The sequence below is a fragment of the Strix aluco genome, chromosome 1 (assembly GCF_031877795.1).
Source record: "Strix aluco isolate bStrAlu1 chromosome 1, bStrAlu1.hap1, whole genome shotgun sequence".
NCBI classification, from domain to species: Eukaryota; Metazoa; Chordata; class Aves; order Strigiformes; family Strigidae; genus Strix; species Strix aluco.
In genome coordinates this window covers 51,901,533-51,973,621 of record NC_133931.1, presented here as the reverse complement: position 1 = coordinate 51,973,621, position 72,089 = coordinate 51,901,533, and the positions used below count along the sequence as shown (strand labels likewise).

At 43.7% G+C, this 72,089-nt stretch overlaps 1 long non-coding RNA gene across 3 annotated transcripts; it reads left to right on the top strand.

The window, feature by feature from the left end:
• Window positions 1-15,240: 15,240 nt before the first annotated feature.
• On the top strand, window positions 15,241-66,655 carry LOC141933220 (uncharacterized). Of its 3 annotated transcripts, none has more exons than XR_012626037.1 (3): window positions 15,241-16,842; window positions 16,968-17,046; window positions 65,793-66,655. It is a non-coding gene; the product is annotated as an uncharacterized LOC141933220 (long non-coding RNA). The 3 variants fall into 3 exon arrangements; XR_012626039.1 differs by lacking the exon at window positions 65,793-66,655 and adding an exon at window positions 34,001-36,356; XR_012626038.1 differs by lacking the exon at window positions 65,793-66,655 and adding an exon at window positions 17,980-18,147.
• The last annotated feature ends 5,434 nt before the right edge of the window (window positions 66,656-72,089 follow it).

The following is a 72,089-nucleotide window of genomic DNA, read 5'->3' as shown; positions in this document are numbered from 1 at the left end:
GGAGCTTTTCAATCCACATAGACAAAAAAGATGGGAAAAAAATCACCAATTAGGCAGAAAAAACAAAGTCATGAATCCAAAGGTCTTTGTTGAATTTTATCCAAATAAGTAAAAATGGAGATGTCAAAATGTAGTTCTCTGACTGCAGAGGAGGAAATGCCCATTTCCAAGTTTGGAGGACCTGTCCTCATGTGGCCAAACTTGTGATTCCTTTGGTGTAAGATTTTCCTAAAGGATAAATGTAGTAATTCCAGCACCTCTAAAACATTAATTATGTAGATAATGCTGAAATTGCTAGATTGTGTGATTTTAAAACACCAGGTTGATAAGACCAGATGGTTTCCTTCCCTGCTAGGGCATGCAGAGTGACTTCACTAACCTGGCTATTGCACATCCCACTGTTGGTGTCAGATCGTTCAGCCCACTGAGTGATCCCACAGGCTGAACCGCTCTTGCAGCAACGATGTCAGTTTTTCAGTGCCAGGCATCCATGAATGACATCGTACAGAAACAATGTGCCCTCATTTTTATCATCGGAGCTGCCTGAGTACCTAAAAATTATCTTGAGTAAATAAAAAGAGGGGTTACCCGTGTTCACCTTTTTTTGTGGCTTCTGCATTTATTCAATGTTAATAGCTTAACAAATAGTGAATTAGTAGAAGTCTATACTGAAACAGTAAATTTTTTAAGATAGTTTTGGTGGAGAGACAATTTTTAATTCATGTATGCTGACAATCACATAAAAATAAGGCAATAATATTTAGTTTTTCCTAACCTGGGCTCAGTGAAATGAGCTGTACATCTCTAGCCAGAACTAATGAGATCTAATATCACCTCTGCAGTAGAATCACATATAAGCAACCATTTGTTAACATTTGTACAGATCAAAGTTTCTTAAAATCATACAGAAAATAATTTTGAATAAAGGCTTCTTAAAAATCTCGTAACTTGTTTGCTGACAGCTCACAAACAGAGTAAGTGAGGCCCTCTAGATAAATTATTTGCAATGAATTCTTTGCTTGGATATAGTTCTCCTCCTCCTCAAGCAGCATTTTTAAAGTGAACAGTCACGGATTACTTGAATTTTCAGCTCCAGAGATTTGGAAGAAAAAGAGTTCACAAAAATGACTTTTTTACCTCCTTCATTTTGTACATTAATGTGAATTCCAATATAGCATGAACACGGCTGCTCTAAATTGTGATTGAACAGGGATCATGAGGCAGAGCATCTATCGCTTCTGTCCCTAAATTAGGAGCTGCTGGCTGTTTCTTCTGAGAGGGTCACCAGTGTGAACTCTTCAGGCAGTGGGAAGTCTTGTGGGCAGACTTATTGTGCTGGCCACAAAACAAATTGTAAAGAACTAAGAAGGCTTTTCCCAAGGCTAACTGCCAGCACATAGCATAACGAAACACAAAAATTATGGAACATTCAAATCCAAAATGGATCATTTAAAAAGAGATTTTATTTTTTAATTATATGTATATATGTAAAATATGAACTATGATAAATTTTTCTATGGATATATGAAAAACTACAAAAACATTTAGAGAGTTACCTTCCAGTGACACATTCCTTCACACCAATGTCAACTACAGAGGGGCCATTTTCTTGTATTCTCGTATTTTTTGTACCATTTTTCTTTGTACCATTTTCTTGTATTCTCGTATTTTTTGTACCATTTTTCTTTGTACCATCTTCTTGTATTCTTGTATTTTTTGTATTCGTTGAAAACCTTCGGTAATTGCAAAATCACCAGCTATCTTGAGATTTGCTGCATGTACATTTTATTTTAACATTTCCTGATGATTACAACTATATAAACTGTTTAGTTTCTGGATGTTTCTTCCTGGCAATAAGTTATTCAATACAACTACTGGTTTTGAACTGCTCTTCACATTGTTGTGAGTGTTTTGTAGTGACCCAACAAAAAGCCCAATTTTACCTATGTAAACAGTCCAATGGCTTCACTAAGCTTTGGTAAGATGAACTGCTGAGCATCCCCACCATTGCCAGCCACGCCTACACTGTGATCCCACCTCCTTCTTCTTCCTTTTGTGTTGCTTCAAGTGGGGGCTTGTCCATATGCAGCCCCAGTCCTACAAGCATGCGTGCTGTAGCCCGGAAAGCCAAATCATACGCTGTTAATAGCTTGCTTGGCATGGCCAGATCAGCGAGAGTGTTCATTTATGGACAGAAAACCTCTGCCTTTCCTGTGGCCCTGGATGCTCTAACATCATGCTGCCTGAGGATGCCCAAGCCTCTGTGTTGCACCACCTGGCACCCAGATGTGGGGTGTCTCCTGGCTGGGGTCCCCAGTGCTGTGCATCCTGTGGCTGCAGAGCTGGCAGAGGGAGCCCAGGGCAGCACTAAGCTCTCTTTGCATGGCAACACCACAGACCTATAGGTGCCATGTGGGGTACAGATGCCACTAAGAACAAAAGGACTGAAGGCCTGACTCAGCAGCTGCTGAGGTGCAGTCGTACGTGGTTAAGAAATGTGTGCTTTGAAGACTCCAAGATGCAGTTCCTTCCTAACAGGGAACGGAATAAAACAATTCAAACTATGTATAAAATTTAAACCCAGAAGAAACCATGTAGCAAGGCATTGCTAGGCTATATTATATATAACACCACCAGCTGCAATCAGCACCTGTGACAATGGCCTTTTATATTGCTAAAATAGCATCATTGCATTGTGTTTACTCAGCAGGTATCAAATGTAAACCTTAGGAATATGGTGCGGCACATCTCATCTGTAAGTTAAAAAAAATGCAAATAATAGGGAGAGAAAAATTGCACTTTTCCATATCTGCCTATCAACATCTCAGAGCAGCTTCCGAGATCAAGTATGTTCTGCTTTAAGCAGGAGGAAATAGTGCAGCATCCATAATACCGGTGTGTGCTTTGCAGATCCAGATGAGACTTTCTTCATGTTTGCCTGCAGATGCACAGCCAGTCTGAGTGCTCGGCTGTAAGCAGAAAAGCTCTCTGTTGCAAGCAGATCCCTTGAAATGACAGCCACGTATTCCATTTGCAGGAGCTCTCTGCAGACAGCATATCCTACTAATGGGTTTTTTCCTCAAAGAAACCTTCTTACTTGCTCCTACCTTCAAAAGATGCCAAGAAGCATGCTCAAGCATTAATTTAATTTTGACTTTTCAGTGAATTGCTGAATTCACCACTTTGGCGCATTTGTTAAATACAGTTTTCTTCCTATCATGTATGCTTCATCTTGCCCCTAACTGACCCTCCGCTCTGGTGCCAGATTCATCAGGCTCAGAATGGAAATATAAGGTGGTGGTGTCATTGTGGGTGCTGGCAAAACTTCTGTGCACTTTGGAGGTGGTGAATGGGTTACTTTTATTTTCATTAGCATCAGCTGGCAGGGCAATCGTTATTTGACGTCTGATGGAAGCGAGGCACACTGCTGCTTCCCTGTGTGATATCCCAGAACTGACAGGTGGGAATTTAGACTTAGACTCAGTTTTCACTCATTTTCAGTGACTTCTAGTGCTTTTAATGACTGTTTGTTTGATTCGAACTCATCGTTCCCTGGGTTTTCCTTTACAAAAACACAAGAATTACTCTGTCAGGGGGAGAGGATAGGTGTTACAAACTGCACTAGAGGATGGAGCATCACAGCCACTTTTTCTCCCTCCTGCATCAACTTCTCTCTGTGCTCTCAAAGATGGCAACTTAATGCTTGTTAAAATATTATTTCCTGGATGGTTCCAAATGTTGCTTGCCGGGGGAAGAAATACTAAAATAAATGGAAAATGCTTCTTTAAAAAATCAAACAACACTTTCAGGCAAACAAACACTAAAATCTGCCACATTCAGTTACATGGACAATGGATGAAACAAAAGCGTATGCTTAATTTTAAGCAAAAAAGTAGCCCTCTAGAAGGGCTGTAAGCTATAAAACAACAGGGTATCTTACACTGTAGTAGCAAAGCCCAAGACTAAGTGGATTCTTCGCAAGGGGTATGAAATGCCTCTGCAGTTAGGATTTTTTTCTGTTCACAACAGAGACCAGGCAATAGTCCTCCATCATGAAGTTTTCTAAATTCTCCCAAACAATTTTATTGCAAGTACAATACAACCTTGAGAGCAGTCCTGGAAGATATCCGAATGTCCAGTTCTCAAAACAAGATTTCAACATGCGTCACGTCCCTCCTTGGATTATTTTGGCCAAGGGTGACAGGATCACCCAGAATTCCAGGTTACAGTTCATTAGTCCATGACAGCTAGATTATCTCTGTCTGCAAGTGGGGCAGTTCTGACCATAGCCATTAGGATCATTTAACATTTCCTAGGGTACTTATTGTGATGCAATTTTTTGTGCCTCTGAGCAAGAATAGAAACAATCAGACCTGAGCTGTAGGTGAAATCAGCTAGCTAAGCAGCTGACAATTTATAAATGAGAAATTCTGTCTCAAATGCAAAATTTCAGATGCGCAAGAGAAGTCAGGATTCAGATGTTTCAAGTCACGATCCTCAGAAATGCACCTTCAGATAGAGCTGGGCTATTTCATATGATTTGGCTTGGTTTCGTGCTCGGCTGGGGAATCAGCAAAAAATGTACTTTAAAATCATCCTGAGTTAGTGAAACAAATTATCAAGAGCATGGGTGATTAGTCACTGGAACACTTTACTCTGGGAAATGGCGAATGCTCCAAAACTTGATGGCATCAGATCAAGGCTGGACATCTTTCAGGAAGGTTGTGTGTCAGACAAGAGAAATTATTGAGCTCAGTTTGTGATTATTTGTACATCCGAAGTGGGAATGGCTGACAAGGAACCTGAAAACGTGATGAAAATCTGTGAAAGCAGGTTAGTGAGGTTCCTTATTTCATCTCTCAATGTAATAGTCAGAATGATTCTGGGCTGAGAAATGAATTGAGTGTTGCCTGAAGAGTGGCTGAGTCAGTACTGCTATCAACTCCCTCTCTCAGCGCTGCATCGGCTCCTTAGTGCTGACAGCAGTAAAAAACTTGTTTATTGATTGTCAATGAAGTATGACTTGAATATGCAGTCTTCAAACAGTTAGAAGAGGAAAAAGATGGTTTTACATCATCATCAGTCTGGCTATTACTGTGTGTAGCTGCACTGAGCTGATCCAATTGTCTCTTCTGTTGTTGCCATAAAGATATTTTTTTTAATTTATAAGAATTAAACATGATCCTAGAAAAGAAAATTTTGGCTCAGATAAGGAAAAGGACTGCTGGAAACATCACAGAAAGTAAATTCTACCTTTTATTTAACTCTTTCCTCCACATTCCCATGGGAAATATGCAAACGATGAGAAGCAAAAATGTGCACAAAATACAGAACTGAAAAAACTGAAAAAACAGAAGTGATGTGTGTCATTGAAAAATACCCTGAAATGTTGGAAGAAACAAATATTTAACTTCTCATTCTCCCCAGGCACTGTTCTAGCAATGACTTTGTAGGATTGACCCCCATGCAGAAAGCCAAAGCAACGTCTGTGGCTCAGATAAGACACAACAAGTCCTATTTTGAAGGCAGCCTTTTGCAAAGGATGAATTCCACCGTTTAAATAGATGCAGACAGCCCTATCTAAGATGAGACAGACATTATAGTGCCGTCTTAGCAGCGATGCTACAGCTGAAGATGCTCTTTCCTATTTTTGGGTGCTTATCGCGGGTTTGATTTGGGGCTCATTGTGCTAGGTATAGTGCAGAGCATACCAACTAAGCAGAGCTTTGCTTGCAGGTTTTTAATGGCCCTTATGTTTATAAAGGAGGAAAGATTTAAATATGGGGACAGCATGGAAGAATGACATTTGTCTTTTGTGTCCTTTTCTGTAACAGCAGGGCAGTGAGTATTCAACGACAGAATAAAAAGCTGCAGATTTAGACAACAGGTGAAACATGGATTTTGTTTTAGCTACTGTAACTCCAAAACTGTATTTCAGAAGTTTCTGAATTCTCCCAGACTTAGTGGTTCATGATGACAAATGTGCTTGGCACACGGTAAGTGATGTGATTTAGAGTCACACCTCCGTTACGAGGTCTCCAAGCACATCAACTATCAAAGGTGGACTCATTTCTTCATTTCCCATGTGCAGCCAGGTTACAGGAGCAAGACAGAACCCAGAGCTCTGCCCCACTGGAAGAAGTGGCCCAGGCTTTTGCGGCCAAAAGCACCAGAGTTTCATGGGCTGTCTGACTTCAGGCAGAGGAACTCGTTATACGCACCAGAAGCATTCAGAGCAATACACAGCTGTCACAGCAGGCCAAATTTCCTGGGGGATCTGGCATGTATGTCTGCTCCAGTGAAGATTTAATGTGTCTGTTGATTCTTAGAAGGTCTCAGTCTAGTCCTTTTTCACTGCTTTGTAGCACATTGTGAAGGCCCATAGGACTGCCTCATGCTTCTCAAATTGTGTGTTTTCTCCATGATCTCTGAAAATTCTGACATCACCTCTTCCCAGAAGAGGATTACCAGTTAGGTGGGTGTCTGAAAACAGGAGCAGGGTTTGTTTCGTCTTCCATTTATTGCCTCAGGTGGTTCTACATGCTCAAAGGGTCATTTGTGGATGAACTGGACTTGCACAGACCGTGTTCATTCATGGGGTTTTTGAGACTTTGTATGTCTGAATGGAGTCACAAAACTGAAAATCTGGGGTCCAATCATCATTCCATGGATTGAAAATGTATTTTAGATCTCAAGTGGAAGCTCTCAGAACCAAGCTAACATAAAGCCAATGTGTATATACTGCTATGGCAGTGTTCTTTACACAGCATTCATGACGGCAACTATATTTTAAAGCAAGATGGGAAATGATTAACTACCTCAGGTTCTCATCCTCATCCTTGGAAATGTGTGTCCAGATCCCAACACACTCAATGGATGTTGCATGAGAGCTACACAACCGAGCCACTTTTCAGAGGGTTGTACAGAGCAAGGCCAGGGTGCTGCTTGCTGCTAGCACTCTCTTAAATTAATTTTTCTCTTTTTATTTTTTTTAGTATTTCTCCTCCCACACCTTTGCCCTCTTTGCTTTCTGAACTCTCACAGATATTTAAACATTGGCTTTGGTACTGAAACTGGGCCCTGATCTTATGTGAAAAACAAGGGAAATCTTCTGAAGGAATAACCTAAGTGTAACACCAGATAAATTAAAAGTGCTCTCTGCTGTCATTCAGCAAAGCCATGTGCAGACAGAGAACTTTCACAGCTATTAAAAAAAATGTGCTATTCAGTGCAAACTTGCCATCTGGCTCCTAGTGCTGGATTCCACTACAGTGTGCTTCTTGAGATTACACTCATCTGCCAGCCTCCCCCTCGCCTCCCAAGGCACTTAGGAAGACTCTTCTGGGAATAGAAAGTGAATTATTTTATCCCAATCACCATGCAGCTAACTATACATGGTAATTAAACAAAGAGACATTCTCTTTCTGCCATTGGAGGCAAAGGTTTTCTTGCTAGTCATAAATAATGAGTGCTCTTCGGGAAGATGAAAAGATATTTACTGAATAAACTGGTATACTGTTATCATGCTGATGGCCAGGCAAAGATAATCAAGTATTAAAATAGAAAACAAGGGGAAAATATTCAAAGCTGAGGCTTCCTATGCCATCTTTAATGCATGCAGTTGTTCTGGATGATCACAGCATCTTTGAGCACAGAAGAGAGGAGGAACGTTTATCTCTGATTTAAACAGCCATGAAGCCAGTGGATTCCACCAGGAATGAATGTGGTTAGCTGGGAGACCTCACCTCCTATGGACAAGGGAGTAGCTTTATTAATCCCAGTGGCCTCAGTAAATAGTGTCTTCCATATAAATGTTTCCAGGGTAAGGCCCTAATAGCTGGCAAGGTGGGGAGATTTTCTGTTGCAGTTCCTATTGTGTGTCTGGGAAATATTAACATTCAGGCACAAGAAAGTGCTCTTGCTTGTACCAAGCACCGCTGACTTCAGCTGTGGGAGACCTGCAAAATGCAAACCTCCCCAAGGGCACCCACTCACTTGGCAGCTGCCCTCTCCTGTCTGCAGTCCCAGATGACTCACGCTCTCCTCACGCCCTCTCTGCTGCTGGCCCCAATACTCCCTCCAGGCTCCAGCCAGTTTGCTGAGCTAGAAATTCCCAACAGCACACCATGGTTCATGTAGCTTTGACCCCAAATCTGAAATTCCCAGATGGCTCAACCTCTTCTTTTTTTCTGACCTAAAAGTTTAGCTCCCTGATGACTCAAATGCACCCAGTCTTTTTTTAGCATGCATTTGAAAAGCTTTCATAATTTTCGTTCACCTGCGACTCCTGTCTCAATGTCAGGACTGCCAGCTATAAATGACAAAAAACCTCTTGAGGCATATGCTCCTGGCTCTGTCCCACTCTGTAGTTGTGATGCTTACTTGAAGAATATAATGAGCTTTTCATTTAGTCTTTTGGTTTTGGAGCCTTAGAATGAACTGAAACTATGCTTCCAGGACCTTAAAAAAACAAACAAACCCCAAACCAAAGAAATCAGAGATTCTGAAAAATTCTCAGGACTCCTGGAGCTTAGCATTTGGTTAACCATTCGGTTAACAGGAAATTTGAAATTCCTCCTTGGTTCAGCTGCTTCCCCTTCAAGTTTAAAACTACACCATGATTCAGGCTCCCATCTAGAATCTGAAATGTGATGACTCCCCCTTGTTTGCTGGGGCCTTCCAAAGTTTTCTGTGTCTAAAATTTCTTATGCATAGCTCCTAATGCAGTTCATAGAATCACAGAATGGTTTGGGTTGGAAGGGACCTTAAAGATCATCTAGTTCCAACCCCCTGCCATGGGCAGGGACACCTTCCACGAGACCAGGTTGCTCAAAGCCCCGTCCAGCCTGGCCTTGAACACTGCCAGGGAGGGGGCATCCACAGCTTCTCTGGGCAACCTGTGTCTCACCACCCTCACAGTAAAAAATTTCTTCCTTATACCTAATCTAAATCTACCCTCTTTCAGTTTAAAACCATTACCCCTCTCCTATTCCTACACTCCCTGATAAAGAGTCCCTCCCCATCTTTCCTGTAGGCCCCCTTTAAGTACTGGAAGGCTGCTATAAGGTATCCCCAGAGCCTTTTCTTCTCTAGGCTGAAAAACTCCAACTCTCTCAGCCCGTCCTCACAGGGGAGGTGCTCCAGACCCCTGGTCATCTTTGTGGCCTTCCTCTGGACCTGCTCAAGCAGGTCCATGTCTTTCTTATGCTGGGGGCCCAAAAGCTGGACGCAGTACTCCAGGTGGGGTCTCACAAGAGCAGAGTAGAGGGGGAGAATCCCCTCCCTCAACCTGCTGACCACACTTCCCTTGATGCAGCCCAGAATATGGTTGGCTTTCTGGGTTGTGAGCACACACTGCTGGCTCATAGTCAGTTTTCCATACACTCATACCCCCAAGTCCTTCTCTGCAGAGCTGCTCTCAAGCCACTCATCGCCCAGCCTGTATTTGTGCTTGGGATTGCCTCGACCCATGTGCAGGACCTTGCACTTGGCCTTGTTGAACTTCATGAGGTTTGCATGGCCCCACCTCTCAAGCCTGTCGGGGTCCCTCTGGATGGCATCCCTTCCCTCCAGTGTGTCAACTGCACCACACAACTTGATGAGGGTGAACTCAAACCCACTGTCCATGTCACAAACAAAGATGTTAAACAGTGCCGGTGCCAATACTGACCCTGAGGAATGCCACTTGTCACTGGTCTCCACTTGGATGTTGAGCCATTGACTGCAACTTTTTGAGTGTGACCATCCAGCCAATTCCTTCTCCAGTGGGTGGCCCATCTGTCAAATCCACATCTCTCCAATTTAGAGACAAGGATGTCATGCAGGACAGTGACAAATGCTTTGCACAGGTCCAGGTAGATGATGTCAGTTACTCTTCCCTTATCCACCAGCACTGTAACCCCATCAGAGAAGGCCACCAAATTTGTCAGTCACGATTTACCCTTAATGAAGCCATGTTGGCTGTCACCAATCACTTCCTTATTTTCCATGTGCCCTGTCATAGTTTCCAGAAGGATGCCACTCCATGATTTTGCTGGGCACAGAGGTGAGACTGACTGTCTTATAGTTCCTCAGGTCTTCCTTTCTTCCCTTTTTAAAAATGGAGGTTATTCCCCACTGAGTCTTAAACTCCTACTTGGGTTCCAAATTGTCTCCACTTCTTGCTTGCAAGACTGAATTTATCTTATCTCATATATGGAGGGCTCTACTGGCTCCTGCTCATTGGTTTCTTTTCCTCAAGAGCTGACACTCACCCATGGTTTTTTACTCTGCTTCTCAGACACTCAAGTAATATATAGCATGTTATTCATAACTCCATAAATGTGTTTTGCTAGACCAGTTCATTCAATATCTTTGGTCCTGATGATGTCACAGACCTGGTAGTTTGTCAGGCAAATAGTCTTCCATTAGCCAAGAAATTAATGTCTGATGATTAAAAACGCATTAGGAGAACTAAATATCCTCATATCATTTTGAAACTCCTCCCTACCTGGAGGATACAGAGTTTTATGGATTCACACCAGCTGTAATTTTGGTCCCTGACAAAATAAACTGCCAGAACATGTCCATCGTGTTAGCTTGGTGTATTTCTAAGCTCATTCACAGCATCAGATTCAACCACCCTTAGCATTCTGAGTCTTCAAGATTATGCTAAGAAACCACCAACTTCCAAAGTCCGCAAAAGAGAGAGCCCAAGTCTGCTTGATGTATTAGGTGTGGACCTACCCCTTTCTCAAACAGCCTGGCTCTATCAGGCTTTACAGCCTAGTCTTCCAGCCCATGGCCTGACCTCAACTGCTGCTAAGCCCAGCAAAATGCAGTGACATGGAGTGGACTCAGGCTACAGACAGCAACAAGACTGAAAAGCCAGTGGGTATCACAGGCTCTGGCTCCTGCTGAAGTCTACCCTCACCACTCTACAGCTGACACCTTTCAGTGTCCCTTAGCTAGCTGTCAGCATCGCTCTTCCAGTGATAGCCCTGCCTACATGACTATGTTGGTGTAGAGCCGAAACTAAGAGCAGAAACTAGACTGCTGATAGACCAAACTTGGCTCTAGTCTGGTGCCCTATGATTCACTCCCACACTATTGTTGCCTATTAATAATATGCTTTTTCCAAGACACAGAAATTGAATTACTCATAGATAAGACACTGAAAATAAAATCTTGTCAACACTGTATATTTAGAAAGTGACTGTGGGACAAATACAGGTCAGTCCTCCATTCAGTATAGAGTTAACACCTGAAAGGATTTGCTTGTTGTGGGGGACAGTACCCAGAAGTACTCACCACCTTTTCCTCTTAGCATACACTGGCTATGGGGACCCATGGCTGCAACTTCGTATGTACTTCCACAGTGTGGAGAACAAAGCAGACAGGTGAGATACCAACGTTTTTGATGTTTTCATTGTGCCCATGAACAGTGAGTTTCCTGCAGTAAGATGGGAGTTTTCTGAAGCTTCCCTGGTCTTCTGCTCTTCCTTCCTCCGGTGCTCTCAGGCTCCTCCTCTCCTCCTCAGTGAGGACAGAAAGGGAAGCAGAACTTCAGGATCTTCAATGTTCACTGAACTGATGATTTTCCCCAAAGTGCGTATAAGGGCTGCCTTTCAAATGCAGCGTCTAAGAGACTGTTTTAGTGATGTCTCATGAGGCAATTTTACTTCAGAGTTTTTGAGACTGAAAATGATGGGTTAAAAATGAATGGATGTGAGAAAACAAAGTATGCATATGCCCCAGAAATTAGCTCCTGGGACCTACTCTTGCAAAGATCAGAAATGACCAGTTTCTATCTTCCACCAGTCTCACTGAATCATCTCTCATTCTCCAATCTATTCAAAAGTTCAGTAGCATGATGCTTCTAGTCCCACAGAGTCTTTTGGACATCAGATTATGGACCCTTGGTGTGCTTTCAGCTGCTAACAACTTGCATAAGCAATTTTCCACTAGGTAGTCAACACTTCCAAACAGGCTTTGCTTAACAGACCTAAATCAGTTTAAGATGCTCTTTCACATCTTTCCTCACCTTTCAGTACTGGTGGGCACTGAAGCCTTAAGTAATTTTCAGTCAGTCTGTACGTGGCATCTCCACCATTTGCTCCTAAAGATCCCACAGTGAATGGGTACGTCCTGACATGGAATTCACCTCATCAGCTTTTCCAGGGTGATGCACCAATGCATTTATCCTGGATGTTAAAATCTGCTTTTTGAAGGATCTGATGGCCTGGCCAGATACTTCTGTGAGGAGAAGAAATGTTACCCACAGAGTTATTGACAAAGATGGCTTTTCAGAGGACTCTAGAATTTGTATCAGAATCTTGCCAGGCATCGTGACTCTATTTATTTTCATTTCAAGGTGGAAAATGATCCAAATTCACCTATCCTCTACTAACTTTTGAATCATGCCAAGCTGCATCCAGGATTAAACTGAATTTCTGAAAAGTCTCATATCTGCATAAAGTCTGTGCATCAAGACAAAGGGTATGTGAGCACCCGTAGTGCTCATACTGGTAGATTTTCTGGGCTGACTGTGCACTGAGATTGTGGTGGAGATGTGAAAATATCAACTGTCCCTCTAGATTGCAGCAGGGGACATATTTCAAGTCAAGATAGTAAAGTATTAATGCTATTGAACAATGCATTTGTAGGTCTTAAACGAAAAATCCTTTCTAGATGTTTTGCCTCTCCTGGGGCCAGAAAGATGGACTCAAAATAAGGAAGGCAAAGGCAAGGAGGGAAATCTGGGAATAGAGAACACTTCTTCTGAGGGAAGACTTGAAGAGCTTACTTAGCCCAACAGGAGAAAGTCTGAGAGCGGAGACATTTAACTATAAATTAATGAGATAAGCAACATGAAAGGAGAAAATCTCTTTAGAATAAAGGGTAATGCCACTACTGATGTCATTCCCTGCAGTAGGAACAGATCTTGAGTACCACAGACTAGGCGAACATGATAGGGTCAACTTCAGAGTTGTTGTTAAGCCCAGATGTGCTGACTGCTCAAGTCTCAGCTGAACCTCCAGGTATGAAGTGAGTCCTGCTTCTCACTTCCCAGTCTGCCCATGCCTCCCGGCATCTGGTAGACTTTGCACGCAGAAAGCCTATCAGCAGCAACCAACAGCTCTCTGTTCCTGACTTCTGGGCCTTCAGCATCCCATTTCTTCCCTTCAACATGAGTGATGGTGACTGATCATGACCTCACTAAACCTTAATATCAAATATACAGCTTCCAGATTAACCAATACAGCCTGCTGTCTTATTCTAGATATGGCACCTGCCAGCATATCCGTCCAGCAGAAAAAGGTATGAATTTTTATTCTTAGTAGCAACTTTCATACTAAAATCACAGCAAGGCACAGTTGATCACTCTGTTCGTTCAGCCCCAGGTATAAATCCTCATGGAATATGCCACATCATTAAAAACCAATGTTAAAAAGCATTTTTCAAGCATCCCTTCAGGAGCTATCAAGGTAGGTGTTGGTCTAGACAGCAAACAGAGTTAAATCAATACCATTGTACAGTTTCCTTTTGTACATGATGAGAAATTGATGGTGTTTTGACATTATGGATTGTTATTGTGACAGCACCTAAAAATGACAGCTTGGTTCATCTCCCAGACAATTTACAAACATTAATTTCAGGATCATACAAGAATGATGTGCTGTGTTTTCCAGAAAATGTGAAGAATCCTTCTACAATCAACATGCTGATTTCTTGGGAAACAACCACAGAGTGTAATAGGAGTGTTTCTGACAGAAATGCAACCCCTGGCAGTTGTGTCCATAGAAAGCAATGGAGCAAGGCTGGGAATGTGTTTATTTACAAGTGTCTTTCCAGTAACAGTGGGAACACTGCAACTTAAAAATAAAAAATACACAGAGAGACACCTTACTGGAATGTATTTTAATTTAACTTGAACTAGACTGGGAATTCATTCCCACTGCCTCTTTCATGTGGCAGTAGGCAAGTGAAAGAATGTTCACAGTTTATGCATTCATCTCTGGGAGAGGCAACCCTAAATTCCTTGTGAAAAAAGTCTATTTTTGCAGTGGGAAATCCTTTTTCTCCAAACTACTATTAAACTTTCTTTGCCTGGATTTTCTGCCCATCTTATGCACCCAAAGGTATAACATACACAGAAAATAGAGGGACCTACCCATGGCCAGTTATAGGCACATGCAATATCAGCTCCAGACACCAAGCCTGGGTGCTCTGGAAGGAAAGGAGATGCAAACCTAGTGCTTGTGAACTGACAGGGAATGGACAGCCAGGACAGTCACAAAAAGCAAGTCATACAAGGCACACAAACTCGTCATAAGTGGATATGAGCTGCTTTTGTGACAGAATTATTATTGGAGTCCTTACTTGGGAAGTTAAGGCATAGAACTGCAAAGGTATTGTGACACCTACCTGCCTCTTCAGTACCTATGGGCAATACCCTAGTTCCTCGACAGACTCTGTTGCATCCCAGCTGCTGCCAAACCCTGCAGATGTCCGCATCCCTTAGATGCCTTTATGTCCCTTATGTACCTTGTCTTGCTCCATTTTAGGTGACACAAAGGCACCTGCATGCAAAAACCACCCTACAAAAAACTATCCTACAAAAACGTCTAGGAAGTTGCTGGTGCTTTCTGTATTCTCAGTCTGTGCATCCATTCACACTAGCCATCCTCCCCACTCCAGTTCTGGTTCACAGGGTGGAAAACACCCTGCACAGGGATGTCCTATGCAAGCAGCTGACCAGGATTAGTCTGCAGGTGGACTTCTGCCTTGGGAATTCAAGATGAGGGAGGTGGACATCTCTTGACCAAGTAAACCACATCACACACTCAGGTCCTGCTTCCTGTTTCATTTCACTCTTTGTTTAGGTCCACACTCAGGTCTATTCTGAAAACTTATTGCGTGCGTGTGCGCCCCCTTTTATTACACAAGGACACTGAACACCGATTCATGACTCAAGGGTAAACAGGACACCCTGTAGTGCCCACGAACCTGCTCCAATTCCATTTGTTTTCATGTTATCCAATGCACACACCTTACTTTTCACACCTGATGTGACACTTTAAGTCTGTGGCGATCAACTTTTCCATATCCAGTGGCAGGGGAGGGCTGAGATCCTCCATCGTTACCTGACCAGACCTCCATCCCATGAACAGTACAATAGCCTGCCCATGTGCTGTAGACCCAACATATTGTGGAAGCATTGACCTTACCCTGTGCACATGGTAAGGCACAGGCATCTCCTACTCACCTGCAGCCTAAGTTGCTGCATGGATCCAAGGAAAGAAAGGTGGCAGGAACAAGCTGCTCCTGTCTTTCCCAAAATCTCCTGGGGGCTGAGCAAGGAGCAAGTGTGTGCAAACAGTCCACATTCACATAGGAAGCCTTTATTACCATGACTGATACTCACCTGGAGGGATGTCTGATGATGTGGTCCCTCCACAGCAATGACCCAAATACCCTGCTGTACAGTAGCCCACCTGAACACCTCCCACAGCATGCACAAAAACCATCTTTAATGCCACCTTTGCCCTCAGCTGTCAGTGCTACTTTAGATTACCTAGAGAGCCTAACTTAGGCAGACCTGGGGCTTCTGTACAAGAGACAGAAAATAGGGTAATTTCAAATCTTGCAGCACAGAGCCAATTTTAACCTAACTGCTTCTTCTGGTAGAGGCAGGGAGACACTTTATTCAACGTCTTACTTTTCCATGCAACCCCCTCCCTCCATCCCAGGCTGCTCTGTTACTTTCTTTGTCTAAAAAAGCTCATACAGAGTGAGCAGATTTCAGGTTTCTGCTCATGGACGCTCCGTGACCTCCAACCGCTCTCTGGTGTTTTGGCGAGAGGTCGGTGGTTACAGGGTACTTACTAATCGCTCCTTCTGAACCAGAGCCCATCGCCGTACTTCCCCAGGGGAGCACTCCAGCTGTGACACTGCCCAGGGAAGAGAGCGACAGGGGAGGGCTATTACCAACCTGCAGTTTCATCAATGGTAGAACAGAAGAAAAAAAAAAAAAAAAATAGAAAACTCTCGTGTTGCCTCTTCAAGTTCTCGCTGCTGCCAAGAAATTATTAACCTCGATAATCAAATTGATATTAAAAGAGTGCACTAAAGCAGGGCTAGCTGTCGATCCTCATGGCACATCGCCTCTTTCCCCGCCGGGCGCCCAGCCCCCGGGGGAGCCCTTCGGTGCGCACCGCAGGAGGGGAGGTCAGGCTTGTTTTGGCAGTTTCCGCTGCATTTATCCCCGATAGCAGCTGAATTTTATCAGTTGGTTTAGCCTTTGGTCTGCAAGAGACAAACTATTATTTCACTCCTCTTTGAAAATCATACTCAAGTCGTCGTTAGGGAAAAAAAAAAAAAAAAAAAAAAAAAAAAAAAAAAAACAACACGCGGCGGGTCCGGAGACGAAGCGCGGGCAGCAGTGGTGCGGGGCGATGGCGATCGCCGCAGCGAGGGCTGAGCCCTGCGGCGAGCGCCCTCGTGTGCCGGTCGCCCCCGCCGCACCTCGCCCCGCCGGCCCCACGCCACGCGTGGGCGCCCCGCCGCGCCCCCAGCGCCTCCGAGACTCGGCAGTTTTGGGTGCCCCACCACCACCACCCGAGGCGAGGCAAAGGTTGGCAGCAAAGCCCTCTTCCCTGTGAGGGGGGCAGCAGCAGCTCGCCCGCCGCTGTCTCCACTTATTTGTCTGGGCGAAGAAAATAAAATGAAGTAATGGATAAAGGCAAAATGAAGCAGTAATAAAGCCAGACCTCTCTTCAGGGCTACGGAATAAACCAAAGAGTATCTCGCTCTGCTCATGAACTCCTCTCCTGGTGCTGCGAAGGGTATCTACATGGTAAAGTGAGTTTAAGAGACTAATTTAGTTACGAGTAAAATTCAGTTTCATTCACGCCTCAGCCCCAGTCTTCTCAGTGCCAGTGGCTTTGTTTGCAGAACAAGATTACATGTCGTGATTATTTTCCTAGGTTAGTTTGAATTTCTTCACCTTGAAGGTTTCTTCCATCTGAGCATAGACCTGCCAGCATATCCATCCAGCAGAAAAAGGTATGAATTTTTATTCTTATTAGCAACTTTCATATGAAAATCACAGCAAGGCAAACACAAACCCCAGATATGAAATATAAATAACAAACAATGCCCAGATTGGAAACTTTCTAGAGATTACATTAGACCCTGGAACAGGGCCCCTGACTCTGTCAAAGAAGTGTTATCTTGAGATTGTCAATGCATGCTTCAGGGTAAGAGTGACTTTGTCCCCAGAGACCCAAGGGAACATAACAAGTGACATCAGTCATATTTTGGAGACTGCAGAGCCTAGTGTCACTAAATGTCAACTAAATCTCTGTACATGGCTCTCTTCAAAGAGTCATTCCTGAAGTGCTGAAAGGTGAGAGGGGCTAACTAAGCCAATTAAAGAAACATTTACTAAGTAGGGGAAGGACACGATGATCTACAGACCAGGTATATACCAATCTATTTTGTTTTCCTTTAGTTTCCATCAAGGCCAAAGTGGGTGGGAAAAAATGCCTCTCTGCCAGAGGTAGGACATTAGCTGACAAAAGGCAGGAGGCTTACGCCAAAGCAATGGCCGTTTCTTTTTCCCCCAGAGCTGGTGTTCTGTCTGTTCCACCTCGGCATTCCTCGTGAAGCCAGAGACAACACGCCAGTCTGCCCAAACACAAAAATAAAACACCAGACAGGCTTCTTTGGGAAAAGCGAAGTTATATGTGAAAGAGGAATTGCAACTGGAATTTACAGGAATGCTAGCAGTCATGCCATCAGGTCAAATCCTGATCCTACTCGCTTTATGGTAAATAAAGAGCAGTCCCAGGGACATGTCAGCTATGGCAACTCCTTATTAGGCCCTTTATTCATAAGTCTGAGCTCTTCAGAAATAATTGAGTGGAGAGACATTTTATGGTATTGAAAACAAACCTTTGTATTTTCTTGGTGAAACCAGTGTTTTTCCTTTTGCAGAAGCTGACTCATGTAAAAAGTATCCACAAAGAAATCATGCAAATATACTAAGGGATACAAATAGACTGGACTTTGTCAATCAGTCCCCTGTCAGTTACAGACGGGACAAAATTCTGCTTTGGTGTAAGTTGATGGCATTTTGAGTACCACAGCGGGATGGAGGCAGAGACGTTCTTTCAGGTCTAGCCAAAGCAGTTAAAGAAACAAGCCATTATCCACTGCCCCCGCACTGGGGGTTACCATTTCCACAGCAGGGTCTGATCATGCAAGTGGAAATCACGTGCAGGCAACGCCACCAGATTGGCTCAACTCACCTTCTGCAGCAGCTCAAAGTGACTTTGCTGACTTTGTGCTGAAGCTGATTAGCTCACCAAGTTCGTTCGCTTGGCTGAGCTGCAGACATGGTAACCTCCCACCCAAACGCACTCGCAAAGAGGAGATAGGCAGTAACATCTAAAATTAGGAAAGCCCCTTTCTGAAAAGATCATGAGTCTGAGCTTTAAGGGAAGAATTTGCACACGACATGCTTATCTGGGATCTGAGTTCAAGGCTGTTTGTATCTTGGGTGTTGGTTCAGTTCATTATGGAGATAAGTCCAAGCTGTGAAGTTTGAATCTGGACCAAATTTCTCCATAGTTTGAAAGTGTTTGTCTCTATCCTTTTGGAAAGAACCTACCACTGCTACTAGGTCTTTTAGCCTGAGCAGCAGGTATAGGCATAATAAGAGAAATGAACATTAGGAAGTCATCGTAATTGCATCAAGTTGAACCCCCAACACTTTCCAGAGTCTCTAATTTATAAAGAAAAAGGAAATAGTAAAGCATAAATGATAACTGAAACACATCCAACATTTCAATCAGTGCAGCGCACTTATTACGTAGCTGGTATAAATATATTCTGCTAATGCAGGAGGTTTGGGGCAAGAACAAGAGCAAAGGCAATTAGCTATACTTGTTGCAATTACGAGATATTTGACAAAATATTGTCTGATATTTGGAAATATATGATTATAAGCAGAAGATCTCTTTCAAAACTGTTTAGTATAGTAAATGTGGCAGCAAAAGCATGTTCTGTGTGTATATATCTCTGTGGCAACACTGCTCCACATCATTGAGATATAAGCTATACATTATACAACTTCAGGTGACCCACGATAGGAAAATGGTAAGAGACAACAGAAGGGCTCAGATAGAAAGCAGAAAATATGGAGAGATATGGAAGCCAGTGGCAGCCCTGTTCAGTCAGTACACGCTGTGAAAATAAAAGATAGGTCTGACACTTTGAGCCATCATTTCAAATGGCCTGTCATGCTTGGGCATATGGAAAGCGAGCCCTTCAAGTCAGCAGTGTGGATATTCTTTGGGGACATTTATAGAAAATTTGGCTTCTTGTGATAAACACCTAAGAAGTTTGGCCTCAAGCCTACAAGTGTTAAGCAAAGGCAAAAGAAATTATACATGTAGAGCGTGCTCCTGAGCCTACTGAATTTCATGAAAGACGTCATCAGCATCATCTGGCTTTTGTTCAGGATTAGTGTCATTGTTACAACTACCGATGAGAACGTAATACCACAAAGCAAGATTTTGCAGGCGAACAAGTGCAGCTAATCTTTTTGCTGCACCTCAGCCTTGATTCTTCTTCTAAGGATAACTTTGTTGTACAGTTATCTTGTTTCTCTTGGTTGACAAAAAAATCGGCAATTGGATATACTCCATACTTCACTCTTTATCATGTTCATTTTACACATACGCTGACATCATCCAAACTAGGTAGACAAGTGTTTGGCTTCATTTTAACAAATGTTAAAGTGTTAAAATGCAGCTGAAACTGAAAGTATCCAGACTGGCTCTTTGACAGTTCAACAGTGGGTAAAAACATGAACATGAATTGTAGTGAAATAGTTAGCAAAATGGAAATCTTAGAGTCTGGAGAGGAATAAGGTAGCAAACCCAACTAATCTCCAGTACTACATGCTTCCCAGGACCATAATATGTGAGCATCTCATGGGCTTTAAACTATTTATCCTCTCAACATGTGCAGGAGGTAGGTGAATAAAAGGCTTGCGTTTTACAGGTGGCAGGCTCTGCCCAGGATGTTAGTGGTTAGGAGGTGGTTGAACCGTGGTCTCCAAAGCCCCCAAGCAAGGCTCTTGTCCCACACTTGGCAACTGTTTGGGAAGAGACAGCACATGGTCTTTGCAGTGTGGGTTCTGGAAGAAGTGAAGGCTGTGTCTCACTGCTTCTTTTTACTTTAGGTTAAAGCCAAGAGAGAGGGAGTTTGCAGGGTAGGGGATGACCAAGGCCTGGAGGGCAAGAATTATGGAAGAAGAACTATTGGAAAGCTTAGAGAACACCTAGCATGAGTATATATTATTTTTCTTTCTGTTTTTCCTGCCTGCATTTGAAGCAGGGCTGAGTCTATCCTCTACGCGCAGAGCTCTCCCCGCGCTGCACTCTCCTCCACAGTGATTTACAGACTGCTCTCCTCTACTTCATTCTCCTTCTCGGTGAGATCGCGCCAGTCCTGTCAGCATTATCCTCCCTGACACTTTGCTCTGAAAATATTTCGGGATCAGACATGCTTTCTTTGCTTTCACTGCCTATATTTCTGGAAGAGCCATCAACCAGACAACGTTTTGCACCCGAGCCTGATGCCAGTGCCAGAACAGGGATGAGTTAACAGCCACTTAGTCTGGAGAGTCTAGTACCAGCCTCAATCTACAAACAGTAGCAAACCTGAAAATCCAGGGAAACAGGAAGCCCCTTGAAGTGTAAACCTTTCCCTTATTCAGACCTTCTGGCTGTAGTTGCTGATGGAAAGGAATTTGCAGCGGGAATTGCAGATCAACCTAAATCTCTAACTAAATATAGCCTTGTGGTGGTGGGGGGAAGGAGGGGAAATATAGCAGTGAGGGGGACAGCCAGGACTATTCTTTTGACACACATAACCTATGTTGGGATTAGTTAGGCATAATTAATTAATGATGAGTTTTCAATATCAGGGTTTATGTGTTTAAATTCCAAGTAGAGCAAAGTTGAAACAAGGGAGATTCTGTGTTCAAAAGACATGTTATAAAGCTGTGTATATTACAAAAAGAAAACACATGTAAGTACCAAATATTACTCACTGAACAAAAATAAAGCGAATGAGTCATGGTATTAAACAACTCTATAAACAAAAGTTGCAAAATGCCTGGGAAGACTTAACTAGTTCAATTGCTAGTCATTATGTTCCAGTCAATGTGATCTTCCTCTAGCAGGCTTGAAAAACTAATGGGATGCCAATGGGACCTTAGTGTGAACTGCCGAGGAAGAGCACATAATATAAGGGCTAAGTGTGTGCGCGATAATGTCATCTCTTCCCCACAGAACATGACATATACGAACAATGTGTTTTCAGCTCTTTCAACCCATACTGACAAACTTGCTTTGCAAGGAGATGTAGCCAAAATCATGTATTTCCTGCAGATCTCGGTCAGGAACAGGCTCCAGGGAAGACTGAAGGAGCTGCAATTTTCATCTTAGCTTGTGTCAAAAGAATCAGGAACATAAACACAGTTTTCATTTCAGAAAAATAACAGAGTACCACCTGAAGTTATTTTGCAGAGGTGTGATTTATGATTGATGTCCATGTGGACAGGGCTCAGCTCTGTCTTATCCTCTGCATCATTTGGAGCTACTTCCAGTGTCAGTGCAGAGTTTGGAGAGTGCTCAGAGGGTAGTGAAGATCCTGATCAAGCCTGAATCTGGGATGGCACAGTTTCAGGACTGAAAGACCTCCAGGCTCTCAAAGGTTTTCACTGTCTCTCTTAGGGTATCGTAATACGTGTTCTCCCCTCTGGTGTGACCTCACTGTCCCTCCAAAACCGCCATGTCCTCTTGGGTTGTGGCAGATTCATTCTGTTTTAGTGGAACTGCTGGGAGGACCTCTAATGTCCAAAGAGTTTCTGAAATGCAGACCATGCCTTGAAATGTACATGAGCGCTAAAAGGTACTTTCATCTCTAGTGTTTCCATGCCCATTTAGAAGAAGGAAAGCACCCTCAGGGGCCGCACGAGGTCTAGGGGACTTGGAAGGTGAATTTTAAAGGTTTGATCTAGTAGGGGTGGGTCAAACGTAGAACGAGCCCAAATCATGCATGGCTTCAGCATTCCAGCTTGTCTTCTGCATATCATGCAAATGTAAACCCTAATGCCGGTGAGATATGTGGTGGGAATTACACTGGAGTTGAGACCAACAAAATTTCAAGTGCCAGAAACCGCAGGTCTGAAGTTCTACCTTACGCAAGTAATTTTGCTGGCAATGTGATGCTCAGTATCTACTACTGCAGACTGGTTAATGTGAGGCTCAGCTTGACACAGTGGTATGAAATATAGCAAAGGTGATGAAGTTATCTCTGCTCTTGTTTATTGCCTGAATTCAGTTCCAGTGTTTATAAGACAAAGAACAGTATTCCAACAGCAGAAAAAAAATTATTTAATTCAGTAGTGCATATGAATAATACTTGAAAAGACAAATAGTGTTTGGTTTAGCTAATATATTGCTCATTAATGAACCACAATACCGACATTTTTTAAAAGACTGCAATCACCATGACAACCTGATAACATTTAGTCACATCATTTCCGAATACAATTATCCTCCTGAAAAACTTTTCTTTTTTATGAAAACAGAGGGCAGATTTCAAGTCTGTGGTCTGTTCTTAAGATAACCTGTTAGTTCCCTCTTTGAAAAGCACTGCAATATAGTGGGAAAATGCAAGGAGAAATGAAAGAAAGATATAAGCAGAAGAGGGGGCCATGTATTAAAATTGTAAACCCAACTTCAAGGAGAATCTTGCTGTCCTACACTGTAAAACCCATACAGAGGGGGTGATTTGCACATATAATTTATACTGTAGGTTTTACTTCTAATAGGATATTCATCATGGTGCCACAATCCCATGGTGGGGATTGGGGTTCAGCAGCAATCAGGTGAATGTCACTGCAGGACCAAAAGGAGATGGAGATCAAGACCTTTGGGGACACTCATCCTTGCAGCCCTTCGGTAGCACAGCAGAGAAAGCAGCTGCTAGTCCAAACCTGCGGAATGCTTCTGGGCCAGCCCACGGGTAGGACTGGCTGGCCTCCATACTGACTTGTCCCTGAAACTCTGAAAGACTTGAAATGTCTTGGGGTGCTGGGAAACAGATCATGTCAGGGGGGTGCAAAATATGTTGTTGTACTAGGAAGAGTGGGGAGGACTGCTTTTTCTCCCATGGGCCATAGATGGTCCAGGCGATGGTCACACTGGTACATAAGGCATGGTGGCTGTGGTTCAGCCCCGGCATACAATGCTAATGCAACAGAGGCAGGTCAATCCCCAGTAATTCCCTCTTGGGATGAAGAGAGGTCATGTTTCCCTGTTTTCCTGAGAACATTACCTACTTCATTTTCTGGAGCAAACTACTTTAAGAGTACAGTAGCCTATGTCCGCTTGCAACTGACATAGCTAAGTGATGTGGCTTGATAAATAGATTGAATTTATCGGTAACCTCTGCTGTCTTACACTGATTTACTATCATCATCTCAGGCACTGCCAAATTATTATTTTATTGGGAAGGAAAATAGAGGTACCACAAAGTGACACTTATTCCTAAGAAGAATTTGGCAGGCAGCCGTGATAAGAAGGACTCAGTGGCCTGAGTCTGATCCTCCCAGTGGGACTGCTGCAGTGTGAGGATTCCCTTACTAGGATACAGCGGGAGAGGAGCCTGCAGCCCCCCTTGGCTGGCGTCCGTGGCATCTTGTTAGGTTAACGCGTTTTGGATGAAATGTTTGCAAACTCCAGATCTGTGCAAACTTGCAATTGCCCACATGATTAATTGGGATTTCCTGACAGAAATTGTTGCAATTAGATGGTTAAACACTCGTGCTTCTGGTCCAGGCAAGATGACTGCTGGCAAAGTCACTGGTCAGGAATTTGCAGAAATCCAAGGAGAGAGTGTGCAAGAGCTGTCGAAATAAATTTGGTCTAGGAGTCTGAATTAATTGAATTAATATTCAGGGGGGAAATAATGCATTTTTATTGTCCAAATTAATAGAGATAAAGGACCCAAACCCATGACTTGAATTCAGAATGCTTTGGATTTAGGGATTTGGCTTGATTTATGAAGACACGGCGCCAGTTATCTGGAATATATTTGGCAGTAAAGTTTTGCACCATTATTTCTGATTTCTTCTGGGCTCCACAGGGCAAAAATCACCCCTAGACCTTGTTTTCATGGGAACCCAGGATGCAGTTCCCCCCTGAAGGAGGCTGGTACCGATGCAGGGCTGAGCAGCTGCTCCAAACTGCTACCCCACTTCATGCCTGCCCCAGTTCCTGGTTTTACACAAGAATATGTGAGATGGAGAGACTTCATAAGGACTATTAATAATGGAGGTTATATATAAGAACTTCCCTGTTATTATTCTGACTGCAAAACAACCTGGCCAAAAGCTTGAACATGGAAAGGATAACAGGCAAACGGTCTTGAGCAAGGCAGCATTGCCAGGGGTCAGGCTGAGAGGGCCTCCAGGAAGCCCAGCCTGAAAAGCATGGATGTCCAACAGGCTTGGTGGGTGCTCTGCAGTGCTGCAGGTGCCTTGTGGGAGCTGGCCATTGCCCCCAGACTGATCATTGCTGGCATAGTGAAGCATGCCATGCCTCAAAGCCATTTAGCAGACTGCCAGGGCACCAGCTTTTTGTGGCCGGAAGAAAACACTTACATATAATCCTCTTACTGCTGTCTCTGCTTCATGGAGAGAGCATGGCTCTGCTCAGATGGCTGTTGTCCAAACATGGGAGCACCTGTGGCATGGGACTGGGCCACAGGGAACATTTGCAGAGCCCTTGCCTTGGCCTTAGCTGGGGAGATACCACAAAAGGCTTCAGACATCCAGGTGCTAGGGACCTAGGTGTGCCCACAGTTGTTCTCAGTGGGATCACACTACAAATGAGCACAATTTAACCAAAACATTTTTGGTGTTCGTCAGAGAAGGTGGCAGAGGATAAGCGGCAAACAATATGGTGTTTCTACATCAGCTTCCCTCATGGGCTCTGGCAGGCTGCTGAAGTGAGAGTTTCTCCCCAGCACTGCACCAGGATGGTATTTGGGAGTGTGCAATCTAAGGCAACACAGCTCCGCGCCAGGCACCAGCCTTCAACCTCTCAAAGAGATGCTGAGCTCCACTTGGCCCTCTGCACAGTGGGAGTGGGAAAAAGGGCCGAGGTTTCTTATCTCTTATTTCATAATTTTATTGCAATATTGTGGCTGATTAAGTACTTCAGAATGACTCTTCATGCAATTTTGGTTTTGCAAGCTCCTTAGGGACAGGTCCTTGTAGCCTGTGTTGCTCCATTTCAGAATGAATAAAGGAGGCTATGTTAAACTGCCCTTGAGGAATTACAATTATGAAAACCCCATAAAATTATTCAAAACGTCCCTCCATATGCTCTTAATGCCACCACGCTAACCTTCTTCTGTTTTTAAATGATACAAATCTTTGCTTCTGAACTGAGGACGAAGATCCAGCCCAGAACTACACATTTCATAGGAGTCATAAACTCCTCAAGACAAGTGGCTCTAATGGAAACAAAAACAACCCTGTAATGGTAGCAGGTGCAAAATGAAGCAGCACATTAAAAATAGCCTGGCTGCATTCTCCAGTGGCATGAGTTCTACATGCATATCACTCCAAAATAATCCATTTATCCTTTCTCCCCATGGTTACAAGGAGCCAGCTCCGTGCTGTGTATCCTGGGACTCTGTGGGCATGGCTGTGAGAACTGAAGCAAAAACACAGCCTGCCAGCCAGGCGCTCCCCTCTGCCTTCCTTTTAACATCAAACCTTTTCCCTGGCTTCTCCCTGCTGCAGGTGGGGGAAGGACTTCAAGAAGCTAATGCATCTCTTTCAGCCTCTGATAAGTGCTGACTTTATTTCTAAAACTATAAGGTTAAATTAATCTGCATTTTGCTAAGGATGAATTTGGCTCTGGGACTGTTGCTGTTGTAGGGCTTAGTGATCATGAGCCACTCTGGAGTTTTGAGAGCTGAGCAGCTTCCTATGAAAAAAGCATATTTCTCCTCTAATTGCCAGCATTTTGTGAGCAGAGCCCAGCTTTCACAGACTCCACCCAGCCTTTCTGCAACTTCTGTCTGCCATGCTTCTCCAGGCCCAAACCCTCACTTCATTCTAGGCTTTCTTCCTTTTCTTTCAGACTGCTTTTTGGTGTCATCTGGTGACCTCACAGGAGAATTTGTTTCAGAATTCCCCCCCATGTTTGCATTTGCCAGTCACATATTCAGGCCAGCTGACTCAAAAGTGATGATGGATGTAAATGCTGCCATGGTGCTAAAATCATGGAGCACAGTCTTGGAGCCCCTGGATACATCCTGTGGGCAGTCACCCAGACTCATCCAAGGGCGGCTTTCATTTGCCCCATTCTTTGCTCAGGGGTCCTCTCTGTCTTGGTTGACTGCAAGGGTATTCATTTTGCTAATGAGTGGAAACATCTGAATAAAAAATTTTCAGGCAAAATGAAAACTTGCAAATAGTTCATTCTCATGCTAGTTGTTAGGCAAGGGGAAGAGCTAAAAGACACCATTTTAATATTTTTAATAAAATCAGCCTTTGGAACTTGAGTTGTTGATCACTTATGTTTATCCCTTTTTCCCTGGGTCAGTTCTCATCCCAACCTGTTTATCTCAGCAGACAAAGGTGTTAGACCAAAGACAAGACCTGAAGTAGACCAACTGAATCAAAGTCTTAGTCATTTCAGTGGGGGCAGGGTTTGTCTGTAGACTTCAGCCTTCTAACAAGTCAACTTGTGTCTCTGCTGCTCCGTACAAGGTCTGCCAAGCTGTGGATTCAGAGGATGGCAATGAAGTTCATCTGCTGATGGCTGAACATTTTTTTTATCTAGATAAACGTTTCACAGAGCATTTCCCAGCAGCTTCTGAACTGCAGTTGGTGAGCCCAGAGATATGAGGCCCTTTTTGCAGTTAGTTTATATCACCCATTATAAATCAACTCTTCTAGCGTAAACCAGCTTGTCACAGCTCAGTGCTGTCGTGTACGCAGACCTGGGTGACTTGCTGTCACAAAGACTCTCCCATGAAAATGCGGATGCTTAGGGTGCTGGGGGGACCTGCCCCTGCCGCTGTCCCAGGGGTGCACGCAGCAGAGCTTGGCTCTGCAGCCCCCAGTGAGCTGCGTCTCTCTTCCAGGGACTGGCTTGTGTCCTGCCCAGCTTGAGCAAGTCACTTGTGGAGCTGCATGGGGGGACACTTTCATATGCTGTGGTTTACCCACAAGCAGCAAACATAGCTAATTTGCCTAAAATAATAACTGCCTTTCAAAGCATGGGCTTCTCAAGCTGTCTGGAAGAGCAGATATTACTCCATGACTTAACACTAGGTATTAATATTTGTTTTAAGCTAGAAGATGACTCGGTAAGGGGAGTAGTTTTTTTTTAAATGTCATACATTAATTCACAAGTTTCTAGGAGGCTAACATGCCAAGCCCCACGGGAGGGCCAGTTTGACTCTTCAGTAATTGACTCTCTTCTGTATGGGGCTGTTCTCTGATGGCTGGACTTTGGCTAGTGAGCTCAGTATTTATGGTACCCTACTGCGGTGAGGAGAAAAGGCTTTGCCTGCCCACCCGCTCAGGTCAGCTTGCCTCACCTGCAACAAGTGCACTTCAAATGCTCAGAGACTCCACAGAGTCTGAATCAAGAATATAATTCGTAGCATCAGTCTTGGCTATCAGCATTTGCAGCCTTCTGGAGGCACCAGCAAAGCAACTGGCGATACCGGCCAGCACTTGGTTAGCCAGGCTTTATTGGCAGGCAGTTAACATAACGTAGCCCTTCCCCATGGCTGAAGATTTCTGTAAGCTTGGAGGCCTTGTTCATATTCCAAATCCATGCTCTGTTTATATTTTCTTTGTCCTGAACAAAAATTGGCCCCATTGTGTGGGAGCAACACTGGAAAAGAAAAACAAGAAACATCCACTGAGAGAAAATGGATATTGTGGGAGCTGAGGAAATGCACATACTTTGCTGATTCCATTTTCTGATGATGTCAGAGTCAAAGAATATCTCTTAAAAAAAAACCCTTGGCAACTTGGAATCAAAAGCTCTGTTCATCACAGCCTCTTGTTAAAAGAAGAAATGTAAACATTCTCCCTTGCCACCACCACCCCCCTCCCCCCCGCCCAACCTCCAAGAAATTAAATCTGCTCCATTTGGATGGACCCTCAGATGGAATTGAGGGTACATCTCCAGAGAGGGAGGCGTTAATGTACCGGGGGAGGGATGGAGGGGGGGGGGGGGGGGCAGGAAAATTTGATTGTGCTATGTGAAATGCAGGGATTCAAGCTGCTGCTTTTCATGGAGGCTGAAGAAGGGCAGCCTGACACTTTACAGATTGGGTGTAATACACAGGAAATTTGTCCTTTCTGCCAGAGCAGTCTAGGGATAGGGCTACCCCTGCCCGCCCCCCCCCCGCCCCTGCCCCAGCCACTTTGCTTGGCTGGTAAAAGCTCAGGAGAAAAGGGTTAAATAAATGTTTGTGATATGATAAGGTGCTTGTTTATTCAAGGGATGACAGATTATTGGCTCCCAAGGCAGGGTTGAAAAATAGTACAAAGGAGCTGGCGTTCCCTTCACTGATGTGATTTCCTCCTAAGGTTTTGCTCTTTGGTAGGAACAATATGCGCTGGGAATTAAGAGGGATGACTTTATTTCAGACTGGAACAGACAGACTAAGAGCTGCTTTCTGGAGTCGCTGACTGTTTTTGTGGGTTGGGTTGTGGTGGGTTTTTTTTTTATTTTAGGTTTTTTTTCCTTTCTTGCTGAACTTCTTCCCCCAAACTCTTTGGAAATGGGGTTATCTCCTGTCCAGGAGGAACACCCAGCATGGCAAGCTGACGAGAACACTTCAGATTAAGGGTTTGACCCTTTTACTTTGTACATAATTTTCTATTTTATCACCACGTCTCTAAAGCTAGCTCCTGCTTCACTGCCCTTGGATAAGAGCTCAGGTCCTCACTGAGTGTTGCACATAAGTCAATAAAAGCTGGGCATTACAGCAGAGCTGGCGGCTGCCAGAGGACTACACGCACTTCTCAGACTGAATTATCCTCTCACAAAAATGCTGGTGAAACCCAGAGCAGCTCTCTCTGAGTGCAGCGGACAGACACTGAGTGGCAGGGTGCACCTGGCCAGGTACCTCTGTGACCATACCCCAGGGAGTGATGCTGCTGTGGGAGCATGGGGCCAGGGTGTGATGCCTCCATGCAGTTATCCCTGATGATCTGAGCTTTGAGCTGATCCTGGACATGGCTTGTAGGTAAATATAGAAAAAATGCCAGTTCGTACCAGTTTCAGATGCCCTAAAATTGTCTTTCACTGCCCTTTCAGTGTGGGCTCCCTCCACCATGAAATGCATTATGCTGAGGGGCTGGGGGGGACACATAGGGTCGGGGTGCCCCTCTCTATCCAGGGAGCTGCTTGGGGCCAGCGGTGATGGCAGCAAAGTCCAGACCCACTGACAATGCATCTGTGCACCACAGGGAGGTGGGGATTTGGGTGACATCAAGTGGTTCCCATCACTTATGTCACCCCAAAACCGATTTGCCAGCCAAATGCCTGTAGCACCAGGATGACACTCCATCAGTGCCATCGGCCAGGGGAGCTCTTCCCATTGAAACTTCACATTGTTAGGACAAATACACATTGTCTGGTCACAACACAGAAAAAGGCGAGGGAAGGATTTCTTGCCAGCACGAGACGTGCGTGTCAGCTCTGCGGTGGTGGAGATGTGGCTCTGCTGACATCAACACCCAGGCTGTCACCCAGAGGCACAGCCATGATGTTCAAGCTGCACCAAGCTGGTCAAATCAGTGTGCTTCATATACCGCGGGAGAGCATGCTAGTGATTGCTCATTGGGAAGATCAGGCAGCAGTTCCCATGATCCTGGAGTAAATGACAGTTAAGCCACACATTTGTTTTCAATGCTTGGATCTGGCACTGGATTCCTTTTTGAATGAAAACTATGCCAAACATCTTTTATAATTTTTTTTTCTTCAAGCAAATATGCAAGCAATCCAGCAGTAGAGTGCCAGAAACATTTGCTTTCTTTCCTAAGAAGTGGGGTAAAGAAAAAAAAAAAACACACCACACACATGCACACAACAAATTTTATTTAAAGGCTTAAAAGAGGCCAAGTGGCTTTAAACACTGGTAGGACTGGGTTGTTGAACTCTGCTCCAGTGTGTGTGTGAGCATGTGTTGTATGTAAATACATACGTTTGAGGGGTATGCATGGGAAGACTTTCACATTATCTATTCCTTTCAGGTACTGCACTGCCTTGCAAATAAATACACATACATAAAAAGAAGGGGAAAAAAAAAAAAAGAAAAAGGGTCTGAATCAAAGCTTAAGACCAGAAGTCTGACTCATTTCATGGGTAAACCCAGGAGTAAGCTATGGGAGCTAGCAGATCCACATGTATCTTCAGTGCTGCAGCGGTGTGGGTCCAAGCAGCAAAGACACTGCTCCTAAAATGCTTGGAGCCATACACATTCACAGCAAACAAAGATCAAGCAGAAGCGGGGTGCAGGCTGCACTAGAAGGTGGATTAGTGTTCAAAGGCCGAGTCAAAGGAAAGAGGAGAGATAAGGCGAACGGCGTCATACCAAAGACAGCTATTAAATGTAGTGGTAATCTGCTGAGCTACAGCCAAACAGAGCCTTTTCGCATTGTTGGACATGAATAACTCAGGGACAGATGGGGGGTGGGGGGTGGGGGATGGATGGGTGAAGGTCTGTCTGAAGGCTTGTTCCTCAGCATTTCTAGGCCCACGAAGTTCCCTTCTCTACTCCGGCTGGTCCTGCTAGACCTGTTGCTGTGGTACCTGAGCCTTCTGTCTTGCAGGAGACTTAGCTGAACACTGAAGCTAGAAGGCACGTGCCAGACCCTGGTCCCTCATGTACAGAGTCTGGGCACTACCCAGTCCAAAACTCCAGGGAAAAGGGCTCTGTAAGCCTTGTCTCCCCTACAGCTCCTCACTGCAGCCTCTGCTAATTTAACTTTCCTGTTCGTAATAGCATTTAAGTGTGAATGATTAAATAATTTGTACTGGCTTAAATCTCATTTGACCATCCCATTAAGATATTTCTTCTTAAGTAATATTCAGTTATTGATACCTTACGAGAAACATCATGCCAGGTTTCTCCTACAGTATTGACTTAATCTCTGGATCTTGTTTCTTTGTGCAGCCTTGCTAGTTTTTATGATTCCTTTATACCTGTCTGAATGGTATTTTAACATACTTTCAGCCTCTCAATGTCTCTATGCCTTCTCCTGTGCTGCCACAACATTTACTAGGACTGAGAGGCCAGGTCATCCTAAAACCACATCCTGTGCTTACTCCCACATCAATAAAAAGGAATTAGTTCATTTTAGCTATACAGGGGTTGTGCAGCTATTAACAAAACCTCTTTGAGATGCCCCTTGTTCCCCTGCACCCAATGCACCTGATGTTTTCATGGGCAGTTTACTCTTTAGTGTGCTGCCAGTCAAGTGCTTAGGAAGGAATGATGCCTACGTATCCCAGAGAATTGTGGTTGGTGGTTTAGAGCAGGTATTTCTACAGTCTTTTTGAGAGTTGTCTCTGGTGCTCTGAACCTAAGTGGAGGTAATGCTTCCCCAGCTGGGGTGCAGTCCTGTCCCAGTCAATGGAGTGAAATCAGTTCACACCAGGGGCTGAAGTGGTTTGAACTAACATTGTAAAATATCCAGCTCTGCAATGTGTCAGTAATCTCTGCCAGTAGAAATATTCCTACACATGTCCTTCAGCTGCCATTTATGTTTATCCACAAAAAAAGGGGGGGGGGGGGGAATTTTATTACATGCACATAATCCTGCCCCTACCTATGAACAAAATACCCCAACCCAAAAAGCAACAGCTCAGGATGAAAATAGTACAGGGAGAAAAATAGTGCTTCAATGGGATTGCATATTTTTAGTTCCAGCTTTTGTTTTCAGGATGCTCTTTCAATTTGTGGGTCAGGTTAAGTCAAATATTTCCATGCAGTGTTTCACAGAGGAGGAGAACAGACACCCCTCTGGCTGTGGAGCTATTTCTCTCTTGGACATGAAGTTGGTCTTCAACCAAGTCTGGGTAACATGTTAACAGAAAGTCAGGGGAAGGTCTTGTAGGATGCAATATTTCTTCTCTAAGAGACTATGTGGAACCAGAGGAGAAGGACGTTACATCCTGATGCTGCATCTTTGCACAAGGCTCATCATCCGTTGGGGGGACCATTGACCAAGGCTGAACATTAGCCTCCTCACCAGGGCTGTTGTCATCCAGCATTTGGGTGGGATCTGAAACCATTTGCACAGGTCACAGCAACTGATGGGCTGTAACCACCAACACCCAGGCCTGTTCAGGGCCACCCTGCTGTTACATGACATGGGACCAGAAATTAAGGGAGCTCTTGACCCAGTCAGTCACCACATCTCCATCCCTCATCCTCACAGGCCAATGCGTCCAGCCCCAAGCACAGTTTCACCATCACCCTGCACCAAAACTGTGCCACTGAGCATGACATGTGCCCTGTCTACCCCTGTCCACCGTGGCATGCAGAAAGTACTTTCTTTGCTGTGATTACTATGATGGCCAATAGGCCTTCCTTCTTCCCCTTACCCCCGGCCCCAAGGGATCACATGCTGAAAGCAATGATAATTTGGTTGCTGATGCAGTTCTGCAATGATAGGGATCACAACCAGCGAGATGTTGATTATTTGATTATGGCCTTTTGAAGATGAGGCAAAGGCTGCTGTTTACCTCATTCCCCTGTCACCACCAGTCATATGACTTCCTGTCATTGCCTGAGGTGATGCACAACCTCCGTTTCCCGAACAGCTCCTCCAGTCAGAGGTGTCATTTTGCCCAGCACAGGGGTAATTCCATCAGTTGCAGGGAAGCAATCGATCACATATGCGGCTTGCCTCTCGCGCAGTGGCACTAGGCTGGCCAGGAGACCCCCCAGGTCCCCTCCCTGCTGGATACGCACCATGCTGCAGGAGAACTAATAATGCTGTAGCAGCCCCAGCTTCTGGAATTTCCTGGGTTTTCTTAATCTTAACATCTCATTAGCGTTTATTTGCAGATGCATATCCTTGTTCTCTTCGCACACAGGCTGCTGTAAATCACTGCTGGCTCTGCTGCAATCAATGCAGTTGCCTCAGAAAGGAAAGGCCAGTTCCCAGGGGGCAGGGGACTGCTGCCAGCCCCTGCCAGAACCAGTGTCTTCATCACCACAGCCTGAACCTCTCAAGCTAATTGTGCCATCTCCAGAGGCCAAAGTGAAACCCAGCTCCTCAGCCAAACTTTCCTTATCATCTTCATCAAACTGAACTCACAGACCTTCAGAGACTTGCCCATTGCTAGCTGCTACCTGGGAGAAGGGCCATCATGTCACCTTTTTTTGGAGCAGTGAATCCAGGCAGCCTCTTGATAAATAGAAGAGGTTTTTGGCAAATATGCTTTGAGCAAGCAAATGCTTTATCTGAATGCATAAAGTGGTCATTAATATCATATGCACTAAGAAGGCGGGTAGCTTTATTTTTAGCTAAGTAGGAAATACTGAGGTTAGCATTGTTATTCAGAGGTTGAAGATCAAGTGCCAAAATGGTTAAAGTGTAAACAGGACTGGAGAGAGATGAAACAGGGAGCATCTGTCTTCTCCTTATTTGTTCACGGTGACCACTTACAGTCAATATTTTTGCTATAGTGATAAAGCTCCATTTTAAATAGAGATTTGTGGTTGCTGAATTGGTCTCCAGTTATTGTTAGAGTACGTTGTTCACACATAGTATAGAGTGTCAATTATCGCACCAAAAGTAGATTATCCAAATGATGGGAAAATCTCTTCAGTTGGAAAAAAATACCATTTTTATTGGATTTCATTTCCTCTTCAGCAGGAGGCCCAAATACCCCACAGTGAAGCAGTTGCCTTGAACCACAGGCAGTCCCTGTTGCCCAGCTCCACATTCAAACTTTCCAAAAGATCAGACCTTCCAAAAGATCAAACTCTTCAAAAGATCCAGAAGACCAAAGCATGAGCCTGTTGGTCAAGCTGCCTTCTCTCCCTGATGCTGCTGCTCAAGCTTTCCAGGACATTGTGAACCTGTCCCCTCAAATCCCTCTTGGAGGGTGGCCCAGGCACCTGGTAACCAGCTTGCTGCTGCCTCATTGTCCCTCCCCGCAGTGAGGTCAGAGACATCCCCAAAAGAGGCACCAGCATACAGAGATGCGTCAGCCATCACACCTTGTCCAGCATTTGCTCAGGGATGCAGATCCTCTCACTGCAGCTGAGGCCTTGCTGCTGAAAACTGAAGCACCAGAGGAGCCATTTCTCCTCCACAGAGCTCTGCCTTCCCACTCTCCTCTCCTCCAGGCTTTCCTCAATGCACCATAGTTCCACCCTGAGTCAGAAAACACTGTGACACCACTTCGTCTTTGCTGCAGGTGACTGAAACACACCCACAGGGAGGAGTGACTGTAGCGAAGTGGCTGCTCACCCTTGCTGTCCCTGCACCCTTGAGAGCAGGACGGGACAGGATGTTTCACTGCAGGGCACCACAGAGGTGTGGGACCCCAGCTCCAAACCTGCATCAGCCATGAAATACCATGCCCTGGAGAGAAAGCTCAGCCTGGGACAGTCTGGCACCCAAGCAGCCCTGCGGCTGTCCCCTCCATCCCCAAGAGCCAGGGTGTGCCATGTGGCTGACTGGTGAGGCCATTCCCAGCCACTGCACCCAGCCTGGCCAGGCAGAGGAGGATATTTGCCTCTCATGCTCCTTGGAGAACATTCCTCAGATAAAACTGGGTTCATAACTCATCAAAATATACTAAATTACAGGAAAGCTGTAAAAAAAGAAACCTATAAACTGTATGGAGATACAAGATACACTGAAAGACATAACCATAAATCAGTATACACCTCATAAGAAATCTTGCTATACTTAATGTGTACAAAATATGAAGCAAATAATTACCTATCAGTGTGTATTTCTACAGGCTGTTTTGGTTTGGGTTTTTTTCTCTCAGCCTGAGATGAAAGCTAGCATTACAGATTTATTCTAGTGGAAATGCTGATGTTTGTGTGAAGTGAACTCTTTCTTTGTTTATGTAACCCCGGGTTTTCAGCTACTTTATCAAATAACTACCTCTTCGTATTTGCTGGCTGGCAGAAAACATTAGCTTTGTTCCACAGCTCTAGTTACGGTCAGGCTGATACAACAGGCACGTGTTTAAGGGGATTTTCAAGCAGCTAAAATGGCCTGGGAGGGTTCCTACCTCTAAAGGTGGCAAATTTTGTGGTGTTGGTCTGTGGGATAAATCTCCCACAAAGGAGGAAGGGGGAAGGTGGTGATTAAAGACTCTCATTTGTACCATGCTTTCCCTCTGAAAAGACAATGCCCTTAATAATATGGTTTAATTTTTGATCAGCCCTGAAGTGGTCAGGCAGTTGGATTAGGTAATGGTTATAGGTCCCTTCCAACTGAACTATTCTATTTCATTCACCTTCTTATCCCTGCCTTGTGGTGTAGCACGACAAGACCTCCTGAAGCAGAAGAGTTTGTATACCTTTGCAGTGGCTGAGGAGGAGACTTTGCTTTTCATTGCTACCACATCACTTAGGCACTAGAAAGGAGGACCTGTGAGCACAAGTAAAAAACCTGCCCTGCTGAAAGTGATCTGAAACTCTGTCCATGATCCTGAGGTTACTCCCTATGCAGGTTGTCCTGCCATGCTGTTCAAAACCTTACTGGACTCAGCCCAGTGTGGACCCTTAATTAACAATGGGGTGAGTGCAATGGGCCAAACCAACAGAAGAGATGGTCTGAGTGCAGTGGGCATTTCTGGCTCACGCTGCCCACCTAGCTAACAAACATGTCCTTTCTATTCAGGTTACAAGGGAAAGTCTTACAGAATTACAGCCAAATTTTTCCATGCAACAAGTACAATTCCTGCAGAACTCTACAGCCTGTTTTAAATAAGGGATTAGCAAACACTACCAGGGCAATCTTTTTATCAACATTTATGTAAAACCACCTATCATGTATATGTCTAATTACTACTTTTCTTACTGCCCAACTTGTTAAAAAGTACTTCTTTCTGTTTGTAGTTAACATAATTTTCTCATTTTCTTTTTTCCCTTTAAAACAAGAGTTGCCTTTTTAGCGGGTTGCCTACTAAAGAAAATATTAAATACTTTTTTCCACACCTTGCCAAAAGTTGTCCAAAATGAAACAGTGGCAGGGTCATGTACATCCAGATATGTCATGCCTGTAAGAGTAGTGGGGAGAGAAGCCTGTCTGTAAGTGGGGGGTATGATTCATTTGGATAACAATAGAGTCCACTGCCCTTTTCTACCAAATGTTTTTAGTTTGCCTCAAATAAGTCATTGTCTAACTTGTATAAATCTTTCCATTGCTTCTTGAATTATTGTTGGATATTTGGGAAAAATATTTTGGGGGTTTTATAAGGGAAAAAAAAAGCTGATTGCGATCACTTCCAAATAACACTTAACTCCTTGACACAAGGTCAGCAGGAGGGTTCGTGCATATGTGTGTGTGGTGTGTGTGTGTTTTCTTTCTAATCTGTGAGCTGTTCCCTGAGAGACACATTGAGAACTGGGGCTTGTCTGCTGACATGTTTTACACAGCTGATCCATTAGGATCCTGCTCTTCCTAGCCTCCCTGGCACCGCTTTGATCAGCGACATGTTTAAAAAAAAAAAAAGAAAAAAAAAAAGGGTAAAAGGCACTTCTCTGATCAGGAATCCCTCCCCTTCACTAAATCATCCTGGGCACTTTAAAGCCATAGGAACCACTGAGGGACCCCTCAGCTCTGTGAGGCTTCACGGCAGCTCTAAGCTAAAACATCTAGACGTGAGACAGCAACATCTTTTGCCCAGTGGCCTCTTCTGCCCGGCTCTGCGATTAACCTCTTCCCTGCCCGGCGGAGAGCCCCTGTCAGCCCCTGCTGCCATGTCTGCTTTCCTGATGGGATGCACCCAGAGAGGCTTGGTGCCCATCACACACCCTGGGCACGAAGGGCAAATGCCAGCACAGCTTCACCTTCCTGCCTGCTTGCAAAAACTTGCCTTGCTTGGAAAATTTGTCTCCTGAAGGATGCTGACTGTCTTTCCATTGAGGAGGGGTGTTTTAATTTATTTTTGCTGAGCGTTTTTCCAAAGGTTGGTGAGAAAAGCGTATGGCATGTCTCTGCAGGAGAGCACGGAGAGGGAAAAAGGAGAAAAGGGATTTCTTGGACAGGAATGGGTGCAGATGTGTGTGCTTAGGTGCCATGGGCAGGTATGTATGACAACGCAATTTTAGAAACAAGCTCGCAGTATATCTCAGACAGCCTAACAGCTGACATGAGACACCAGGGGCACAGAGATTTTGGATAAGCTGAGGATAGTACAAAGAGGGTGAGTGATGCTCTATCCATGTGGGAGCATCCTCTGACGATGCACAGGATAGACACAGCCAGGCTATGGCCACGTCTATACTGTAAGCCCTTACAGCATATACACACACAGCCAGACGAGGCCTCACCAAGGGGTAAATGAACCCCTGTGGGTTAATCCCAGCGGCCAACAGTAGGACTTTCCAGGTCCTGCTGAGGATGGCTGCTTGCCTCCTGTCACACTGGGAGGCAGCCAGATGCAGTAGTGGTCAGGGACTACTGACAGATGTCACCACTTTATTTGCTGCCAAACCCTACATGATAGAGTCCATTTCTGCAGCTGTTTGACACCACTTTGGACTACTAAAAACCCAACATCTTTGGTGCTTGTTGAAGGCACACATAGAAACAGAGGCAGGAATACAGCATAAGAGGAGGACCAAGAGGAAGGGAGGGACAGTTGTGCAGAGGTGCAGGGGTCTGTGGCAGTGAGCGGGAAGGTTAGGGCAGCTGGCTGTGCTGTCGTTGGTGTGACAATCCAGATCAGCTTCCCCATCCCTCCTTTTTTAATGTCCCTGAGCCTGGTGGGGTCTTCACCTTGGTCACTTGCTGGGCAACTATCCAGTAATAACACTGAAGAGCCCATCTCCTGGCAGGGAGGAAGGAACAACTAACAAAATGGTCATGGCTGCCTTCCAAGCCAAAAAGGAAAGTCTTCATTGTGCTTGTTTCTTGCCACATTGACACCTCACTGGGACAGAGAGCCAATGAACCCAGGCTAATATGATGATTTGAACACTGCATAAGTACTCTGTGGTGTTCATTAGCAGCAGGTATAGTGCCATGGTGGTACTAGGGCATGGTGGTACTGATTGCTTCCCCGTGTTCAGGTCTTCAAAGTCACTGCAGTTTGCAGTAGATGGAGTACATACCAGACATTGCAGAGATCCGGATGAGTTATCCACTGCTCAAGGAAATCCCCTAAACCACAGTTCTAGCAGCTTCCCTTCTCCTCACCCATCTCACCCCCCACATTAATTCCTTGCCTTTTTTGAGCATTTTTCACTGACATAAGTGATGAGAGGGACTTTTTGCCCTGAATGTCCAACATGCCCTTTTTATTTGGTTTACAGAAGAAATAGGAATAATGTGATGGAAGATCTGCTCATGACAGCCTTCCTAAGACTGATATTTTGACAGTGCAGAAGTTGAGGAATCACTGAAATGCGCTTTCTTTTTTCTGTACCCCCAGTGCTGACTCACACATAGCTCTGTGTTTGCCACCAACTTGGTCTAGCAGCTTATCTTTAAGGCAGATTTGAGACCATATACAAGTCCACCTTTGGCATGAGACATGTGCAAGAGTTTGAAGGTGCTGTCATGTACCTTGCTTCAGGGAGGCTTTTCCATGTCAAATAGTGGTCGTAAGATACCCCCAATTGTTCACATTTCACCTCAAAGTCCCTGCAGCTTGGAGAGCACCCCTTAATCTGGGTCCCCACCACCCCATTGTTTATCCTACAGGCCCTCTCTGACGTGGGACCCATGTGCTTTGTTTGGCAGGCCAGGCTTAGTGGAGAATTAAAAAAAAAAAGCACAAATACCTGGACTCTCAGTTCACTTATGCTTTGGTTCAGACCATGGCTGGAGGAGGATCTCTTCAGCTCCAGGTTTTCCTCACAGTATAAATCCCTGTGACTGGATCCCATAAAACAGTCTCATAAGCTCCATAAGAATTTGTCGGGATGCCAGGCCCGGCATGCCTAGCCCTCACAAAACAGTGTAGCTGAAAGCAGCAGAGTGAAAAGAAGCCAAACACCTTAGTAAAAGCAAGGATTAAGAAAAAAAAAAAAGCCACATTAAAAAAACATCCATTTTTTTCAGGCCATTTGCAGATAAATGACCTCCGTTCTTCTAATTAAAGAAAATGTGCAATTAGTTTAATCAGATCTGTGGGAAGAAAAGCAGTCACTGAGTCTCAAAAGGCAGGTTCTGAGAAACTGCAGCCAACTTTTCCTGGGGCCGACTAGAGACACTACATCAGAAACAGCATAAGCCCTGCCAAAGCCTTCTTCCTGTGAAAAATGATGTTTCAATTTAGGCTCCTGTATATTGTTTTCGTTAATCTCCCTCTCACTTGCTTACTCACTTGATCTCTCTTGCTCTTTGACACTGTAAATAGAGGCATGAAGAAGTATTGCCTTGTATTGATATGGGCATCGCATCCTAATTTCTCAATGAAATGAAGTTGAGTTTATCAGCTCAGTTCCCCATCAGTCTCCATGTCCTTTGTACCTTATGATCTGAAGATGGGCTATGTCATGATACCACACAACAGCCAAAAGCATTTGGGGACTAGAAAATAGGACTTTCCTTCAGGAAAGGAAAATAGGACTTGTGCAACAGGAAAAGGTCTCAAAACCCTTAGACATTGTGGGGGTAAAGATCCTGAGAGGCTATTGGAAATCCTGGGGAGGAAGCTGAGCTCAGAGATCAGCCCCTCCTCTCTATAGACAAAGTGGGAAATCATACAAACTACAGGACCAGTTCCCTTAACCGTTTACTGGGTGTGTTTGCCAGTAACCTCCTCTCGCTTATTCCACAGGCATTCAAAGAATAGAAAACAGAGAAGGAAGAAACACACACTAAATTAAAAAAAATAGCTGTTTTAAAGTATTACCTATTCAAATAATTTTAAAGTCCAATCTTCTTCCTAAAAGCAGGGAAAATCCTGTTTAGTCAGGCAGAGTAAAGAGCCAGCCCTACTACAATCTTGCAAACCCACAAAACTGGGCTGCAGCTGGGCAAATGGGGACACAACCAATTACCAGAACAAATAACCTTTATTCTGTCCATTCCTTACCATGCATTTCCTAGGGCATTTTCAAGCATGTTGTGAGCCTTCTTGCAGCCAAGCAGGGGTCTGGCTTTTCTCTGGATGTTGCTCCTGAGAAGCGTGAGAGGGATGCAAAGTCCCCCCTCGTTTACCCATGGAGGGTAGTGTTGGGATCAGGGTTTGCTGGCTCTGCTGCACTCAGTGCAAGAGATGAAGACCATGTCATGAGTAAGTGACTATGGCTCCTGTTTGATGCTCTTCTTCTACCAGGACAGTTGTTCCTCAGTGTCTGGCCAGTAACTACCACTTATTCGGCAAGCACCTGCTCCTGTTCATGCCCACCTGCAATTCAGCCTGTTGCTAACATGCCTGGTAAGACTTGGGCTGACATTTCATATGGGAGCTTTCCCTGTCACCACAGGTTACTACATCCTGGTTTGTCCATTTCAGACGTCCCTCTTCTGTCCCATGGGAATGACGTCGACTCTGGTGAGTGACTGGGTTTTATGGAGAGCACAGCTCTACCTCTACACTTGTACCTGCACGTGCAGATATGAACTGGAGATGTTTTGCTAATTCATCTGGCTGATGAAGTCTCCATGACCTTCATGTGCTGGCTAAACTCTGGTTGCTCATATGTAGGCAGTAAATACCTCCAAAACCAGGCTTTTTCTTCTGTTTCTGGGGACATCTTTTTTTCTAAACCCTTCTGTCCCCAAGGTTTTCAGTCTTTCTTATTGACATTTTCTAGAAAACACTTTGATTTTGAAATGTCCATGTGATCTTTTTCTCTTTGCTTGTTTCAATTTTTTTTTGTTTTAAACAAGTAGATGCTTGGTTTCTCAGCTTTGGCCTGGGGTTTGTTTGTTTATTTGTTTACCATTTTCCACCTAGAGAAAATTTAGATATGCAGTTCCAAAAAGTAGAGGTTTCCCTGCTGTTGCCTGTGCTTTCTTGTTGACTGCTAAATTTTTTCCACCGCTGGATAAGAGGAAAAAGTCAGAACTAAAAATAAAGATGGGGCCCTAAAATATCTCCAAACCAACAATAGGAAATAGATGTGTTTATTTTTTGGTTGGTTTCCAAAAATCCAAAGGAGGTAATACTTTATGTTAAAGATATTTATTAGCTTGGGTAATGAACATGTTCAGATAAAGAGCCCATTGCCCAAAGTGTGAGGCAACAAATAAGATAAACCTTGCCTATTTTACATCAGGTAATGCATATTTTGGTGCAAAACCAAAATCTCTTGACCAGTCAGGGAGGAATAATGTGCAAGTTGGTGTCACACAGCTCTGCGTGTGTCTGTTTGACTGGGATGGGAAAAGCATTGCCATCCCCCAGGATGGATTCAGCTTTGCCATCACCCCTGGACTCATTTGGGGGAGTTATGGGGTACAAACCAGGGGCTGCAGCCAACCCTCGCTACCTATTTCTAGCAGCCACCAGTCTAGCACTTGAGAGAGCAGAGTTTGTCTGTGCGTCCGTAGGTCCCAGCAGACCCCTGGGGATTTGTCTGGTACAGCAGGGGCTGGTGGGCTCCCTGCCAGCAGCTCCAAAATGTCAAGAGCTGGAGGCTGGCCTGAGTCTCTGAAAAACCCCATCAGTAACATTTCTGACAAGATAAATAGCTTTTTAAATGCGGAGATGACCTTGGTAATCAGAAATAAATCAGCAGAATAATCAAAATTGATGGGTAAGTCAAATCTAGAAAATTTATGTACTGGAGCCCTATAGAATAGCTTGGAAATCCCCATAAGTCGGGTCCTGGCTGAAATTTTGGTCCCTTTGCTGTAGTAATTTAAACTCTTCTATTTACTTTGGCACTCCTCTGTTCAGTGACTTGGCCTGATTGAAATGCTTTGATATGTCCAGCAAGAATAAAAAATATAGAAGCTGAAGGGTAGTATCTTGGTTTAGGACAACTGTGAACATGAAATTTTATCCTGGGCTTTGCAAGAGGGACTCTCTAGAACATATGGGGGGGGAAAGCAATTAATACTGCATTAAAAAAAAAATCAGTCCTTCCTTTTCACTTTGCTTTTCAATGTCCTGTAATTTGGGCCAAACCAAACAGTGCTTACGCCACTACTGATGTTACAAGTTCATGTACCACTGCTGATGTTACGTACATTAACACAGCAGTCACTGGAAAGGAAAAGCAAGTGTAATTTGTCCAGAACATGGACAAAAGGAGAGTACAGAATGAAGCTGGTCCTCCCATTACTTTATTTTATTCCCTGCTGTTAATTGCTTTCTTGATAAACTCTTGCTTTTGTCCTTTTGACATGTAGGCTACCATCACACTCCACAGCTACCAGAGCCGAAATTGCTCCAAGACCCATTATCCCTTAAACAATCTTAAATCTGCAGGCGCTGCTTTGACACTCTTCTAAAACCTATTTACTGGCTTCAGTGTAGATATTCCTGCTTCATATCAGTGCAAGGAAAATAGAGTCAGGCCAACTCTCTGATCTACTCAAGCCTGACATGTGGCTTACACTGCTTTTATATCGATCAAGAATTTGGCCTTCAGATCTCCACGCTCTCAGTTTGACCCAGTGTTTTAAAAAAAACCCACTTCCAAATCTGTGCCTCTCTTTTCTGCCTTTCCTTCATCCTTTCCAGACCCTACTGCATACACTTCATGTCTGCAAACTCAACCAAAAGTCCTGGACCTCTTACAGGCCATTTACTGCTTTCTATTATACTTCATACTTGAGTTTACACATATCTGTCTTGTTAAAAGCATTTTGGAGAGAAGCATCACTTTTTTGTAGTGCTGGTAAAGTTTTTTCCACTGAAACTGCTCTGAAGTAAAGTTGGGTTTTAGCTAACAAGAAAAGATATTCTTCATAAAGCGTGTCAGGGAACAGTTTCTATTTTCCATTGGCAAAACACAAATGCCTGAGAACTGCATATTGAGATTTCAGTCTCTGCAGTTGTCAATTCAGTGCCCAATGTTCCTGTTTTCTTCCAGGGTTTGTTCAAACGCTTGAGTGATATATACTATACATACATGCTATAACCCAGAGATCTTCTCTCAAAAGCACTGTCTGTCCCTTTACTACCCCAAGATAGAGCAAGGAGTTTGACATGGCATGAGATGTCAAATCCTTCAGAAGTTCTCTGATGGAGTTTCCATCTCAGTCTGCTTGTTCAGGAAAATATATTTAAGCATTTAATAATCAACATGGAACAGGGTAGTTATTTTCTGACCAGTTTACCTGCAAATTTTTAAAGCCCTTAAATATATGAAGGTTACAGTAACTTGGGCATCTAACTAACAAACAACACCACTGCTACTAACCAGCTGATAAAGAAGATAAACAACCAGGCAAAGAGGTGAAGTACTGGGAGAAGAATATCAAAAGAATTGCAAATTATATTTTTGGTATGTGTATTGAAGCCTGAAGATCTTTGAAGGCCAAATCTGAGGAGTTGTGTGGGTGATGGATAAGATGCATCAAAGGAAAGTAACTGAATCCATTGACAAGTGTAGAAGATGAAAGATTAATGGTTAAGAAAGAAGCTGGGAAACAGCTCAGGAAGACACTAAGAGAGGTATAGAGGCACATCAGTGAAAAAAATGTGGCTTTGCGTCCACACCATAAATTGCTTTGATTCCCTGGTTTCCTAATGTGGAAGACCCCATGCAACAAGTGGTGCTAGTGGGGAAGGACACAGCTAGACCATGTGAGCACACCGCATCCAGGTCTGAGCCATCTAACTGTCCATCTCTGAGCATGGGGAAAGACCCTTTGGATGCAACTTTGGGGAGGACACATCAGGCACAACCTCAGCAGAAGATCTAGCTCAGGGATCATGGAGCAGGAAAAAGGCCATGCCATTTCTGCAGCTACTGAAGGAGATACAGGCTTTTGGGGAGTATTATGGGAAAGCCAGATGTACTAGACTTCAGTGGCCCACTGTGGAGAACCTGCTTATTATTAGTGAAGGGGGCTTCTCACACTGAGACCAGATCTGGGTTCAGCCACTGGACATGCAAGGATTTGGAACCGTCTCAATCTGCTGACTCCAGAAGCAACTGCTGCCTCCAAGCAACTAATGAAAGAACTCTCTTCTTAGGATTTACTCATTTGTGGTCTAACCTTTTAAAATCATTGATTAAGTGTAACATTTTATGTTCTTACTAGTTTCTCTCTTATTACCCTTCACCATAATGTGAACTACATTCTGATGTCATGTGATATTTTTCTGCACTGAAAAAATATGAGGACATTTTTAGGTTGCCTTTTTTATCTTCCAGATACTTATCACTGTTTTAGGAAAAAAAAATGTAACTTGATGGCTCAGGACTTCAAGCAACCCCCTTCCCCACAGCAATACCCACAACTATAAATGCAGCTTATTTGGAAATAGAGTATACAGCAATGCACACATACTAAGCAGTTCAAATTCTGGTCATGCTCAGACAGCAGTTACTGCCATAATTTTCTGGCTTTGCATTAACTCATTGAGCAGGAGCCTTGGCTTGGTCACAGCATTTTTTCTTGTCTGAAAGATGACCTGGTTAATAGAGGACAAACACTGGAGCTCCTCTGTTCTTTCCTCTTCCCTCTCACACATGCACATACACATATGAACATGCCTATATGTGTGTGATGTATAGACATATAGGTATAACACAAACACATATATATAGAACACTCATATATACATATATTACACGTGTATATATAGAGAGGCACACAAATTAATCCTCATACTCTTTTCTGGTGCCAATGCGTGTGAAGACTTGAAGGGACAGTCTGCTTCTCTGCTGTAGTCTTATGTGCTTTCATTTCCAATAATCCAGCTGATGCCCCTAGATCATATGAAGGCAAAATAGATACACCAGCTGCTTCTGGACAGACAAAATAGTCTTTTGTGGCTATAATGTAATGTTTTCCTGGGAACATATGTTGTGCCATAGAAATAGGTGGCATTCCAGGCTCTTGAAGGAACATACTTCTTCTTGGAGCCCAGGTGAAATATTATCTATCAAAAACCTAAAAATGCCCATCAGCAACAGCAAGGAAATTAGGCACATGAAAATGAAGACAATCAGACACCTGACTCTTACCCAGGTGACAACTGATTATTGCTTCTTTTAGGAGTTATGCACAGACAGTGACACTGTCAGTTCACACATGATAAAACAACTCCAGCCCTAAGTGGCTTTCCAAACTACAGTAGGTCTTCAGGGTTTGTTTGCAGGTATGTTGGGTTGGGAGGATATTAGGCCAGCCCTGGTGCAAGAGGCTGCACTTGCAGCAAATCTCCTGTCCCCATGTGGGAAATGCCAGGGGACCCCCAGAGCGGGGTGATGTACCAGCCATACCCGCTACCACACTACGATATCACTGGCCAGGCTATTAGGGCCAGCCCATGACAGCAACACTGTGTGTATGGTGGTGCTTCCCTGGGACACTCCAGCAGCCTCTTCATTGTCACGCTGCAGCAGTTAAATGAAAAATGCAAATTATTTAAGCACTGTTCTAGGTGTGCCATGTAGGAGTGCCTCATACCCAAAATTTGGGCTGAAAATAAAGTAACCTGGGGACAGGATTTTCCGAGACTTGAGTTACAAAGTTCAGGAATAGTCTAAAACTGTTCATGCCATCACTGAAAATCACAGAGGTCAGAGATTGCTCATTACTTCATGTAGTAGTTTACACTGCTGCAAACAGGGGAAAACAAATGTAAAACACTTGACAGTGTTGTAAAATGACTGCACAAGCTGTGAGGCAACGGAGGGGTAGTATCTGTTGGTGCTGCTGAAGGTGGAGCTGGTGTCACATTTGTAAGACCAGTTTGAGGATACAGAGACATGATTTTAAAGACAAAAAATCTGAGGGGCTCTGACTGTCCCAGCTTTCTAGGGGTAGCAAGAAGGCTTCCCAGTTCTTGCACACTGCTGCTCTGGGAGTCCGTCTTCAGTAGGATCATTATCCTAAAAGGAAGAAAGCAAATCCATCCAGAAAACTGGAGTGTCCCTGCATGAGAAGGCGAGGAAAGCTTGGAACACTAAAATCTTGTTTGCTAATGACAGTTCTGAGAATTTTAAAAAAATGAAGTGGGAAAAAAAAAAACCCCTCCATGAAACATTGATTAGATGCCAGTTCACATAGCTCTCCTTGGCTACTATGTATTATTATTCTTTTAAAGACTAATAGATTCTATTCTTGACAAGCACAAAGCCAGGAGGTGGGATCTTATCCAGTATTTTCATTTTTTAGCCCACAAGAGGCAATGATTATATCAGAATATCATTTGTCTGCCCAAATCACATTCACTGTGTGAACCTCTGCAGAGGACTTCCATTCTGGGGAAAAATTGTTCTGTCAGACAGAGTGCAGAAGAAACACTCCTCTCATCCTGGTTAAGCCCGCTCAGTTAGGAGAGCATCTCTTTTCCTAGGCTAGATTTCCAGTGCCAAATTTCTAATTTTCATTTAGTTTTTACCTGAAAACCCCTACACACAGAGCAGATTCAATCTGGGATATGTGAAAAAGCTGAGTGCTTGAACAGCTGAGTCACATGTATGAAGCGGTGAGAATGGTACGGTGAACTTCAAGAAAAGACTGATGGAGCAGAAATGTGTTTGAGCACATCTAGTTTCCCCTCACCACATGGGAAACATGGCTTTCACTGAATGGCTTTTTGAGCAACCAAAAGTCAACTCATGCAAAGAGTTTTGAAACTCTTAATATGGAGGTGTTTTAAGAAATATGTGGGAGATCTGCTGGGCAGATTGGGTTGAAAGCTTCCATCCTAGTCATCCTATAAAGCCCTAGGGACTTTCAGCTCAGTAAAAGTAGCCCACAGAGATCTTCAAGTTCTCAACTTGTCTTCTGGATGACATTAAAGCAGAGGCAGTCCCAGAAGGCAGGCACTATCCTTAGCCTCCTGCTTATCTGCCTGTGCACATTTTCTCCAGCACTTAGCGTTACCATATCCTGACTCATAAGACGGGCTTTGCTTTTTTATGAAGCTACCAAAGGGTCCTGGTGCTAGCAAGTGTGTGAGTGTCCTGATAAGGGTATGACAGCGTGTGGGAAGCCAGAGGCTGGTAATGCCACTGGTATGTTGAGTGGGGAATTAGTTGTGTGCGTGGAATGACCTCTTCTTCCAAAACCTCTCCAAGACAGAGGCCAAAGAGAAAAAGCAGCACCGACAGTTCAGGGTTCAGTCCACCAAAACTTTCCATCCTCATGAATGGAGCCATTCACTGGATTCTGCTTCCCGTTTTGCTTCTGTATCCTTTTCATCTCAAAATAGAGAGCTTCCTCTCAGGGGAATAACTTCTGCCGTAGAGCAGCCCCGGTGATGTCAGTGGAGTTACACCAAGGCTGAGGTTGATCCCCATGTCTCATTGCCAGCAGGTTTTCTGGAGTTAGACTTTGGTAGCACAGCTCTGAGAGACATTCGCACTATTTTGGTCTCAGCCTCTTTCCTCTGAGAACACCGTCCTGCAGAAAGGATTAAAAAATAAGGGAAAGAACCCATGAAAATGTTGCAGTTGTTTCTGTGCAGAAGAGTTTAAAATGGAACCACATTTTATGGAATTTTTCACACACATCCCCCTCTCCCTTAAATTTCAATGTTCCCTTTTCTTCTCTTCTCCCTGTTTTTGACATATTGCCACTGAGTGAAATGAAAGGAGAAATAGCCAGAGGCTTGCTCTGACATTTTCTTCCCCACCCCATCCATCTGTCCACCCAGACTCTTCTCAGTTTTAAATTTTCATTTTTTCTTAATAGTATGGAATGGCAAAAAGGAAATGTAGGCTGTGTGTACTCATTTGCTGTAACCCACCCATTCTGCTGTTGCTTGCCACCTTTCTTATCATTCCTTCAGCATTTCTTTGGGCCATCTAAAGCTAAAAAAAAAATCCCTTGCCTGCAGATTCACTCCAGATTGACAAGGAGGGAAAAATCTGGCCCGAATATCTGAGATCAAGAGCTTTATGGCCTAGTCCTGCCTAATTTTAAGGGATTTTATATAGCAGAATTGGAAAGAACCAGGAGACACTTACAGCACATGTTCTGAAATACCAAAAATAACAAAGCAAAGGCTTAATGAGTTCCAATGTGTATGTCTGCTGTGAGTAATGATGCTTAATCCTACTACAAAATAATTCCTTTATATGTTCTTCTGTTTTTTAAAAAATGCATCATTGCTGCACTGGGGTCATAAAAATTACGAATATGTTTTCCCATGGCATGAAGCCATAGCATACTGTAAGGCATTGTGCTGGGCCATTATACACTGGCTGTAATCAGAAACAAATGTATTAAGTGAGATGATGTGATGTTACATGAGAAAAGTGAAAATAGACCGTGGAAGTGTGATAGACAGTGACTTGGAACACAGCATCAGCTCTGAACAGCCCCTCTCTCTTCAGAAATCAGAGGCTATGCCAGAAGAAGTTGTGCTTCTAGATCCTGGTCTAGAAAATAGAGTCAAACTTATTGGAAGAGGGAGGAAATAAAACTTGTCTAAGAGCTGGTGTAGGCAAAAAGATACTGAATTTCCTATTCAGAAAGAAAAATACTGCTATGCTGGTGAGGATGATTCTCTGTGAGGTGCATTGGCACAGGCTTGGTAGCAGTCTCAGAAATGCAACAGAGCCCATCCCTCCACTTCTCCAACTTACAAGCTTGTTGCAGGGGTCCAAAAGTTGGCCATGACAAGGTGAGAGCTATCATTGGAGAAAGGGCTCTTGTTTCTTTGGAGTTCATGTTTCCGAGACTTTGCACCAGTACTGCTATTATCAGTTTAAAAATTAAACTTGACTCGGATTAGGAGAAATGGAGCAACTCATTTGTCTATTTGCCAATGTTTATTTCCTAAAAAAAAAAAGCTGTTTGTGGCAGCTGCTTTCATTTCCAGGAGTATACCATGACTCTTCAACATCAAAGCTGGATTTTAATTTATTGACTTCACTTTGCAATTCACAGAGCAAAAGGTCAAGTAAAATGAGACTCCTTTAGAAAAATTATAATCGCTATTAAGAAGCATATGGACTGTTTGAATGTTCTGACACTTTATTTCCAAGCCCCTTAGAAAGGCCTTTAGAAACTCTTAAAGCTCAGCCACTTGTACCCTTTGAGAGATGTGCAGACTGGGCCGTAACTGCAATGTGCAGATGAGAGCAGTCTTCACCCCAGCAGCAAAGCAAGTTACACTCCTGTTTCCCAGGTGTTACAACAGTGGGCCCTATAATGAGAGCAGTGCCCAGAACAACCTACCTCCTCTCCGCTGACATTTACCTCTGATGGCTGTCCATGAGCTGGGACCCACAACACACAAGGTTTTTCATCTGATTCGGGTGAAAGCTGTATCAGCCATAGATCTCCTGCAAGCCACCATAAGCATGGTCTTACGCTCTGCTCTGACCATCAAAACTTAATCATAAAGGCAGTATCTCACAAATTATCTAGAAAGCAGATTGCTTAAGACAATACTGCTTTCTGTTTTCTTCCTTAAAACTGCCTGGTTTTATCAGCTAAGTAGGGCACAATAAAGACTACCAAAGAACCTGGATAAATAAATCCTATCTAATTATTGACAATTGTCTTAAGAATTGTCTCAGCAGTAATCTTAGAAATGGTTTGTATCCACTTAAATCTGCAAGAAAAGCAGTCACCGCTTCTATGTCTTCTACAGAGAACAACTGTCTGCTCAGCAACAGAGGACTTGCTCCATTTTTTTACCCTGGAATGTATAAATAATTGATACAAAGAGGAGAATTACACCTTAGGCATTATAAAGCAGGGCCTTTTCTTCCTAGTATCTGGATCTTGGATGAAAAGTTAGCATCTTTGCAACGAAAGAAAAATTGCTCAATATTTGATATTTTTGTGCGCTAGAAACATGTATTTATGAACCACATCAACGAGCCAGGTGTCTGTTGTAAATCCTTATGTAGCAGCATTTGCTTCTTTTCTATCCCAGTTTCTCCCTTATGAAGGTATGGCCAGTTTAAAACGTAAATAAACACAGTTAGGGATTTACCATAAAGAAAATCTAAATGACACTCTGCTGATTCCAGTTAACTTCCCCTTTGCGTGAACAAATCCCCTTAGTGGATGAACTCCCATGCATCTAAAGCTGTTGAGACCCCCAAACACAGGAGGTAAACCATATGCATTGCATTTGTTTGTTTTAATGAAATGATTGATTTATTGGTCACAAATTCCTCAAAATCATTTGTTTTTATCCCCTGGGTTCTTATCAGAGAGCTCCCAACATCAGTCAAAATCATGGCTGTCATTCACTACGGCACAGTGCAACTCAAAGGGTTTCCCAGTGCTCCCCATTAGCAGGGAGCCTTCCCCTACCCCCGAGCATGTCCCCTGCCAGGGCACAGATATCCCCTTGTCCTACAGTTGTTTGCTTCCTAGAATAGCTAGATTTGAGGAGGAGAGCCTTCCTAATGGAGCTCAAGTGCATTTGCAGCACAATAGGTCATTTCTGGCTCACTTGCTTTCTTTTCAGCTCATGGGACAAAAAGGGACATGCTTACACCATTTGCTTACATTGGTAGGTAAAGAAAACTTTAAATGTCGCATGAGTCACTTGCACTCAATTAATTTCTGCTTGTGTTATTTATTCACATTTGAGATATGACTTTTATTCTATATGTGACCTTCAGCAATGGAGCTGATAACAAGAACATTAGCTTGGAAAAGCAAAAGGTTAAACATTAACCAGAAAAATAGTTCTAAGACAAACATTTTGAATGTTTTTTTCCTTCATATTTGGAAGTAACTTGTCACTTCCCCTCTTACCACCCTCCCTCCCCCCATATTACTGTTGCGCTGCTGTTCCTGATACTTGGTAGATGCAGTAAGCACTTGTACCACCACATGATGGACTCCTCTCCGCCTACTATGAATCAGCTGAGTCTGAGCTGGATGCAAGCTCTTGCCTGATTAGCTTTTCATTAACAATTTCTGGGCTTTCTCACCTCCTAAGAAGCTCACCTGAGAGAAGAGCCCCCATCACCATGCTCTGAGACAGGGGCTCAGCTCTGTGCTCCCTCTTCTGTTCCTTGTTGTATGTAGGTAGTGCAGAAAGAAAAAAAATAATATGTGAACTGAGGAACGATGTGAAGGATTGTCCAAGCTTCAAAAATACTGTATGGGTTTGAAGCACTTATTTTAGCAGATGTCTTTTTCCTCCATGACCCACGAGCTTCACTCAGGGTCTTCACTCAAGAATTTGGAATTTATTCAGTGTGTCAGCTGCAGTAGGGGGGCAGGCGTTGTTCAGCTTTGGTAGTTAAAAAGTCTTCATATAAGTTAAGAAAGGACTGAAAAAAAAAATAGTCTCTGCCTTCAAAGCTGAGTGCATATTGTACCTGTGTATCAATTTATCTTTTTTATGTGGAGACATACTTATTAAGCTCCAACTCTGCTCTGAAATTACTTCAGCTTTTCTGCTTTAAGGCAGTCTCCAACCTCAGTCACATCAATTGTTAAAAAAAATTTCTGTAAATCAATGATGTTACTTCTGCTCCCACCCATTTTTGGAAGCCCAGAACATGGGACATGCATATATTTTATTCAGTAAAACAGCCTAATTGCCTGTTGTTTGGTTAATTTGTGTAGCAAAAATAAACTACCAAAAGTAAAGATGAATGAAACAACCAAGATAAAACCAAAGCCAAACAAACATCGACAACAACAAACTAGGTGGCTAGAAAAGGGTAACTCCTGCTCTGGGAGTCATTCTGGGTGGTCGAGGCTCAATCTCAACCCACAGCAGGACAGGAGTCCTGAGGCGCAGGGCTGCTGGACCACAGGACAGCAGAGGTGACCACTGACCCCTTTTCCTGCTGCCTCTCCTCTGCCCTTCCTGCATGACTGATGCCTCCTGCCACATCTCGGAGTTGTTCAATCTGGCCTTCACAGCGCAAACATTGGTCTACTGGCAATATTTTGATCTACACAGAAAACAAAAAAAACAAGCAGTAAAAACTACAACAAATGACAGACAATCCCAGCACTTTTACTGATCTTTAATAACATGAATTGATAAAACCCTGCTACTTGTCCATATATCTCAATCTCTGTTGAGTCTCTCAGGACTTGTAGACTAAGTGATGTCTTGTACCAAAGAATGACACCAGGTTAGACTGTGCTGTATGAATAGGGATTTCCTTTCATCCGTTTTTATTTTGCCATATTTCAGTATTTTTTAAAATGCCCTCTTCTCCTTTATCATGGAACAAGGTGAATAGAAACTTCTTGGTCTTCTTCCTTGGGACCATTTATTATTTCACATGATTTCTTCATATGCTTGGATAACAGACTGCTCTACCAGGGTTGCTGATGCAGCCAGTGCCAGAGAGTACCAGAAGCCTCCCATTATAATTTCTTTGCAGAAAATTTGCAGCCAGGGTCACAGACCCATAAGGCAGGCGTGACTTAAGGCAACTGGGGCCTGAACCTACCACAGTGTGCCTTCTCCCAGTCTGGCCTGCACCCTCCCCCCTCTCTCATCCCCCTTGCTCAGCTCCCAACAGAGCCCTCCTTCCCCAGACAGACGATCCCTTCCTGTCGCCTCCCTGGGATGGACTTCTTCATTTTTCCTTAGCCAGCTCTCCTGGACAGACTCTTGGTTTCTCACTGACTTGTGCTGTTGAGGTTTCTTGGCCTGGGTCCCGGGGTTCCTGCCTTAATCCATTCCTTCAAAGAGATTTGGATAAGTCTGGATAAGCTTCCAAGCCTCTGGATGCTTATTCAAAGCATGAGGCTGGGGGAAAGGGGGAGCATCCCTGAAGGAAGCCAGAGGCCAGCTGTACCATCAAACAACCTTTTTATTTTTTTCTGAATCAGAGATACCTACCCAAATCCCTCGGCACCTGTGTGTCAAAATCTGCATTTACATCAGTAAAAAGGCAAAGCCTGGCCTGTGCATCCTGAAGCAACATGCCTGGACATTTAGATGGGCCAGCATCTTGTCAGGGTGTCTGTTGCAGAATTAAAAACTGGGATTCCTTCTTTCAGGAGAGCTTGGGTATGTTTACATACCATTGGGTATTTTAGGGGTGACTCACTACAGAAGTCCTGTCTGAAACCAAGAAAGATCATAGTTTTGAAATGAAATGCACTGAAGAGGTGTGAACACAGCAACAGATCACAAAAAAATGTGAGGCTGGATGCTCTGGCCTGCTGGAGCCCTGCTGGGCGGGAGCCTGGGTGGGGGGGCCCCTTGCTGCTGCTGCCAGCCGCTGACTCTGGGAGCACGGGAAGGGGGAAGAAGCTGTAGGACCACAGCCCAGAATGAAACCTCTTCTGTGCCATCTGTCCTCCTCCTTGCTTCTGATGTTACAGATGGACTGAGAAAGTGCCATTTGGAGCTATTTCTGCACGTGTTTTGAATGATTCTGGTCCTGGTTTGAAGTCGCACCTGCCGTGAAACTAGGCATTTTCACAACATTTTGGCTGCACACAAATTAGAAGCAGATTTCAGCCTCTCTGGAACCAAAACCAGCATTTGCTCAAATCACAATTACTCCAGTCTTTCCCATTAGCCCCTCAGCATTCAAGATACATTCATTCATAGTTCAGTTTCCTGGTCCAAACATGTTTGCTTTGGGAAAACTGAATCTTCATTTTCTGTCCAAATGAAGCCCAATTGTGTCCTGTCCACCAAAAGAACAATCTGGCCTAACGGAGCTTTAAGAAAACTACTATCTGATGTCAGTAAATCTTTGCCTATACTATAGCTGCTTTAAGTCAGGAAGCAGTGGGTGTGCTCAAAACAACACATAAAGATAAAGATTTCCAGTGCCAGGAACGTGAATGTATTTTGGAAGAAAACACGGGGGGGGGGGGGGGGCATTCTGCGTGGGAAGAGATGAAAACATGCATCAGCCTGCAGAGCCTGTCAGTGTGTGCAGAGCTGGCACACACACGCTGGCTGTCTGGGGAAGCCACATCTTCAGCTGGAGAGAAGAAGCCACTGGAGAGTCCTGTCCTTGGCACACACACAGAGCGAATGGCTGCTGCTACTATTTGTTTCTTTGTCTTGCAGCAGAGCAGTATCTTTCCTCTGTCCTCTAGGAGCTGAAAGAACGCAGAAGATGACAGACCCCAGACCCATCTCTTTTGCAGGGATGAATGTTGAGCAGTTCCTAAGGGAAGGAGAGGATTTGGCTATCTGGCCGTGTTGCACTCCTGGACTCTCATGGGGACCTACCCTCATCCTTTCCTGAGCAGAACAAGTGTTGCCACAACCAAACCCTTACATGTTGGTCACACTTGACCCTACAACAACATGAAAGCCTTCAAGGAAAAGTCCCATGGGCTGACTGTGTCTCCCTAGAAAAGCCATTATAACATGTGAGGCTGGAATAATTTCACCAAGGCCAAGGATATTTCTACCCCTTGCCCAGTATGTGTAAGTTAGGAAAAGAGGTCATTGCTCTCTGTTAAATGTATACCTGCTTATCAACTTACTTCTTTGTCTTGTTGCTGTGTTCCTCTTACCTACAACACAGAACAAAAAACAAAAAAATTTGAAGTATAGATCCACTTTGTTACCGGAGCACTCTTCTTCTCCAGGAGATACCATCTTTTGGGTCCCAGGGCATTGCACTTATAGGAAGGAGAATCAGTCCTCTGACCAGTTCCCTACTTAAAAGGCAAAACTTTTCTAAGAGATGAAGACACACAAGGCAGTAAGTTGCCAGTTCACAGGGTATTTTGACTCAGAATGGTAGGCACATCACCTGCATCTTTTACTAAGTGCTACTTACACAGCTTTTTTAATCCCAGAATATCTCAAAGCTGCTCATATAGTAAAGTGCTAGCAATCTGAGTTCCACTGCCCATATATTTTGTCTGCCATTAGCCTTCCTCAGACAACTTTTATTCTCTAAGTATCTTCATAGCTCTTTTGGGAGGGAAGCAGAAGGCACATGGAAGGCTGCAGCCCTCCTACCACCCCTTGCCAGAAGGGAAAGGCAATGGCAGAGGGCCACAACAAAGGGTATTGCCTTAGCTTGGAGAGTCTGTGTCCCACACTGTGTCCTTGGGAGGTTGTGTGGTGTTAGCAAGGCTGAGGTGGCAGAGTGGAAGAGACAGCACCTTCTTTTGCTCTGAGTAAATGGATGTCCTAGCAATGTTCCTGGGTCATCCCTCAGGACACAGTCTTACAGACAGGAAAGCCATGATCACACACAGTCTCTGCCTTTCAAAAAGTGGATGGGAATGGTGGTACTTATGGGAAGCCACTGGAAATCCTGGCCACAGTAAATCTATCCAAAAAATCGAATTATCAGAATAACCATGTTTTTGTGTGACCTTTGTACATACTTGTTGTCTTTAACATAGGTTATAAGGGCTTTGGGTAAGAGCCCTCTGTGCTTGCCCTCTCCTACTCCATATCCAGACATGCCTGTAAAGCCAACTGCATAAACCCATCATGGATTCAGACAGGTCTGGTCCCAGAGCATCATGCTGTACCCAGCATCTCCAGGGGAAAACAAAATCAAAAAGGCCCTTCTGGGCACAGCACCTGCTCTCTGGCCTCCATAAAGTTACCCATTCCTTGATGAACTGCAATTGCCTTTCCAAAGCTAGAGAAAATAACCTAGGCATTTAGGGACACTTATGCAACCTAAACGATCCAGCATAATTCTACTGAGCACAGCCATGGTAGTGATCTGCTGCCAGGTATTCAGACAGAGTGTATAACAAATGGCAGACAGCAGAGCCCACAAGGGCAAGCAGTATGTTAAGACACAGAAGTTAGCCTGACTAAGACTGGCTTTCCCCTAAGAGGGAGAGCAAAGTGCTGTCCCCTGGAGCCTTCTAACACTGAAGCTTACAATAATAATGAAATCTCCATGGGCCTGAATGTGCCTCCCACACACATCTCGGGTAGGAGCTTACCACACAAGGAGTCCTACTGAAATTAATGGGCTGTGTGTGGATTACAAGACGCTATTTGGAACAACCGAGGGTGACCTTGCAGACATTTTCCCATTGTTGTTCCCACTGTCCATTCAGTATACCTGGCTTTAAGTTTAACTGTGCTTCTCTGTGAAGGAAATGAAATGGAGGGAGAAAGAGAGAGGGAAACATATTTATATGGGGAAGCTTGGTGTAATGGCTGAAGTATAAGCCTGGAAGGCTTGGTCTCCAGACTTGGCTCTCCCACTGACTCCTTCTATTATCAGGATACAGTCATCCCATCTCAGCTCCATCCATCTGCCAAACGGAGCTTGTGAGTATGGCATCCCGTGCAACTTCATGTCACAACAAGCGCAGCCCCAGCGATGTGGGGCTGGTGAGGATCCCCCAGGATCCCACCACCCGTGCATCACTCTGTGTGGGTACAGCCGCTGAAGGGCTGATGTGGATCTAGCTCCGAAGGAGGCAACGACGGTGGCCTTTTCCTGTTTGCCTTATTCCCAGGGGTTATTTCTGGGCTGGAGAGAGGCTGCAGCGTGATGTCAGTGTATAAACAGGGAGGTGAGTGTCGTCAGGACTCAGGGGGTGGAGATGAAGGCACGTCTGGCTCCCCAGAGGGGGGAGTGGGAAAAAAAAATCAGCACAGATAAAGAAACATAAGGGAAATGGCAGTGGAGCCGTGGAGGAGGCGGTGCAGGGAGAGGGGGAAAAAGGCTGCTGTCCCCATGCAAATCGTTTGGGAAAACAGTGCACCACCCTTCGTTAATTCCCTGATTAAAACTGCGTTAGTTTGTAGGTGTCGGGGACAGGCAGCTGTTTTCAAGGAAGCCCTGGCTCCACCAGGTCCTTCCTTGCCGGGCAGCGGCGGCTCTATCTGGAGGTAAATGTCAGCGAGGCGCGGAGCCTGCCGACGCTTGTCCTCCTCCTGACAGGCCCTGGCCAATGTCCTGCTGCTGAGGGTCGTGGTAATTTACGTCCCTTCTGTGTACATTAACTTATCTGCAGCAGAGCTGGCGGGGCTCTTTCAGCCAGGCTGTCTCCTCCGCAGGCTGGGAGACTTTTCCTGCCTGTGGGACCCGGAGCAGGGACCGGCTGTGCGCCCCTGCCAAGTTCCTGCGCCGGACCAACAACAACAATCAGCGCCGCGGAGCCGGCGGCCGCTCACCCGGCCCCGCCGCCATTGCCTGCGGCCCGCGGCCCCCGCGGCCCCAGTGGCCCCACGCGCCCTAGGGAGAGGGGAGCCAGGCTGGAAACCAGGCGCTTGGTTGTAAGCCCCCCACCCCGACTCTCCTCCCCAGTTTTACTCTGCTGTTGCTGCAGCAGCTCAAATGGTTATTTGTTATTTGCAGCTCCCCCAGGGCTCTTTTCTCATCCCTCCTCCCCTGCCCCCCATGGGAGGAAGCAGCCTTCTTAGGCCGGAGGCAGATACCTCTCACTGGGCTGCAAATTTTGGTGGCCTGGCTGGGGTGACTATGCGTTGGCTTGGAGGGATGTTAACATACAGGTAGGCTGTGATCAATGGCAAATTGACTCTTAGCCTGAGGAGACAAGTATCCATCGGTGGTGACAGGCAGGCATGGAGGCACCATCTGAACCTTCCTCTGGGCAACACTTTTTGCCATAAAGCAGGGTATTCTCCTTTCATCCACATAATTAATTTCTCTATCATCCCAACATGCACAACTGAACACATCTGTGTTGATGAACACATCTGGCAACTCTAAGGAGGTTTCCCTGATTTTGAAATTTTGGAGGCTGTTGCATTCAGACTCCCTTTTTATGTGATTATCCCGCTGTGATTCACTGTGTCTTTATTGGAAATCAGAAAAGATGAAGCAAACTGTGCCCACTATACTCCTTTTCAGATTTCCTACTATGCCCTACTAGTCTTCGACTAGGTTAGGCAAGGTTGCCCATTACCATTACAAAGCCCACAAAAATATTGAAAGTGGAAAGCAACAGTGGCAAAGACTATGTGGTCCAGCAGCCTGAACCCACAGTAGTTCACCCAGAAAGAGTTGATCTGCCAACAAAATTGCTGTTAAGAAAGAAGGGAAAAAAAGGGTTGATACTGGTAACAATATCAGAAAATGTGCCCCCTCACAGAGTCTTTCAAGATTTCCAGAATGACCCTTACCAGATGGCTTGCTTTGGTACCTGCAAAGACCTGTGGTAGTATCAGGTTGTATCAGAAAGCCACCTACAAACTCTCAAACTATCACAGGAATGCTAACAACCACAAATTACCTTTCTTCTTCACAAGGATTGAAAACCTGTGTCTTCTTAGTAGCTATTAACTTGATCCTCCCCTGTATGCTTTACATGTACATCTCAGCCTAGTAATGCCTGGTGTAGCTAGTAGGTATGATACCGACTGTGAGAAAAACGATGGGTAATTTTGTTATGCTCCCAAAGCTCTTGGTGAGAATTAAGGTATTAAAAAAAAATAAAAAAAAAAGGATCAGGGTTGTTACAGGCCATATATCCCTGCTCTTTTTGTCCCCAGAAGCTGCAGGTCACCCTTTACCATCTTGAAGCTGTGACAAGATGAACCACCCTGAATCAAGGGACAAGAGGCACAGCAGTAACTGTGAAGCACAAGACCCGTATTTCCTGCTGAACAGTCAAATGCCATGGAATGGAGACTGGGGAGAGAGGCTAGCACATGCCCACTCTGAGGATGGTGCAGGACTTGCAAGTTAATCCACCCTTGCCATGCTAATGGGTCTTTAATTTAAGACTCCATGCCTTCCACTGGGCTTGACAGAAGATGCAGATAAGAGCAGGGTACATGGGAAATTTGTGTCCTTTGGCAAGACAGAAGAGCAGCAACAAAGCCTTCTGCTCTAATCGCAGCAGCCTGTTGCCTGCAGCAGCAGTTCTGCAGCACCTCGAGTGCTCCTCTCCACAGAGAGCTTGCACAGGCTGTTTCCATATTCATCACAACGGGACTGAGCAATTCAGTGCTGTCCCATTGTGTAGTTACCTTGCAGATAAGATGGGTGACTACACCTATTTGCACCTGGGAAAGGAAAATGTCTTGCTGGTCTGTTCCCGTAAGTTTAGTTTTTGGTCGTCTAAGCTTCCTGCCAATGAAGCATATGGGATGTGTAGCAAGGGATATTACAGCGTCTCTGGTTGTTAATAGAAAATTTAGAAAACACATTCACACATCTTTCCCTGTTGTTCAGGGCCAATCCAGGACGTCCCACTGGTGAGCTCTCATCCTTATAGCCACATCAGGGCCCCAACAGTGGCTTCCAGCTAACAGGACAGCAGCAGATTTCATGTGCAAGAGGAACATGGAGATTGCATTTCAGAGCTAATGTCTATAGCTGCAGGTGAAGGCAGTCTTTATGCACCAAAGAATTTCAGAGCCATGTTTTCAAGCTCTTTTGAATGCTCTGTCTGGCAATACCTATTTTATTTTAAAGGAGACTCCACCCTTGTTGGGTGACATCAACAAGGTGGCTGGTGGCTAGGATCCACTGACTTTTTAGGCATCCTGCTGCCTGGGAGGATCTGTAGCCCAAAGTTAGGTGCCTACGGCATCTATACGAGGCGTGTAGAGAGTTAAGCACCTCAGTTGTGGAGTTACCTCCGTTAGTTTGGAAAAATGCCCAGGGAAGGACTTTGACTTAAGCTCTACATGTTAAGGACCTAAAGCCATGGTTGGAGGGAAGATCCTATGTTCACCTGAAAGATGAGAGCCATTTCCTGAGGACGGTCTTTTTTCAGAAAGCGTGCTGGCACTGAAACCAGCAGGAGAACCATTTTTGGAGCCTTCACTCTGCATATTTAGGCATTTTTATGTTGAGTATTTCTTGTATCAAGCACTGGACCCTGGTATTGCTCCTTCAGGCCAGCTCCATAACCACTGGGCAGGCATGCCCTTTCTCTCCTCACATTTATACCGTGAAAGTGGCTCATTTTTTCTCCTGGTTTAGGTCCCTCACTAGTTATACAAATAAAAAATTTCCAAAACATTCACCAATAGATATTTCATTAAATATCAAATGAAAGTTTCTCATGTTTCTGTTTCTCCAGCTACTGCTTTTTCTCTCCTGGCAATATTTTTCTTCTACCTCCCATGATGATTTGGTCTCAGTCTTGCTGGAATAAACAAGTAACTCAGTTGTTTGCACAGACAGGGAAGAATTCCTTTGGATATTCCCAGAAAAGCTGCATTAGTCCTCAGCTTTCACATTGGTAATAAATACCATAAGTACAGATGAATAAATTAGGATGGAATCCATCCATCTCTGATCTTCCTAGGTGTAACCATGAAGAAATCTGAATTAGAAAACTACGTGACTTGCATAGTCCTGCATCCCTAATTGACTGTACTTCCTCACAAAGGTCTTTCTTTAAGTGCTTCCTTTAAGTGGCTGGACTGTAGCAGGAAGACTTCTAGTCTCCAGAACTACTTTAGATTTAGTGAAGATCCTAAGGCTTGATGTGATACTTGTGAAGTTCACTGTACTATGGACTGTGCTGTTTGCCCCATTTTGACTGAAAACTCACTAATCTCTTACAAATTCAGGTTTTGCTTATAGACTTTCATTTTTAAATACAGCTCAGTCAACACACTGAGGTGAAACCTCTGTAGGCTTTTCTGCATTTTGTTCTAAAGGTGATAACACAAGAGATGGGGATTTTCTGTGGAAAACCTGACAACATTTTTCCATGTGAAGGACTCTCATTGTCACTGTTCTCTGCTGAGGACAACATAAACACTTTAGTCATGAAGCACATCCCTTCCTTCAAGCACTTCCAAGTCATCATTTGCCTGTGTATGTTACTGTGTTTAAATCCGGCTTTATGAGTTTTACAGATGGGCAGGAACAGGGGGTGGAGGGCGATGGACACCCAGAGCCAGAACGGAAATAGAAGAAAATGATCAGCTTGGAGCCCAAGCAGACACGGATACATGTTTCTCTCTGGAAACCACTAGAATGCATCAAAGAACAGATTTAATCACAATACAACTGAGTTTAAACAAGCATCACTTGGGTGCTCCTCTCCTGAAACTCCAGAAAATATTTCAAAATAGCTCTTTGTTTTCTCACTGAACATCACGCAGTCCTTCTTGCAGTCTTTCTGAAGCCAAAAATCACTGCCAAGTCATAGGCACAATGTTATGCATAGGACATAACTTTGCAACCACTTGATACAAATTATTATTGTTAAGAAAGAGCAGCAGAAGAGAGCTAACAACCTTGTCTGTTTTACATAGCTCTTTCCATGTATTGAAGTTTTACAATGAGCTTTAGAAGAATAGCAACTAGGGTCAGTGACATAGTTAAAATATAGAAATGTATATATCTAGATATCTGTATGTTCAAGATAGACCAAGTATAAATGTTACTGAAAATGCACAGTGTCAACACTGTCTGTTCTTCCAGTTAAATCAAAACTCCAGTTAGACTCTGTTTTCAGCTTGTACAGCTGTGCCTCCCAGAATCATGTGATTATATGACAATCTCAACTTTTCCATCTTCATGTTTGCAATGGGAGTCTTGAAAATACGTGCCTGTGTGGCCACTACATCAGGATGCAGGGGAACAGGCCCATTCTAACAGTACTTAAAAATCTCTTGGTGTTTAAGAGAATATCACAATTTGAGGTTAGAAATATCATGGTACCTAGTACCATTTTTGGTTAAATCATGAATGTCCATGAAATTTCATCTCCTTATGCTTACAGGCAGCTGCAAGGGAAGAAACTGAACAACCCACACATTCCCTTCCCATCCTGTCTATGATGCTGGGAGTCATGAATATCCCTTGATCAAGTCATACACAGGATGAGATACTAGAGACTGATTCTCACCCTTTGATTTCTTGTTTTCATTTTACTATAAAAGACCCTTATCTCTGTCAACCAAGAGCAGGAGTTCTTCTATCGGCACACACACAGCAGAGATCTCTTTGCCTCTGACAGTGGCTTGTCATCTTTCCCCACCTGTCAATCTTAACCAGATGCATTTGCATAGATCTGTTGATTTTGTGCACAGTACCAGCTGAAATCTGAAACTTTCCAAAAATCAAACAAAGAAAAGAACATTTCTGTCTGAAGTACTTTTATGGCAAGTTTCACAAAGCCTTCCAATCGCATTTGTAGTTGAAACACTGGCAGCTGTTTTTTTGTTGTTTTCTTTTCTCTCTTGCTTTCTTCTAGTGACATTGCCAAGCTGTGTTTTAATCTGGTGGGCATTGGGGAAACGAAACAAAAAAGGGCTTCTGGTAAACTTAAATTTCTCTGAGGCAAGGACTTGTGCTGTGAAGCAGTCAGATATCCAAGAGCTGTCTCCCAGTGCGTGCACTTTGCCATCGAGGGGGCTATGTCATTTCTTTGAAGCAGGCTCTATTTTGATGGGCAAAACACCAGAGGATGACGTAAACCTCTAAGGATGATTACTTGGGTTCTGTGTCCGGCTTATTCTCAAAAAAATGCCTTGAAAATCTTTAGAGCTGCTGCTCTTTTGTCTGTCAGCAATGAAAACAAGGGAGATATTACTGGTCGCAGAGCAACGGAATCAAAAGACAGGCATTGTACTAGGAAAAGTTCCCTATGATGTTTTCTTGTCCTCAGTACAATTAGTCCTCTCTTTTTTCTGGGGAGGTCGTCAGATAGAAGTGCTGGCTTGGTGGACACTATGCAAGAACTAGACAACGTAGCGTGTAGTTTGTTTTGGTCTGACACTGTGAGTTCAGTGCACTTCCCAAGGTGTCCGTGGTCCTCAGGGCTGTCACCCACATGTCTGGCCAGGCTTCTGGCTGGGCTTTGTAGCTGCTAATGCACATTCAGGAATGGCAGTGATGCTATATGCTTTCCTCCAGCATCTCAGGCAGCTGGATCCATGCAGGAGTCTGAGGATTTTGACAGTCACATAATGACGGTCTTGGTGTTCTTGTCATTTTGATAATGACAAAAAGATATAAAGACAAATTGAAATATGTCTGAGAATCATCATGTGTCATAAACCTCTAATCTTAATCTCTGTCTTTTCAGCCAGTAAATCCCCAATCCCTCATTATACCCTCCTACGCCTGCCCACCATTCCCGTTCCCAGAACAAAACCCCCAAATTCCCAGCACTCTCGTGGCACAGTACCAAGATCAAACTAATAATCTGAGAATTTTTCCACTTTCCCCAAATTATTCACAATGTGACAATTGCCGAATATAACATAACAAAGTCATACTCATGCTAAAATGTTTGGGTTATGATCTATTTATCCTATTTGATTCTGTTCACACTCCAAAACTACATTTGTCATGGGAGTATCTGAGCTTCTTGCAGTGATGCATTAAGAAACGTCTCTCTCTTCCAGCAGGAGAAAGTGTGCAGGGGAAGGTAGGCTAGAATTAGACACAAACATAGATGCAAGGCAGAAAGTCTCACCAGTACCAACTGTGGAGAGCAGTAAGCTCAGCTCTTGGAGAGGTCATTTTATTCCTTGCCACTGGACAAGGCCTGAAAAGTCCCTTCTTTCTGTGTACACAGTTTTCCCTTTCTTATCAAGGGTCCTGCTAAAGTAGAACATTTGACTACAACTTTCATCGCAGAGCTTAAATGTAAACTTTCTAGATTCTCCACTGAGGCCAGGAGAACATAGAGATAGTTAACAAGACCATAAACTTGATTCAAATCCTGATGGAAGGCCATTCAAAGGAGTAGAGGACAAATATGACAAATCTGGAATAGCCTCAGCTGTTGAGAAAACACAGGACCACTTTCTGCACACACTGATTCTCTGAAGGCTTCCTACATATTGCGTTGCTGTAGCCTGGCCAGGAAATGGCACAGGCATGAATAACTGGAGCCAGACCACTGACTGTCAGAGTGGGAGAAAATATCTCGACCAGCTCCAGATAGAAGTGGGCATTATTCTTGCTAAACCTCTTAAATAACCCTAAATCCAAGAATAAGAAAGCAAGTGAAAAACACGGCACATTACTGAGGATAACTATAAGGAGCATCACATGCTGTAGAGATAAAATCAGAAACATTAAGGCATAGCACAACTTCCAAGGGATGTAAAATAATAATGAGACATTCTTCTGCAAGTATACTGATCCAAACTGTTTCTTCATTTCAGTCTTCACTAAAAGAATCAACTGTAATCAAATGTCAAATGCTGTTAATACTGCTGACAAAACCCTCATTGGTCAAAAGTCTTTAGTATCCCATTAGTCAGGGGTAAAGTAGAGAATGGCAGATTATTACCTGCTATGCAGTTAGAAATGGGTTTCAAGTGATGAAATTCACTCCAACAAATTTGGAGTCAATCTCAGTGATCTGAAAACTTCTGATAGATGGAAGAACTTATAGAGTACCAGAAAAAAGAAAATATAGTACTTTTTTTTGTAAGAAGTCTATGAATCATAGCCTATCTTCTTGATTTTTATTTCCAGAAAAATAATAGTACAAAATACTATATCCAGACCATCAGATGACCGTCAAACTATTTGAGAGATAACAGCTGCAGAGGAACATGGATTTGTCAAAAAAACACTAGCTCTGTTAAGCCCAACTTAATTTTCCTCTCTAGCAGGATATGGGTCTTTGTGAGTTGATGACACATATCTGGATGCTAGCAAGGCTTTTGACACTGTCTTGTATGACAGTTTCCTAAGGAAATTATAAGAAAGCATGAGCTAGTCAAAAGTATTGTAAGGCAGGTGCTCAGCCACTTGGAAAACTACTCAGAAAGTAGCTGGAAATAGGTCATTGCCAGACTGGAAAGTTTCTTTGACTGCAGTTTCAGAGGGGTCCATCTTGTGTCAACATTTTTATTAAAAACTTGGAAAATGTCAGAAGGGATTTCTCACTTCTTGGAAGAGGCTGGAAACATTTTGGGAGGCTCAATTAGAATTCAAAAGATCTTTACACATTGAAGAAATGGTATTAAAAATAATATTATCAGTAAGGACTAAAGTACTACAGCTAGAGAGACATTCTCAGCTGTCAAAATGCAAGTGGGGGGAAGAACTGAATAGGCAACAGTTCTTCCAAAAATGAACTAGAGAATGTGGGGGACCACACATTGAGGGTGAGTCAATTTTATGATACTAATGCAAAAGAATTTCTCTAAAGTACAGGGATTTTTAAAAGGGAACATTTTATTTAAGATTCAAAGAAATCCTTCCACTCTGCTCAGCATCTAGAAGGCATCTGTCAAAGAACTGTGTCCGTATTGAACAGAGATTTTATAAAAAACTTGGACTAACTGAGAAGACAATGAAAAAAACAGGGTTGGTTAGTCCAGAGGGAAGATGTGATAATATTTTTCACAAATATAAAATGCAGCTGCAAAGAAAAGTGTAAAAAAGAAAGTTCTTTTTGTTCATTGCAGATAGAACAAGAAAATATGAGCTGCAATTGCAGTGTGGGACATTTCTTTCAAACATAAAATGAATTTTTTCTAATGGCAAAGTCAATTAAACGCTGGCGCAGATTGCTAAGCTACTGTGGACTATTGAAGGTCAAGAATAAATTTGGTGTTCCTCTCTTGCAGGCAAATCACAAAGTTGATACGTTTCTGTTCAGTGGTCCCTAAAGTTCTGCAAACAGCAAGGAACAGAAGAACACCCTTAATCCGTGGGAGCAACTGACCAGCTCTGGTGCATGCCTCCCAACAAGGGGAGCACATCTGATGCCAACTCTTCAAAAATCCTTTCTTCTGTCAGTATCTCCTGGGTCATCATCGGCTTTACCTTTCAGCAAATAGCCTTAATCTGTGTATTGATCTCATCCAGATAAAGTCATCTTGATCACATTAGCAAAGCAGTAGGACCATACAACAAGAAGGTTGATCAGAACTATCTGCCAGGAGTGCATGTCATCAGACTGGTAGGAAGATATTGAATAGCAGAGGAGAGAGAATTGATCCTTGAGGGACTTGATAAATGCAAGGGCCAAGAGCAGAAACATAGCTTTCTAACTCTAGTAGTCACTGGCATCCCTCCAAGAGGGACCTGCCCATCTAGTACATTACCCTGGCCCCCTGTTAACACTCTCAAGTGAAATAGGAGTATCTTCAGGTCAAGAGTGTAAAATGTTGAAGAAAGATCCAGGAGGATGAAAATGTATGGCTGTTTTCTACCTATTAACAAGGAGAGATCATCCATCAATGCCACTAAAGTGGCTTCAGTTCAGTGTCCTGGTATCAATCCAAACAGAGCCATCTCTCATACTAATTAATATCCCTGCTACATATAAATGCACAGGCCATATTTTATCTTCCCATCAGAAACTGGACTGACCCAAAAGACATCTATTCAGTCTACAGTATGCCTACAGTCAGTATATTCTCTATACTTCTTTCTCCCCATAGGATGGCTAATTTTTTATACAGCAGATACGCTATCGTAATTCAGAAGCACCATTTCTCACAGTTCTAGAATGAAATTGAACTACCCTGTTGGAAATAAAGATGAATAAAATTAACCAATAAGTGATTGCCAAGGCTGAAATCTTTGTAAACACTCTTAGGTAATTCCTTAAAAAAAGAGATCCATTATGCCCTAACCTGCACTTTGTCACCAGTGTTGTTCCACTGTCAAGGTAAAGAACTGAGGAATGTCCACAGACTTGTTATGACATTAATCATATTAAACAAGGCATGTGAACAACAACTGCAATTAAACTGTAGCAATCAAAGACATAGGAAGCATTTACATTTTGGAAGACCATAAAGTGGTATGTTTTACTTAGAAATCACAAAGGTTGTGTCAATCTGTAAGACAGGAACTATATACACATCCTTCCTAAAAAGTAGCCCTATCTCAGGCAGAATTTGTCTGCATCTCCGACAAAGAGTCAGAGAGTTCACAAGGTACTAAAAACTTGACCCTGGTACACAGTGGTATACCCTCTCCAGACTCTAATGAAGTATAAACAGTCCAAACATATCTCCTAGCATTCACTTCTTGTATGGCTACCAGAAAAATGCCCACCAAATAGCCAAGCTAAATAATTTTTAGACTCCCTGTACAGAACTATAATGCCTCCCAAACTGCTATTGCACCACTGGGAATACTGATGGGTTGACGTGAATCACTGATTGTAAACACATCTGCACTGAGGAAATAGGCTTTTTCCCCCAAAGGGTTTCGTATTTCTATGTGAGAAGTCTGAATGGTGAAGTCAAGATTCCTATCCTAATCTGAGGTTGCTTAGGAGCTCCAGAGAGCTCAGGTTTGTACTTAGGGCAAATCAGAAAATGGTACTATGCCATTCCACCTAGACCCTGATGACAACCGAATACTCTCAGACTGTTAAAGTATACAGTCCTTTGCTCTAACATAAGAACATTTTGAATATAAACTGTCAGTGTCTCTACACAGAAAAATCATTGTCAAAATACTGGACCTCCAACTTCCAGTCGTAAAGGTGATCACCAAGTCTGACTGAAAAATGCTTCGCATATTCTACTTTGTGACATGGATTCCAGGGATAACACTATGAGAACAAACTTGTTCATGTAATGGTTTGGGCAATAGGTGAGATCCTTACAAACAAGGCATGGGGAATGAATCCTGTGCATATGCCTACACTTAAGTAAGTACCCATCTGTGCAAGCTACTGCTGAAACAGGAAGATTCATTAATTTCACTACTGGCACTTGTCTGATCTGGGAAGATACTGCCTGTTGCTCCAGGATTTGGCAAATTCAGGAGCTGGGTGTGTTACAGGTTCATCTGCAGTGGCCTCCTGTCACCAAAGCTTTGTTCTTTCCTTTACTAGTCTAAATAATTTTGAATGCACAGAGCAGTTACTATCAGTATTCCAAAGACGATAATATCTTCCTTGGCTTTCTAATGCTTAAAAAGCATACAAAGCTGTAGATACTGATATGGTGATTACAACTGCCTTTGAGCCACAGGTCAGATGGACCTGCTCAGTGGAGTCACTGCTCTCCAGCCCCCCAGCTTCAAGGACACTACTAACAATCTTTCTCCTCTGAGGTTAAGCTGGCCCACTGCCACTGTAAACACAACATCTCACTTACATGGTTGAAAGATTAAATATCTGATTAAAATTTCTGGCTGCTAATATGTTGAACTTGGCCATAGGGGTAAATTTGAACTACATGATATTCAATTCTACGTGCTCAGGAGTAGGGGGAGAAGAGGGGAAGGGGGATGTTGTATTTCACGAAACAACAAGGAAGTCACATTTCAGCTGAAAATCAAGATAGAGGATATGATTTAGCTGTGTCCAAAACAAGACACGAAATGAGTTTGGGCAGATTGTCCTCCCTGGCGCAGCCTCTGCAGGAGTGGGGCTCCATGCAACCAAACCAAGTTGTGAAGTCACTGCAGCCACCTAATCCACCCGTTTGAGATGCAGCACCTGTTTGCAGCAATATGGCTGTAAAACCTTGCCAGAGGCAGAGTTTAGGAATAGTCTGCAGCTGAGGCTGAATTCAGCAAGGGATGTCAGTGGGTTGGATCAGGAACTTCTCAGTTTCCATGAATAACTTAAACTACCACCTAAGCTCTGGTTCATCACACTTAGGAAATCTCACAGGGGTTTCTGGGGACAGATGTATCAGTCTCCTTACCCCATTTCTCCAGGATTTGTCCTTAGTGAAGAGGTCTGGGCAGCCCGTTTCCTTGGGCAGAGAGCTTGAAGGGGATGGGGTGTGCTCAGCCAGCAGTGCATGCCAGAAACTTCAGGCAAGTTCTACAGGTTATAATAAAATGCAAAGGATGGGTTTGGTTTTTTACATTACAGGGTCCAGGCAACCGTGAACAATTTTTTTTTTTTTTTTCAGAGACAGAGAGCAGCTCCTTCCTAACTGCAAATCTGCCCCTTGCCAAATTTCATAATTTGCTTGCTGCAAGCTCTGTTAAAGCTCTGCAAAAGAAAAATGATTGGAATGTTTTTTATAATGGGAAACGTTAGGCAACTTTAATATAGGAACTTTTGGTGCTCCTATATTAACTCTTTATTGTTGTGGCTTAATTTGACATGATAGTTTCAGCCTTGAGCCTCATACTGTTTCCTTGGAGCTGTTCTTATAGGAAAGGACCCTCAAGCAAGCATATTTCCCCACAAATGTTATAATTCACATAGTAAATATCATAAAAAAATCACAATCTACTTATAGCAAGGACTGCAAGGCCCCCATCACTCCTGCAGCCAAAATTCACTGAAGTGGATATGTTTAGAACACTACAGGTGATATAAAGCCATGGTTTTGTCCTGACAGTCCTGGTCTGTTTTAGCCACACACCTGTGAAGACCAAGTAGGGGATATGACCTCCCAAGCATGACTTTTCAGCATTATTTTTAGCATGTTTTCAACAATCATGTTGTTTTCGGACTCTTTCCACTGCAGCTTTTGTAGAGACTTAATGATGCAACAATTACCCATACCAACCACATTGCCTCTTTCTTTCTCTGTGCAACCATGATAGAGCTGTGTTTTCCCCAAATGTGTGCGAATCCCTGGCATATGTTTTATCTCTTCAAATTCAGTACAGTGAGGATAGATCCTGAACAATCTTAACTCAGGCTGGACAATGACCAATTTGTCTTAATTGGTCAGTGAAAGCTCATGGCATTGCTTCTGTTCCCAGTGTCAGGTTTCATTCAACAAAGTCAATGAGACACATCCATGTACTTAAAGTTAGTAAGTATGTTTTTGAATTGGGGTCTGGTTGTTCTTCAGAGCAAATATTGATGTCTTTCCCCAAATTGGCTTTCCATAGCACATTTGTGCCAATAAATGTCACTGCTCAAAGGGGAAACAAATACACAAAGGTGCAAATACAGCCAAAGCAAATTAATTCAAGCAGATACTCCCGGGCCATGTTTTGCTCTGCCACCAAATGGCTGTAGGCTGTGACTGGGAGGAAGCCTGCTGTGCAAGTTAAATGGAAAGAAAAATTCTAAGAGCTGAGGAGCCGGGAGCCCTGGGATGCCCTTTGGAGCCACTTCACCACCAGCAAGACATGATACTTGGCCTCTCAGGGGTTCAAGCACCCAGAAAAACTCAGATAAAAGGGAGGCTATAGGGGACACCTGCAGAGGCAACCAGCCCTTGACGTTTCCCACCCACAGTTAAATCTCTCCTGCAAATGGGATGGGTGCATGGTAGGTAGGTAGAAGCAACCTAGACTTCCTTGTTTATGTAGCTGCACCACTGAGAGAAAACCAGGGGCAAATCCCAACAGACAAGCAGGGGGGCTGAGCTTCTACTGCTGCTGCATAAAATTGATTAGCAAAGTATGGCTCATGAACCCCTTGTAGCCGGTAAATGCTTTTACCAGTGGTAACCCAACTGGTAGTTTCCGTTGTGGACATCCTACTAAACTAAAAGGCACAGTTTTGCTGTGGAAGCCCCAGCTGAGCATCCTATTGCTTAGATGAATATTCATCAGCAAATCTTGGAGGCTCCCATTCAGAAAAGGCTTTTTTTTTTTTTCCATTGGCCCACATTCTTTTGTAATAGTGTCATGTCCTGTTATATTTATCCCAGCAGTTGCCATACCCCAGCATGGCTGGACAAGCCTGGTCTTCTTTCAGTCCCCAAGATGAAAAAGACATCAAACTTTGCTACTTGGAGCTCTCTGCACAGGGAGGGGGAAACCTGCAGTGCAGAGGGAAAGCAGAGAAGCAGACTCAGCACCACACTTCTGAGCAAAATATGCAACTTGATAGCCCAAAAATGTCATTGGCTGGAAGGCAGCCGTTTACCTTTAAGAGTATTTAAAGTATGTTAACTACAGACCAAAAGAATACATTGTAAACACAACATAATAACTCTCTAATAGAGGAGAGAGGTTTTTTATTTACCTACCAGAGACATTTGATTATCAAGCAAAATTGCCTTGTGAAAAGAAAAGCACTCCATCACCTTGCAGCCTTGAGTGCCAGCATACCACATATAACTTTAATGTGGTCGGTATCTGTTTAGAGGTCACTTAAAAGGTAACTATTTCAAAAAATGCATTCATATAAACATAAGTTTTAATGCCTTTTGTGTGAAATGCAGAAGTCGAGTCTTGAATGCCTGTGCTTGTGAAAGATCATGTAGTATTTTTAGCAAGATTAAAAGGGTTAATCCTGGTCAAATTCCACTTTGAATACTTACACTCTGCCTACTTTAATTCTCCTGAAATTTCAACTGTACATTGTGTTCTCCTTGGCTTTTGCCCTAACGTGTCAGTGTTACCTAGATATGACCACATTTCAGTAGCACATTCAATCGCGGGGCTCTCCACCCCAGCCCTCTCCACACCACGCGGCTCAGCACTGCTCCTTTTCCCTCTTCTGACACAATTACTGGGTCCTTGTGGGCCATTTCACGGGGACCTGTGAAAAGTCCCTGAACAAAATGGGCTTGGTTGAGCCTGATGTAAGCCAAGGGAGAACATTTTGCCTTTATTTTGTTCAACATTAAGATACCCAGGAAAGAAATGTGCTATGTAAGTAGGAAGGACCATTGCTATTAATATCAACAAGTAGTAGTTATATCTAATGTCTTCCTTTTCACTTAACATTTTTGGTGATAAAAGGATTCTAATTAAAAATATAAACAGGTCTTTCACTTTTTCTTTAGTACTTATCTTCCACATATGCTTGTAATAATCTGCCTTCTTGCCAACACCATCTTGTAAATGAGATCCATATCTCAAGGGTTTATCCTGGTTAAATAAACTGAATTCAATAAAACCCATCTTCAGATATTCCACATGTGAGAGTTATTACTACACTAACATGCTACTGTTGCTTCTGTTACCTAGTGTTACAGATGCATTAACTTCTCCCCTTTGCTTGAGTTATGCTCCACTGTATATCT